Source organism: Oncorhynchus gorbuscha, linkage group LG09 (assembly GCF_021184085.1).
Source record: "Oncorhynchus gorbuscha isolate QuinsamMale2020 ecotype Even-year linkage group LG09, OgorEven_v1.0, whole genome shotgun sequence".
Lineage (NCBI taxonomy): Eukaryota > Metazoa > Chordata > Actinopteri > Salmoniformes > Salmonidae > Oncorhynchus > Oncorhynchus gorbuscha.
Window position 1 is genome coordinate 7,587,477 of NC_060181.1, and position 72,089 is coordinate 7,659,565.

Consider the following 72,089-nt stretch of genomic DNA (forward strand, 5'->3'; position numbering starts at 1 on the left):
CCAGCCTCTGCTGAGGATTTGTTGTCTCCCCATAACGTTACAATGGCCATTCCATCGGTTAGTCCTAGTAGCCTTTCTTTTTGAACAGCAGAAAGAACTGCTTTTGTTACAGCTGGAGCATGATCGTGAGAAGCTAGAGCATGATCGTGAGAAGCTAGAGCATGATCGTGAGAAGCTAGAGCATGATCGTGAGAAGCTAGAGCATGATCGTGAGAAGCTAGAGCATGATCGTGAGAAGCGAGAGCATGATCGTGAGAAGCGAGAGCATGATCGTGAGAAGCGAGAGCATGATCGTGAGAAGCGAGAGCATGATCGTGAGAAGCGAGAGCATGATCGTGAGAAGCGAGAGCATGATCGTGAGAAGCGAGAGCATGATTGTGAGAAGCGAGAGCATATGATTGTGAGAAGCTAGAGCATATGATTGTGAGAAGCTAGAGCATATGATTGTGAGAAGCTAGAGCATATGATTGTGAGAAGCTAGAGCATATGATTGTGAGAAGCTAGAGCATATGATTGTGAGAAGCTAGAGCATATGATTGTGAGAAGCTAGAGCATGAGATTGTGATGATTGTGAGAAGCTAGAGCATGAGATTGATAGAGCATGAGATTGTGAGAAGCTAGAGCATGAGATTGTGAGAAGCTAGAGCATGAGATTGTGAGAAGCTAGAGCATGAGATTGTGAGAAGCTAGAGCATGAGATTGTGAGAAGCTAGAGCATGAGATTGTGAGAAGCTAGAGCATGAGATTGTGAGAAGCTAGAGCATGAGATTGTGAGCTAGAGCATGTGAGAGCATGAGATTGTGAGAAGCTAGAGCATGAGATTGTGAGAAGCTAGAGCATGAGATTGTGAGAAGCTAGAGCATATGATTGTGAGAAGCTAGAGCATGAGTGTGAGAAGCTAGAGCATGAGTGTGAGAAGCTAGAGCATGAGTGTGAGAAGCTAGAGCATGAGTGTGAGAAGCTAGAGCATGAGTGTGAGAAGCTAGAGCATGAGTGTGAGAAGCTAGAGCATATGATTGTGAGAAGCTAGAGCATATGATTGTGAGAAGCTAGAGCATATGATTGTGAGAAGCTAGAGCATGAGTGTGAGAAGCTAGAGCATATGAAAATTGAAAGCTAGAGCATATGATTGTGAAAGCTAGAGCATATGAGTGAGCGAAGCTAAAGCATTAAGTGTAGAAGCAGAGCATATGATTGTGACTAGAGCATATGATTGTGAGAAGCTTGAGTTAGAAGCTAGATGGAAAATATGAAAAGGAATTGGCATTTTAAACAAGATATGGAGCGTGCTAAAATTAAGTTACAACAAGAACGTATAGAGTTGGTTAGGGATGGAAACATCTCAGGGGAGAGTTTGTTTTGGGAAGGTGACCCAGATTTACCTAGGGGTAGTTCCGCTATTGGTTGTGCCCCAGAGACATTTGATATTGTTGGGAACTTACGGTTATTGCCTCGGTTTAATGAAAGGGACCCCCAGACATTCTTTTCGTTGTTTGAGCGGGTTGCTGACGCTAGGATTTGGCCTGATTATGACCGCACTTTAATGTTGCAGTGTGTGCTGACTGGTAAAGCGCAGGAAGCATATTCAGCTCTTAGTGTATATGACAGTGCCAGTTATGATAAACTTAAAACAGCTGTGTTACAGATTTATGAATTGGTCCCTGAGGCTTACCGCCAACAATTTAGAACTTTAAAAAGGGATGATAACCAGACTCATGTTGAGTTTGCGCGACAGTTATCTTTACAGTTTATTAATCGCTGGTGTTCCGCCTCTGCAGTTGTGACTTTCCAAGGGCTGTGTGATCTGATTATGTTAGAGCAATTTAAGGGCACAATTCCTGATCGTATTGCCACGTATATTAACGAACAGAAAGTAAAGAATGTTGCTGAAGCTGCGGTTTTGGCGGACGAGTATGTGTTGACTCACAAAAGTCTTTGCAGAGCCCCGTATTCGGAAAGAGTGGGGGCGTTCGGATAGATTTATGCTTCGCTCACCGAGATACTTTGGTTCTCGGGCAGAGTTCTATTCAACTAGGATTGAGCCTGACTCACATGGTAAAGCTGACTTTGGGCAGGAGTGTCACTACTGTCAAGGTTCAGGTCATTGGAAAAACGAATGTCCACTTCTCAGTTCAAAGGGTGCTTATGCTAAATCTAAGCCTACTGCGTTAGCTGCACCTGTTCCACATCAGTTCATTCATGACTCATTTCCTCAGGCCCAGGAGAATGTGAATGTCCATATAGATACAGACTATTTACCTTTCGTTGCGGAACGGTTTTGTGTCTATGTTAGGAAGTAAAGACCTAGTGCCCGTGAAGATCCTGGGAGACACAGGTGCCTCTGAATCATTTGTGTTGGAGTCTGTGTTACCCTTTTCTGCTGAGACTGATTCGGGGAATAGTGTTCTAATTAGGGGAATAGGTTTGAACACTCTGTCAGTTCCATTGCATAAACTGATGTTGGATTGTGGGCTGGTGAATGGTGAAGTTGTTGTGGGGGTGCGTCCTTCGTTGCCTATTGAGGGTATCGATGTTATCCTTGGAAATAACTTGGCTGGTGAGCGTGTATGGCCTGTCGTGTTTCCATCTCTAGTGGTTTCCACTAAGCAGTCATTTGTTGGGATACCTGATGAGTGTACAGAGTTTCCCAGAGGTTCTCTGCGTGTGCAGTGACACATTCTATGAGCCGTGGCGAACTAGTCACTGCGCCGACTAATGATAATAATAGAAAGTATGTGTTTTCCCTGTTATCCCGTTATCTGTAACCCGCTCAGATCTAATCAATGTGCAACAGGATGACCCCACGTTGGAATAGTTGCGTGATCAAATTGTGCCTATAGAACAGTTGGGAGATGTCGCCCATGGCTATTTTCTCCAAGAGGATGTCCTGATGAGAAAGTGGGTGTCTCATGATAGTTGTTTTCTGGGGGAGGCAATTAGTCAGGTTGTTGTACCAGTTAAGCTTCGTGAGTTGGTGTGGGAAACTTCTCACAGCGATGTTGCTGGACATATGGGGGTGAGGAAAACCTACAATCGCATATTAAGACATTTGTTTTGGCCTAGATTAAAGAGGGATGTTTCTGATTTTATCAAAACTTGTCACACCTGTCAATTAACTGGTAAGTCTAATCAAGCTATTAAACCAGTACCATTGTTTCCTATTCCTGTGATAACCAACAAGATTACTTGTTGGTTATCACTGCATTGTCGGAACTAGAAGAACTAGAAGCACAAGCATTTCGCTACACTCGCATTAACATCTGCTAACCATGTGTATGTGACAAATAAAATTTGATTTGATTTGATTTATCTGATTATTGACTGTGTGGATCCTCTGCCTCGTTCTAAAAAGGGTAGCAGTTACCTGTTGACTGTGATGTGTCAGTCCACTAGGTTTCCTGCTGCCTATCCTCTCCGATCTATCACAACACAATTGGTGTTAAAAGCTTTGACTCAGTTTCTCTCATTGTTTGGAATCCCTAAGGTCATTCAGAGTGATCAATGATCTAATTTTACCACTAATCTGTTTAGTCGGGTTCTTCAACAGCTCCATATTAAACACAATTTGACTAGGGCATATCACGCGCAAAGTCAAGGAGCACTGGAACGTTTCCATCAAACACTTAAGTCTTTGTTGAGAGCTTATTGTACTGAGATGGATAAGGATTGGGAGGGGTTGCCTTGGTTACTGTTAGCCGCTAGGGAAGTTTCACAGGAGAGCACAGGTTTCAGTCCAAATGACCTTGTGTTTGGACATAGGGTGCGTGGACTTTTATCTGTTCTCCAGGATGACTGGAAGTCTCCCGAGCCTCCTCAGTCCCTGTTATCGTATGTGTGTGATTTCCGGCGACGGCTGTATGCCGCTGGTGAAATGGCTAAAGAGAAGTTATCTTCACAGGGGAGGATGAAGGGCATATTTGATCGCCGAACTGAGCCTCGTCACTTTAGTCCAGGTGACCAGGTTCTTGCTCTGCTGCCAATTGTTGGTTCTCCTTTTCAAGCCAAATTTCAAGGTCCATATACAGTGGTGCGCCAGTACACTGAGCAAAATTATCTAGTTGCCACTCCAGAACGGAGGAAAGCACACCAGCTGTGCCACGTAAATCTGTTAAAACCCTATTATGCATGTTCCTCTGAGACTGAACAGTGGGATTCTACAGAGGATGGTAAACCTGTTATTTTGGCTGATACCGTTGTTTCCTTGGGTTCTTGTCGTGCTAGATCTGTGCATGAGGAGGAAGATGTTCCTGGTCCTGACAATTGTATATTGCAGGGTAGATTGAAAAATTCAGAAACACTGGATATTTTAGACAGTATCCTCACTCACCTACCTGTTGATGGGCGGAAAGAGATGGTTGGTCTGATTCAGAGATTTCCAGGTTTGTTTTCTGATACACCTACACGTACAAACTTAATAGAACATGATATTGACATTGGAGGTGCTGACCCCATTCGTCAGCGGTTCTATAGAGTTTCTTCAGAGAAACTACATTGTCTGGATGCTGAGGTCAAGTACATGCTGGAGAGTAAGATAGCAGAGCCTTCTTTCTCCAGTTGGGCTTCTCCCTGTATCTTGGTCAGTAAACCGGATGGAACAAACCGTTTTTGTACGGACTACCGTAAGGTAAACAGTGTCACAAAGCCAGATTCATTTCTTCTTCCTCGGATGGAGGACTGTGTTGATCAAGTCGGTGCAGCTATGTTTGTGAGCAAATTTGACCTGTTAAAAGGCTATTGGCAGGTGCCACTGACGAGTAGGGCACGTGAAATCTCTGCCTTTATTACACCCTTTGGTCTGTACTCGGATTTGGTTATGAGTTTCGGTCTGCGCAATGCACCTGCCACTTTTCAGCGACTTATGAACAGGGTTGTCGCCGGTCTGACCAGGTGCGCTGTTTATTTGGACGATGTAGTGATGTATGCAGATACTTGGGAAGAACATCTGTCCCGTATTCAAGCCTTGTTCGAACGTCTGGCTGCGGGTCGCCTCACAGTAAATCTGTCTAAATGTGAGTTTGCTCAGGCGACCGTTACCTTGGTAAGGTGGTTGGGGAAGTGTCCTGTTCGGGCTAAAGTGGTGGCTATTGATGCTTTTCCAACTACTAAAAAGGAACTGATGCGTTTCTTGGGCATGATTGGTTATTACCGTAGTTTTTGTAATAACTTCTCTACTGTGGTCGCTCCCTTGACAGATATGCTGAAAGCTAAGGCTGTTTACGTCTGGTCTCCTCGTTGTCAACACGCTTTTGAAGATGCAAAGAGGTTGCTTACCTCAACTCCAGTGCTGGCTGCTCCTTGTGCGGATTTGTCATTTACCTTGCAGGTGGATGCTAGTCATGTGGGGGCAGGTGCAGTTTTGCTGCAAGCAGATGCGTCTGGGTTTGAGAGGCCTGTTTCTTTTCCAAAAAGTTTACACAGCAGAAGCAGAAGCTGTGTCAATTTGGAACTTAGAGGCTGGTATTTTGTTCCGGGGTCCTTGTTGGTCCCCGGTTTTATGGGGGGGGGGGGTGTGACGACCCTCCCACTCTGTCTGCCGTATTCTCTCTGTTATTTCCTTATTAGGATGCTGGTGGGCGGAGTTGGGAGGGTCATCAGCTACATGGGAAACACCTGGGCCCGGTGTCTCCCAGGATAAATACACCACTTCCCCATTCATGGAGGAGACTCTCTCCATGCAGACACCTTTATAGAGTTGGTTGTTTTTCTTGGTGGTTTTTGGTTGTTTGCTTTGGAACCTTTCAACACCCTGCATTATCACATTCATGCAAAACACTCACTTACACTACTGACTACTGATTAGACACCATTGTATATTATACTTAGTTACTTATTTAATAAATATATATTTTATTACTCCTCATCTCCACGTTGTCTCCCTTTTTGTTACGGGCTTTGAGCCAGTTCGTGACACCTGCAACTTTGTGGCAAATTTCCTGAAAACTAAATTGTGCCTTAAAATGTTGCTAGAAGTTTGCAAACATTTGCCACTAGTGGTGAATCTGTGGTAAACCTCTGGTAACAATAATATTTATTGCCATCAGTGGGAAACGGTTGAATAAACGTTTTCTGAACACATGAGTTCCAACGCCTGTAACTGTTGATGTCCAATCAAGGGGATTAGAAACATCTGTTGGAAAATGGAAACCAAGCTATCTAGCTAGCTACTGTACCTACCAAAGTTGTCCGGGGATGGTCTAACTTATTCATTAAACTTCCTAATAAACTTGAACATTTTATTAGATAAGTCATGTCAATGTCATGTTTTATGGGCTAAGGTGAAAAACATTTTGAGTGCCACTGATTCATTCTGTCAGCACCACTGATTGGCTATTTTTAACTATCATATTCTTGCACAATTCATGTGATGTGCTAGCTAACTAATGATTTATTTATTTGTAGTGCATACGTTGCCATATTTTAATAACAATCTGCATGTCAATATGCGTGTTAGTTCAGTAGGATGTTTGCTAGCACAACAGTTAAAGTAGCTAGCTAGCAACAATATGTTGATTTAACAAGAGCAAAACTTCACTTTTGCAGATGAATAGTCCCCACAATTTTTTTTTTGCCCTTTCTCTCCCCAATTTCATCACGTGATTTCTGATTTTTTTTCTCTAATTTGTCTTAATATGACAAGGATTGAAAAGGATTTGACTGTAGATTGTCAACGTGATTCATGATGATGACTGCTTGTCTAGCTCGATAGCTTGCTATGAAGTTGACATGATCAGTCCAATCAAAGCTACGTTGGAGATAAACTGAGTTAAACACTTTATCTGTGGCCAATGATCTTGATCCTTCTTGCACGTACACTTCAAATGTAAATATACAGCAGAACCCAAGGGGGCTTGAACTGCCTAGCTCTCCCTGTAGATTCAGCGGTGACTTAGTGTCCCCATGAGTGACAGAACACTGAGCCAATCACGGCGCAACTCGGAGAAGTCATCGCTCTGTGCTTTTGCTGGCTGTCCTCTCCACCACAGAAAGCACGGAGCCAGACCAAAACATTTACATTTTAGAAGCTGCCTTCCTGAAAAGAAAGAGACCATGTTTTTTATGCAGCGTTGTTGGCCTGTTTGGGGTTTAGCATTTTCACGTTTGGATGAAAAGCCCAGAGTAAACTGCCTGCTACTCAGTATTATTAGTAGATTTGGATAGAAAACACACTGAAGTTTCTAAACCTGTTTGAATGGTGTCTGTGAGTATACGTAGCTCAGTTGGTAGAGCATGGCGCTTGTAACGCCAGGGTAGTGGGTTCAATCCCCGGGACCACCCATACGTAGAATGTATGCACACATGACTGTAAGTCGCTTTGGATAAAAGCGTCTGCTAAATGGCATATATTATTATTATATAACAGAACTCATATGGCAGGTGAAAACATGAGACAAATATTGGTCATGTTGCACTTCCCAAGGCTTCCACTAGCTGTCAACAGTCTTTAGAACCTTGTTTGATGCTTCTACTGTAAAGGAAGGGGGAATGAGAGGGGAATGAGTCAGAGGTCTGCATTAATGTGAAAGTTACCTCTCATTCCATTGCTTTTCTACAGACAAAGGAACTATCCGGTTGGAACATTATTGAAGATTTATGATAACATCCTAAAGATTGATTCTATGCTTCGTTTGACATGTTTCTACGAACCGTAATATGACTTTTCGTCTGAACTTTCACCCGCACCTCGTGAGTTAAATTGTGTACTGAACTCTCGAACCAAAAGGAGTTATTTGGACATAAATTATGGACTTTATGGAACAAATCAAACATTTATTGTGGAACTGGGATTTCTGGGAGTACATTCTGATGAAGATCATCAAAGGTAAGTGAATATTTATAATGCTATTTCTGACTTCTGTTGACTCCAACATGGCGGATATCTTTTTGCGTTGTGTTGGTCTCTGAGCGCCATACTCAGATTATTGCATGGTTTGCCTTTTCCGTAAAGTTTTTTTGAAATCTGACACAGAAGTTAAATTAAGGAGAAGTATATCTTTAATTCTGTGAATAACACTTGTATCTTTATTCAATTTTTATTAGTAGTATTTCTGTAAATTTGTGGCTCTGTGCAAATTCATGGGATGTTTAGGAGGCAAAGCCAAATGTAAACAGGTTTTTGAATGTAAATATGAACTTGATCGAACAAAACATACATGTATTGTGTAACATGTTGTCACGGGAGTGCCATCTGATGAAGATCATCAAAGCTTAGTGATTCATTTTATCTCTATTTCTGTTTTTTGTGACTCCTCTCTTTGGATGGAAAATCGCTGTATGCTTTCTGACTCGTTGCTTACCTAACATAATGATATGCTCTGCTTTCACCGAAAAGCTTTTTTTTATGTACAATTGGACACTGGTTGTATTAACAAGGATTATATCTTTTAAAATGGTGTCTAATAATTGTATGTTTGAGAAATTTGAACTATGAGATTTCTGTTGATTGAATTTAGCGCCCTGCAATCTTATTGGCTGTTGGCGAGGGGTTCCTAGACAGGTTAACTCAAGGATTTATTTAGATTGTTTTCTATTCATTCGTGTCATAAACAATATGTTTTTTTTGTCCCAGCTGTTTTGAGCCCCACCTGCCTTGAATGATGTGTTGCCACTGAAGACGTTTGGGAGATAAAGCTGTAAAGTTTAGAGATATAGTCCTGCATCTTTGTTCTGTTTTCATGCGTACTGGCTGTTGCCTGTCCTTTCCCGTCTCCATCTCTGTCAGACAGAACAGCTGTTCCCCTCATCCTGTTCCAGTCATACGGCAAAGCTACCAGCTGCCGACGAGGGTGTGTGTGTCAGGAGGTGTGTGTAAGAGAGAGAGAGTGGGAGTGTGTGGAAGAGAGAGAGAGTGGGAGTGTGTGGAAGAGAGTGTGAGTGTGTTTGTGAGAGAGAGAGAGAAAGAGTGTGTGTGTTTGAGAGAGAGAGAGGCAATCTTTTTCCACAGCAATGTGTGTGTGGTGTGTGTGTGTGTGTGTGTGAGATGATGGTAGTCTACCGGTAAGCCAGCACCTGTCACAAGGGACATCATTAGGCACGTTGCGGCAGAGAGAGATGGAGGGAGAGAGTAGAGGATGACTTTGGGACCCATCATCCTCTCCCTTCTGTCTTGTTCCCGTAATCAGCTCCTACCACACACACACACACACACACACACACACACACACACACACACACACACACACACACACACACACACACACACACACACACACACACACACACACACACACACACACACACACACACACACACACACACACACACACACATTGCTGTGGCAACAGATTGCCTGTCCCCAACCACAAGGCTTTCCCACTCCTCCCTGACTCTTGCCTTTCCTCATCTTCATTAAAGGAGATCCTGCACCCACTGATTTTGGCCTCTTTTATCAGTTTGCTCCAAGAAATGCTGGCGGCCATGACAGAAGCCAAACGTGAGTTGTCTTGAGGGTGTGGTTTGATGTGGGTGTTTCTTGGGTGTGTCCTTGCCACCACCAAGACACACCCCTCTGTCAGAACCTTGTCCACAGCTGTTACCCCTCCACTCAATCACAACACACCCCTGCAGGTTGACTTCAATAACTACAGACAGATGTGTGGTGAGATGGCGGAGGAAGCCTTGAATAGGTCAGTAGCCCACAGATGAATATTAGAAGAATGCAATTGCTGAATTGATATAGATATTTTTTAAACTAAGTGTTTGGATGACTTTCAAATGTAGTAACAGGTCCATGTAAAATAAACAACCTTTTACAGAATACCACAGAAGAAGTGTTCTGGTTATGTAATAATGTGTAAAATAAACAACCCTTTACAGAATACCACAGAAGAAGTGTTCTGGTTATGTAACAATGTGTAAAATAAACAACCTTTTAAATAATACCACAGAAGAAGTGTTCTGGTTATGTAACAATGTGTAAAATAAACAACCCTTTACAGAATACCACAGAAGAAGTGTTCTGGTTATGTAATAATGTGTAAAATAAACAACCTTTTAAATAATACCACAGAAGAAGTGTTCTGGTTATGTAAGAATGTGTACCTTTCATCGATACAGGAAAGGAAAAGGGGGATACCTAGTCAGTTGTTCACCAATGCATTCAACTGAAATGGGTCTTCCGCATTTAATCCAACCTCTCTGATCAGAGAGGCACGGGGGGGTCTGCCTTAATCGACATCCATGTCATCGGTGCCCGGGGAACACTGGGTTAACTGTCTTGTTCAGGGGAACAGTGGGTTAACTGTCTTGTTCAGGCAATTCACAATATAAACTCTGCAAAAATAAATAAACGTCCTCTTACTGTCAACTGTGTTAATTTCCAACAAACTTAACATTCATAAATATTTCTATGAACATAAGATTCAACAACTGAGACATAAACTGAACAAGTTCCACAGACATGTGACTAACAGAAATGAAATCATGTGTCCCTGAACAAAGGGGGGGTCAAAATCAAGAGTAACAGTCAGGATCTGGTGTGGCCACCAGCTGCATTAAGTACTGCAGTGCATCTCCTCATGCACTGCACCAGATTTGTCAGTACTTGCTGTGAGATGTTACCCCACTCTTCCACCAAGGCACCTGCAAGTTCCTAGACATTTCTGGGGGGAATGGGCCTACCCCTCACCCTCCGATCCAACAGGTCCCAGACGTGCTCAATAGGATTGAGATCTGGGCTCTTCATTGGCCATTGCAGAACACACATTCCTGTCTTGTAGGAAATAACGCACAGATCGAGCAGTATGGCTGGTGGCATTGTTGTGCTGGAGGGTAATGTCAGGATGAGCCTGCAGGAAGGGTATCACATGACGGAGGAGGACGTCTTCCCTGTAACGCACAGCGTTGAGATTGCCTGCAATGACAACAAGCTCAGTCCGATGATGCTGTGACACACCGCCCCAGACCATGACAGACCCTCCACCTCCAAATCGATCCAGAGTACAGGCCTCGGTGTAATGCTCATTCCTTCGGTGATAAGCGCGAATCCGACCATCACCCCTGGTGAGACAAAACCATGACTAGTAAGTGAAGGGCACTTTTTTGCCATTCCTGTCTGGTCCAGCGACGGTGGGTTTGTGCCCATAGGCGACATTGTTTCCGCTGATGTCTGGTGAGGACCTGCCTTACAATAGGTCTACAAACCTGCAGTCCAGCCTCTCTCAGCCTATTGCTGTCTGTGAGCGCTGATGGAGGGATTGTGTGTTCCTGGTGTAACTCGGGCAGTTGTTGTTGCCATCCTGTACCTGTCCCGCAGGTGTGATATTCGGATGTACCGATCCTGTGCAGGTGTTGTTACACGTGGTCTGCCACTGCGAGGACGATCAGCTGTCCGTCCTGTCTCCCTGTAACGCTGTGTACTACTCCCTTCACAGAACAGAGAAAACTGGCTCTAACCATTACATTACATTTACATTTAAGTCATTTAGCAGACGCTCTTATCCAGAGCGACTTACAAATTGGTGCATTCACCTTATGACATCCAGTGGGACAGTCACTTAACAATAGTGCATCTAAAACTTAGGGGGGGGGTGGGGTGAGAGGGATTACTTAACCTATCCTAGGTATTCCTTAAAGAGGTGGGGTTTCAGGTGTCTCCGGAAGGTGGTGATTGAATCCGCTGTCCTGGCGTCGTGAGGGAGTTTGTTCCACCATTGGGGGGGCCAGGGCAGCGAACAGTTTTGACTGGGCTGAGCGGGAGCTGTACTTCCTCAGTGGTAGGGAGGCGAGCAGGCCAGAGGTGGATGAACGCAGTGCCCTTGTTTGGGTGTAGGGCCTGATCAGAGCCTGGAGGTACTGAGGTGCCGTTCCCCTCACAGCTCCGTAGGCAAGCACCATGGTCTTGTAGCGGATGCGAGCTTCAACTGGAAGCCAGTGGAGAGAACGGAGGAGCGGGGTGACGTGAGAGAACTTGGGAAGGTTGAACACCAGACGGGCTGCGGCGTTCTGGATGAGTTGAAGGGGTTTAATGGCACAGGCAGGGAGCCCAGCCAACAGCGAGTTGCAGTAATCCAGACGGGAGATGACAAGTGCCTGGATTAGGACCTGCGCCGCTTCCTGTGTGAGGCAGGGTCGTACTCTGCGGATGTTGTAGAGCATGAACCTACAGGAATGGGCCACCGCCTTGATGTTAGTTGAGAACGACAGGGTGGATCACGCCAAGGTTCTTGGCGCTCTGGGAGGAGGACACAATGGAGTTGTCAACCGTGATGGCGAGATCATGGAACGGGCAGTCCTTCCCCGGGAGGAAGAGCAGCTCCGTCTTGCCGAGGTTCAGCTTGAGGTGGTGATCCGTCATCCACACTGATATGTCTGCCAGACATGCAGAGATGCGATTCGCCACCTGGTCATCAGAAGGGGGAAAGGAGAAGATTAATTGTGTGTCGTCTGCATAGCAATGATAAGAGAGACCATGTGAGGTTATGACAGAGCCAAGTGACTTGGTGTATAGTGAGAATAGGAGAGGGCCAAGAACAGAGCCCTGGGGGACACCAGTGGTGAGAGCGCGTGGTGAGGAGACAGATTCTCGCCACGCCACCTGGTAGGAGCGACCTGTCAGGTAGGACGCAATCCAAGCGTGGGCCGCGCCGGAGATGCCCAACTCGGAGAGGGTGGAGAGGAGGATCTGATGGTTCACAGTATCGAAGGCAGCCGATAGATCTAGAAGGATGAGAGCAGAGGAGAGAGAGTTAGCTTTAGCAGTGCGGAGCGCCTCCGTGATACAGAGGAGAGCAGTCTCAGTTGAATGACTAGTCTTGAAACCTGACTGATTTGGATCAAGAAGGTCATTCAGAGAGAGATAGCGGGAGAGCTGGCCAAGGACGGCACGTTCAAGAGTTTTGGAGAGAAAAGAAAGAAGGGATACTGGTCTGTAATTGTTGACATCGGAGGGATCGAGTGTAGGTTTTTTCAGAAGGGGTGCAACTCTCGCTCTCTTGAAGACGGAAGGGACGTAGCCAGCGGTCAGGGATGAGTTGATGAGCGAGGTGAGGTAAGGGAGAAGGTCTCCGGAAATGGTCTGGAGAAGAGAGGAGGGGATAGGGTCAAGCGGGCAGGTTGTTGGGCGGCCGGCCGTCACAAGACGCGAGATTTCATCTGGAGAGAGAGGGGAGAAAGAGGTCAGAGCACAGGGTAGGGCAGTGTGAGCAGAACCAGCGGTGTCGTTTGACTTAGCAAACGAGGATCGGATGTCGTCGACCTTCTTTTCAAAATGGTTGACGAAGTCATCTGCAGAGAGGGAGGAGGGGGGGGGGGGCGGAGGATTCAGGAGGGAGGAGAAGGTGGCAAAGAGCTTCCTAGGGTTAGAGGCAGATGCTTGGAATTTAGCGTGGTAGAAAGTGGCTTTAGCAGCAGAGACAGAGGAGGAAAATGTAGAGAGGAGGGAGTGAAAGGATGCCAGGTCCGCAGGGAGGCGAGTTTTCCTCCATTTCCGCTCGGCTGCCCGGAGCCCTGTTCTGTGAGCTCGCAATGAGTCATCGAGCCACGGAGCGGGAGGGGGGGACCGAGCCGGCCTGGAGGATAGGGGACATAGAGAGTCAAGGGATGCAGAGAGGGAGGAGAGGAGGGTTGAGGAGGCAGAATCAGGAGATAGGTGGGAGAAGGTTTGAGCGGAGGGAAGAGATGATAGGATGGAAGAGGAGAGAGTAGCGGGGGAGAGAGAGCGAAGGTTGGGACGGCGCGATACCATCCGAGTAGGGGCAGTGTGGGAGGTGTTGGATGAGAGCGAGAGGGAAAAGGATACAAGGCAGTGGTCGGAGACTTGGAGGGGAGTTGCAATGAGGTTAGTGGAAGAACAGCATCTAGTAAAGATGAGGTCGAGCGTATTGCCTGCCTTGTGAGTAGGGGGGGAAGGTGAGAGGGTGAGGTCAAAAGAGGAGAGGAGTGGAAAGAAGGAGGCAGAGAGGAAAGAGTCAAAGGTAGACCTGGGGAGGTTAAAGTCGCCCAGAACTGTGAGAGGTGAGCCGTCCTCAGGAAAGGAGCTTATCAAGGCATCAAGCTCATTGATGAACTCTCCGAGGGAACCTGGAGGGCGATAAATGATAAGGATGTTAAGCTTGAAAGGGCTAGTAACTGTGACAGCATGGAATTCAAAGGAGGCGATAGACAGATGGGTAAGGGGAGAAAGAGAGAATGACCACTTGGGAGAGATGAGGATCCCGGTGCCACCACCCCGCTGACCAGACGCTCTCGGGGTGTGCGAGAACACGTGGGCGGACGAAGAGAGAGCAGTAGGAGTAGCAGTGTTGTCTGTGGTGATCCATGTTTCCGTCAGTGCCAAGAAGTCGAGGGACTGGAGGGAGGCATAGGCTGAGATGAACTCTGCCTTGTTGACCGCAGATTGGCAGTTCCAGAGGCTACCGGAGACCTGGAACTCCACGTGGGTCGTGCGCGCTGGGACCACCAGAGTAGGGTGGCCGCGGCCACGCGGTGAGGAGCGTTTGTATGGTCTGTGCAGAGAGGAGAGAACAGGGATAAACAGACACATAGTTGACAGGCTACAGAAGAGGCTACGCTAATGCAAAGGAGATTGGAATGACAAGTGGACTACACGTCTCGAATGTTCAGAAAGTTAAGCTACGTAGCAAGAATCTTATTGACTAAAATGATTAAAATGATACAGTACTGAATAGAAAGAGGAGTGGGAGGCTCCGGTGCACAACTGAGCAAGAGGACAAGTACATTAGAGTGTCTAGTTTGAGAAACAGACGCCTCACAAGGCCTAAACTGGCAGCTTCATTAAATAGTACCTGCAAAACACCAGTCTCAACTTCAACAGTGAAGAGGTGACTCCGGGATGCTTGCCTTCTCCATCTGGCCTGATTGGTTTTATGTGATGTATTATGTACTTAAACTGTATTTAACCAGGCAAGTCAGTTAAGAACACATTCTTATTTACAATGACGGCCTGGGAACAGTGGGTTAACTGCCTTGTTCAGCAAAAGGCAAAAGGTCTCCTGCGGGGACGGGGCCAGGGATAAATTGTATAAAACACTACGATGTAAATATAGGACAAAACACACATCACAGCAAGAGAGACAATACTACATAAAGAGAGACCTAAGACAACAACATAGCAAAGCAGCAACACATGACAACTGTTACTGTAATTTAATTATGCCAATGTGTTTTCATTAATTGAAAACCCTTAATCTATTTTATGAGAATTTGTAAGATTCTTATTTGCATAAAATAGTCATTTCGGTAATAGGTAACAGGGAGCGCGCTGCCACGTTCCCACGAGCAACAGTTTATATACAATAACATGACGTCATTTCATTGCTTAACAGAATCCCCTCCTCTCGACCGGGACAAAGTGAGGTGAAAAGTTCCTTTTAACTTACTAACACACTCCCAGGTAACTTTTGACCACTCAACATTATCGATCACCACTTAGCTGACAGTTCTAATTAACAGAAAGCCTAGGAATGCACTCACTGTCTTATCTTAAAACCCCAGAGCTCAGTTACTGTAGGTTCAACCATATCTGTTTACACAGTCCACTTCTTTCTTCCTAGTTGGAATGGTGTTCATTACTCCTTGTCCGTGTCACACATCCCTTCTTACGACCTCATATTGTTAATCAGATATAATAAAACAGAGTATAAGTTTACTTAGTTACAGTTCCATTTAAAATGATTTGTTCAGTCATTTAATCATAATTTTACTAACACCAACACAGCATGACAACAACATGGTAGCAACACAACATTGTGGCAACACAACATGGTGGCAACACAACATGGTGCGAACATTATTGGGGACAGACAACAGCACAAAGGTCAAGAAGGTAGAGACCAATACATCACACAAAGCAGCCACAACTGTCAGTAGAGTGTCCATGATTGAGTCTTTGAATGAAGTGATTAAGATAAAACTGTCCAGTTTGAGTGTTTGTTGCAGTTCGTTCCAGTCGCTAGCTGCAGCGAACTGAAAAGAGGAACTGAAAAGAGGAGAGGCCCAGGGATGTGTGTGCTTTGGGGACCTTTAACAGAATGTGACTGGCAGAACGGGTGTTCTATGTGGAGGATGAGGGCTGCAGTAGATATCTCAGATAGGGGGGAGTGAGGCCTAACGGGGTGTTTATAAATAAGCATCAAACAGTGGGTCTTGTGACTGGTATGCAGAAATGACCCATTTACAGAGGAGTATAGAGTGCAGTGATGTGTCCTATAAGGAGAAAATGGTGGAAAAAATTGATGGCCGAATGCTAAAGAACATCTAGCTCCTTGAGATGTCGGCAGGTATGATGTCTCCGTAATCTAGGGTAGGATGGTCATCTGAATCAGGGTTAGTTTGGCAGCTGGGGTGAAAGAGGAGAGATTACAGTAGAGCAAACCAAGTCTAGATGTAACTTTAGCCTGCAGCTTTGATTTGTGCTGACAGAAGGACAGTGTACAGTCTAACCACACTCCCAAGTACTCTAAACCCTCAGAGGTAGTAATAACACCAGTGGGAAGAGGGGAATTATTCTTACCGAACCACATTACCTTTGTAATTGGAGGTGTTCAGAACAAGGTTAATCTCTTTGGGATATGTGGGACCCAACAGCCAGTGAAATTGCAGGGCGCCAAATTCAAAACAACAGAAATCCCATAATTAAAATTCCTCAAACATACAAGTACTTTACACCATTTTAACGATTTCAAAAAGGATTTACGACAAAAGCACACCAAACGCTTATGTTGGTTGTGGTAGGGGGATTGTGGAGGCCAGGTCATCTGATGCAGCACTCCATCACTCTCCTTCTTGGTCAGTACCTAGTCACAGTAAAACACAGCCATTTTTCCAGCCAAAGAGAGGAGTCACAAAAAGCAGAAATAGAGATAAAATTAATCACTAACCTTTGATGATCTTCATCAGATGACACTCATAGGACTTAATTTTACACAATACATGTATGTTTTGTTCGATAAAGTTCATATTTATATCCCAAAATCTCACATTGGGGCGTTTCGTTCAGTAGTGTTATGAGTTAGAGAAACTTCTCCTTAATGCAACTGCTGTGTCATATTTACAAAAAGCTCACCATGCAATAATCTGAGTACAGCGCTCAGACAACAAAACAAGCTATACAGATATCCGCCATGTTGTGGAGTCAACAGAAGTCAGAAATAGCATTGTAAATATTCACTTACCTTTGATGATCTTCATCAGATGACACTCATAGGACTTAATTTTACACAATACATGTATGTTTTGTTCGATAAAGTTCATATTTATATCCCAAAATCTCACATTGGGGCGTTTCGTTCAGTAGTGTTATGAGTTAGAGAAACTTCTCCTTAATGCAACCGCTGTGTCATATTTAAAAAAGCTCACCATGCAATAATCTGAGTACAGCGCTCAGACAACAAAACAAGCTATACAGATATCCGCCATGTTGTCGAATCAACAGAAGTCAGAAATAGCATTGTAAATATTCACTTACCTTTGATGATCTTCATCAGAATGCATTCCCAGGAATCCCAGTTCCACAATAAATGTTTAATTTGTTCGATAAAGTCCATCATTTATGTCCAAATAGCTCCTTTTTGTTTACACAATCCAAAGTCATGAGGCGTGGGCAAGTCCAGGCGAAAGTTCAGACGAAAAGTCATATTACAGTTCATAGAAACATGTCAAACGAAGTATAGAATCAATCTTTGGGATGTTTTTATCATGACTCTTCAATAATGTTTCAACCGGAGAATTCCTTTGTCTGTAGAAATGTGATGGAACGCAGGTCGCTCTCACGTGAGCACGGGTGATCAGCTCATGGCACTCTGGCAGAGCCCTGACTCTTTCAGCTCTTATTCCCCCCTCCTTCACAGTAAATCAAATCAAATCAAATGTATTTATATAGCCCTTCTTATATCAGCAGATATCTCAAAGTGCTGTACAGAAACCCAGCCTAAAACCACAAACAACAAGCAACGCAGGTGTAGAAGCACGGTGGCTAGGAAAAACTCCCTAGAAAGGCCAAAACCTAGGAAGAAACCTAGAGAGGAACCAGGTTCTGTGGGTTGGCCAGTCCTCTTCTGGCTGTGCCGGGTGGAGATTATAACAGAACATGGCCAAGATGTTCAAATGTTCATAAATGACCAGCATGGTCAAATAATAATAATCACAGGCAGAACAGTTGAATCTGGAGCAGCAGCACGGCCAGGTGGACTGGGGACAGCAAGGAGTTATCATGTCAGGTAGTCCTGAGGCATGGTCCTAGGGCTCAGGTCCTCCGAGAGAGAGAAAGAAAGAGAGAAAGAGAGAATTATTGAGAGCATACATAAATTCACACAGGACACCGGATAGGACAGGAGAAGTACTCCAGATATAACAAACTGACCCTAGCCCCCCGACACATAAACTACTGCAGCATAAATACTGGAGGCTGAGACAGGAGGGGTCAGGAGACAGTAGAAGCCTCAAACAATGTTCTAAAGACTGTTGACATCTAGTGGAAGCCTTAGGAAGTGCAATATGACCCCATAGACACTGTATATTGGATAGGCAACGACTTGAAAAACTACAAACCTCAGATTTCCCACTTCCTGGTTGGATTTTGTCTCAGGTTTTTGCCAGCCATATGAGTTCTGTTATACTGACAGACATTCAAAAACAGTTATAGACACATCAGAGTGTTTTCTATCAACATATACTAATAATATGCATATATTAGCAACTAGGCCTGAGTAGCAGTTTACTCTGGGCACCTTATTCATCCAAGCTACTCAACACTGCCCCCCATTCCCAAAGAAGTTAAGGGTAGAGAAAGCTTGTTGGACACTAAGAAAGCTTTGTTGTAGAGCTTTTAACACAAAATCCATGGAGGGGCCAGCTGAGTATAAGACTGTATCATCTGCATATAAATTGATGAAAAGAGCTTCCTACTGCCTGAGCTATGTTGTTGATGTACATTGAGAATATGGAGTGCTGCAGATGTGTTTGTCCTTCTGGAAGGTTCTCCCATCGCCACAGAGGAGATGTTCTCCCATCGCCACAGAGGAGATGTTCTCCCATCGCCACAGAGGAGATGTTCTCCCATCGCCACAGAGGAGATGTTCTCCCATCGCCACAGAGGAGATGTTCTCCCATCGCCACAGAGGAGATGTTCTCCCATCGCCACAGAGGAGATGTTCTCCCATCGCCACAGAGGAGATGTTCTCCCATCGCCACAGAGGAGATGTTCTCCCATCGCCACAGAGGACATGTTCTCCCATCGCCACAGAGGAGATGTTCTCCCATCGCCACAGAGGAGATGTTCTCCCATCGCCACAGAGGAGATGCTCTCCCATCTCCCATCCCACTCTGGAGCTCTATCAGAGTGACCTTGAGGTTCTTGGTCACAGCCCTTCTCCCCCTGATTGGTCAGTTCTTGGTCACAGCCCTTCTCCCCCTGATTGGTCAGTTAGGCTGGGCAAATACATTTTCACAGTATAGGCTGTAACGTAACAAAATATGGAGAAAGTGAAAGGGTCTGAAAACTTTGCGAATGCGCTGTAGGACCTTTACTAAATTGGGATAAGGTAGCTAGCGAGCTAGCTTAGCTACACTATCTAAAAAACACTCGCTATCCTGCCTATCTTAATCAAAAGATAGCTACCTACAGTAAATTACATAACCATCAATAATGTAATCTAATGTCATTAGCTAAATTGCACCAGCGAGATTTGATTTGATTTGATTACATTTCAGTATCTCTGGTTGTACTCACCAGCACCGTCCGTTGCACACGGGGGCTAGCGTTACTGTTGCAGACCTGGGGATTGACAAACTCCAAGCATCTATTTCATACTAGGGTTCTTCGACAGGGCAGGCAATCTGTAGTTGAGTGGGGAGGCATAGTCGATTCGTGTAGGGCCCGGGATCCTGTGAAAGCGTTGGGGGCCATGAAACAACAGAGCTCCATTCAATGAAGGGAAGAAAAGTGGGCAAAGGGGCGAATTGCACGTGGAGCATGCCCTACCTTCTCTTACCCTCCTCACCCTCTCCCTTCTCTTCCCCTCCCCCTCTCCATTCTCTTCTCCTCCTCACCCTCTCCCTTCTCTTCCCCTCCTCACCTTCTCCATTCTCTTCCCCTCCTCACCCTCTCCCTTCGCTTCCCCTCCTCACCCTCTCCCTCCTCTTCCCCTCCTCACCCTCTCCCTTCTCTTCCCCTCCTCACCCTCTCCCTTCTCTTCCCCTCCTCACCCTCTCCCTTCGCTTCCCCTCCTCACCCTCTCCCTTCTCTTCCCCTCCCCACCCTCTCCCTTCTCTTCCCCTCCCCTCCCCTCTCCCTTCTCTTCCCCTCCCCTCTCCCTTCTCTTCCCCTCCCCTCTCCCTTCTCTTCCCCTCCCCTCTCCCTTCTCTTCCCCTCCCCTCTCCCTTCTCTTCCCATCCCCATCCCCCTCTCCCTTCTCTTTCCCTCCCCCTCTCCCTTCTCTTTCCCTCCCCCTCTCCCTTCTCTTTCCCTCCCCCTCCCTTCTCTTCCCCTCCTCACCCTCTCCCTTCTCTTCCCCTCCTCACCTTCTCCCTTCTCTTCCCCTCCCCCTCCCTTCTCTTCCCCTCCCCCCTCCCTTCTCTTCCCCTCCTCATCATCTCTCTTCTCTTCCCTTGTTTCTCCAGTTTTCAGTAGCCTCTCACCCTCTCAGCCTTTCAGTAGTCTCCAGTGCTCCCATTCTCTCTTTTCATCCCACTGAAATCCCCAGTTTGAGAACAATGAGGCTTTGCATTACAGGCCACACAGATGAGTATTATTACTAAGCCCACGGACACAGACGAAACAGCCACATAAATAAGTCATTCCTGTCTTGTCTTGCTATGGAGAAGAGCAGAGCAGGGGAGGGAAGGAAGGAGGGAGAGAGAAAGAGAGAGGGATAGGAGGGAGAGAGCGATATATAGAGAGGGGATATGAGGGAGAGAGAGGGATATATAGAGAGGGGATAGGAGGGAGGGAGAGGGATATATAGAGAGGGGATAGGAGGGAGTGAAGAAGAAGTGAGATTGGAACGAGAAAGAGGGATGGGGGAAGGGGAAGGAGTGAGGGAGGGTGGGAGGGGATGGGAGAGGAGAATAAGTGAACGAGAGAGAGGTTTCTTCATCTTCTCTTCTCTCTCTCTCTCTCTCTCTCTCTCTCTCTCTCTCTCTCTCTCTCTCTCTCTCTCTCTCTCTCTCTCTCGCTCCCTCTCTCTCGCTCCCTCTCTCGCTCCCTCTCTCTCTCTCCCTCTCTCTCTCTCCTCTCTCTCTCTCTCTCCCTCTCTCTCTCTCTCTCTCTCTCTCTCTGTCTCTCTCTCTGTCTGTCTCTCTGTCTCTCTGTCTCTCTGTCTCTCTGTCTCTCTGTCTCTCTGTCTGTCTCTCTGTCTCTCTGTCTCTCTGTCTCTCTCTCTCTCGCTCTCTCCTTTCCCTAGTTTTTGTCTTGCCCAAATTAAATGTGAGATAAAACGTGTCTTTGAGCTGGGGGGATGGCAACATACAATTATTTTACCTGTGCTTTACACCAGAATGTCGATACATTCATCAAGATAACACCGGACCGGATCACACCGGATCACCCCGGATCACACCAAATCACACTGATTCCCAGATAAACCATCTTCTCAGTGATTGACTAAATCCCGATCCGTGCGTGTGTGTGTGTGTGTGTGCGTGTGTGTGCGTGTGTGTGTGTTTGCTATCTGGTGTCATGTGTCTACTTTCTGCCTCTTCGTAACTGACAGATACATAGTTAATTTCAAAGGAGTCAACCTCTTCTCTAGTGTCACATCCGTTTACAGAGGATGCACTACTCATTTTAAAGGAGGGATGTTTCAGCCCGCCTCATCTAGGTTACGACCCCACTTTGACCTTTCACTATCACCTTTGACCTTGCGTTTCTTTAGTTTTACGACTTGGTGTTACGACCCCATAAGGGATACTAACGGAGAGTGAAGAAGAAGAAGGATGGTGAAGAAGAATAGTACAGATAATTTCACGGACCAACGAATCAGATCAAAGGATTACAAATATCCAGTCAGTGACGTGTGTTCCATCCTTGTCCTGTCTGTAATTGTCAGTCCCAAGTCATTGTCCTTATCAGGAGTTGACTGTGGGACAGATATATTTATCGTTTGAACCTGGTGCAAAGTTCTTTTGAGTAAGGAAAACCTTTTTTTTAAACTTCTGGAGGAGCTGGCATCCTTTCATTCTCTAAAACTAATCTTCGGGAGGAGCTGGCATCCTTTCATTCTCTAAAACTAATCTTCTGGAGGAGCTGGCATCCTTTCATTCTCTAAAACTAATCTTCTGGGAGGAGCTGGCATCCTTTCATTCTCTAAAACTAATCTTCTGGGAGGAGCTGGCATCCTTTCATTCTCTAAAACTAATCTTCTGGGAGGAGCTGGCATCCTTTCATTCTCTAAAACTAATCTTCGGGAGGAGCTGGCATCCTTTCATTCTCTAAAACTAATCTTCTGGAGGAGCTGGCATCCTTTCATTCTCTAAAACTAATCTTCTGGAGGAGCTGGCATCCTTTCATTCTCTAAAACTAATCTTCTGGAGGAGCTGGCATCCTTTCATTCTCTCCTCACCATCTTCTCTTCTTCTGTATCTGCTGCTAAAGCCACTTTTTCAAGATTCAGCCTCTGAGCTGTTTTCCCACCTTCTTCTCCCTCCTTAATCCTCCATCGCCTCCCCATCCCTCTCTGTGGGTGACGTTGTCAACCACTTTGAAAAGAAGGTTGATGACTTCTGCTACTCATTCACTCAGCCTATTGAGTCCACTGGTCCCACTTACACAGAACTACCCTACGCCTTGACCGCTTTCTCCCTTCTCTCTCCAGATGAAATCCTACAATTAGTGAGGTCCGGCATCCTGCTCCCTTCTCTGGTGACCTTCCTTGAGACCTTCTATGGAGACCTTCCTTGAGACCTTCTCTGGAGACCTTCCTTGAGACCTTCTCTGGAGACCTTCCTTGAGACCTTCTCTGGAGACCTTCTCTGGATACCTTCCTTGAGACCTTCTCTGGAGAGCTTCCTTGAGACCTTCCTTGAGACCTTCCTTGAGACCTTCCTTGAGACCATCCTTGAGACCATCCTTGAGACCTTCCTTGAGACCTTCTCTGGAGACTTTCCTTGAGACCTTCTCTGGAGACATTCCTTGAGACCTTCTCTGGAGACTTTCCTTGAGACCTTCTCTGGAGACATTCCTTGAGACCTTCTCTGGAGACCTTCCTTGAGACCTTCCTTGAGACCTTCTCTGGAGACCCTCTCCCACTGATCCCTTCCCTCATGAACTCAAACACACACACACACACACACACACACACACACACACACACACACACACACACACACACACACACACACACACACACACACACACACACACACACACACACACACACACACTAACATACGCACTATACACACACACATGGATGTAGTACTGTAGATATGTGGTAGTGGTGGAGTAGGGGCCTGAGGGCACACAGTGTGTTGTGAATGTTTTGTAATTTTTTTTAAAAGGTCATGAACTCCTTTAATGTTGCTGGACCCCAGGAAGAGTAGTAATGGGGATCCATATTAAATACAAATACAATTTTTTATTTATTTTTTATTTTGTTTAACCTTTAATCCCTGGCCACTGGCTGCATCACCTCTGATTTAGACATAGACGAGTAGCTCCCATCCTCAAAACAACAACACTCTAATCCTCAGACGTCAAAAGTTACAGACCGGGATCCCTTCTTTTCTTTCCAAAAGTTTTCAGCTGTGACCATTCGGTTCCCGGGTCCTAAACCCCGGCTCCCACCCACCGCTCCCAAATCCCTCTGTGTGTGTGTGTGTGTGTGTGTGTGTGTGTGTGTGTGTGTGTGTGTGTGTGTGTGTGTGTGTGTGTGTGTGTGTGTGTGTGTGTGTGTGTGTGTGTGTGTGTGTGTGTGTGTGTGTGTGTGTGTGTGCGTGTGTTGAGTATTCTGTATGATCTCAGAAGACATTCTGCTCTATAATGAAGTATTGATGCCCTGGTTTTAATGATAGACATGTTTTGATTGATGACTATGGCCCTGTTTCCTCTTCCTGTTTCCTCTTCCTGTCTCTTCCTGTCTAACTGAGAATTAATGACTCAATACCAAATGACACCTTTAATCCCTATGGGCTCTGGTCTAAAGTAGTGGACTATATAGGGAATACGGCTCTGGTCTAAAGTAGTGCATTATATAGGGAATAGGGCTCTGGTCTAAAGTAGTCAATGCCCACTATTGTTTATACAAAGGCCACTGTGGCTTTGTTTTTAGTCGTGATGTCATGGGATTTCGGGTAACTGATATGTCATCCGCGTTGGTAATTTACATAACTGATATGTCATCCGCGTTGGTAATTTACATAACTGATATGTCATCCGCGTTGGTAATTTACATAACTGATATGTCATCCGCGTTGTCGTCATCAATAATGAAACTGTCATTCAGGAACGGCTGTCTGAGTGCTGTCATAATGACATAACCCTTCATATACCTGGTATGTATATGAATCATGCATATGTCCATAAAGATAAGACTGCCAGTAATAATATCCGTCTTTATAAGGACATTTCATCAATATGGCTCCTCCTCCTCCTTCTTCTTCCACTTCCTTCAATGTGACGGCTTCAGTTGTTCACTTTTCATGTAGACTGGTCCTCCTTCACTGGGTGCTAATGAAATACTCCACACTGTGTCTGATGTGGAGATGCCCAGACGGCATCGACAGCCCGTGCTGGCTGAGTAACACACACACACACACACACACACACACACACACACACACACACACACACACACACACACACACACACACACACACACACACACACACACACACACACACACACACACACACACACACACAGACACACACACAGACACACAGACAGACAGACAGACAGACAGACAGACACAGAGACACACATACAAACACCCACACAAACAGACAGACAGACAGACAGACAGACAGACAGACAGACAGACAGACACAAACACCCACACAAACAGACAGACAGACAGACAGACAGACAGACACACACAAACACCCACACAAACAGACAGACAGACAGACAGACAGACAGACACACACAAACACCCACACAAACAGACAGACACACAAACAGACAGACAGACAGACACACACAAACACCCACACAAACAGACAGACACACAAACAGACAGACAGACAGACACACACAAACACCCACACAAACAGACAGACACACAAACAGACAGACAGACAGACACACACAAACACCCACACAAACAGACAGACACACAAACAGACAGACAGACAGACACACACAAACACCCACACAAACAGACAGACACACAAACAGACAGACAGACAGACACACACAAACACCCACACAAACAGACAGACACACAAACAGACAGACAGACAGACACACACAAACACCCACACAAACAGACAGACAGACAGACAGACAGACAGACACACACAAACACCCACACACACACAAACACCCACACAAACACCCACACACAGACAGACAGACAGACAGACAGACAGACAGACAGACAGACAGACAGACAGACAGACAGACAGACAGACAGACAGACAGACAGACAGACAGACAGACAGACAGACAGACAGACAGACAGACAGACAGACAGACAGACAGACAGACAGACAGACAGACAGACAGACAGACAGACAGACAGACAGACAGACAGACAGACAGACAGACAGACAGACAGACAGACAGACAGACAGACAGACAGACAGACAGACAGACAGACAGACAGACACACACACACACACACACACACAAACACCCACACACACACAAACACCCACACAAACACCCAGACAGACAGACAGACAGACAGACAGACAGACAGACAGACAGACAGACAGACAGACAGACAGACAGACAGACAGACAGACAGACAGACAGACAGACAGACAGACAGACAGACAGACAGACACAAACACCCACCCACACACAAACACCCACACACACACAGACACAGACAGACAGACAGAGACACAGACACCCACAGACACCCACAGACACACACACACACAGACACACAGACACACACACATTTCTTTCTTCTTTTTGCTCCAATACTCAGAGACCTCATTCACAGGCAGGTTCAGATGATACAGAGAAAGGAAGCAATGAACCAGGAAAAACACTCTGTCACCCAAGTCCAGTCCCAAAATACACACCCTGGATGCATCTCAAACCCAATTCAACTGCCTATGTTTTGAACTACTTAATAGGACACCATTTTTGGGACATAGTCCCTCATCCATCTCCTGGTGTCTCGGGTCAGAACTACTGCTTGCACTCCTTAGCTTCTTTTCTGGCTGGGTTTCTGTACAGCACTTTGAGATATCAGCTGATGTACGAAGGGCTATATAAATAAAATTTGATTTGATTTGATTTTTCTCTTCTAAATTTTAGTACCCGCAAAACACCAGTGTCAACACCAGCAGTGAAGAGGCGAATCTGGGATTCTGGCCTTCTAGGCAGAGTTCCTCTGTCCAGTGTCTGTGTTCATTTTGCCCATCTTAATCTTTTCTTTTTATTGGCCAGTCTGAGATATGTCTTTTTCTTTGCAACTCTGTCTAGAAGGCCAGCATCCCAGAGTCGCCTCTTCACTGTTGACGTTGAGACTGGTGTTTTGTGGGTACTATTTAATGAAGCTTCCAGTTGAGGACTTGTGAGGCGTCTGTTTAACAAACTAGACACTCTAATGTACTTGTCCTCTTGCTCAGTTGTGCACCGGGTCCTCCCGCTCTTTCTATTCTGGTTAGAGCCAGTTTGTGCTGTTCTGTGAAGGGAGTATTCGTCTATTTCAGCCACACCCGTTGCTGACAGGTGTGTAAAATCGAGCACACAGCCATGCTATCTCAATAGTTAAACATTGGCAGTAGAATGGCCTTACTAAAGAGCTTAGTGACCTTCAATGTGGCACCATCATAGGATGCCAACTATCCAACAAGTCAGTTAGTCAAATCCCTGCCCTGCTGAAGCTTCCCTGGTCAACTGCAAGTCCTGTTATTGTGAAGTGGAAACGTCTAGGAGCAACAACGGCTCAGCCACAAAGTGGTAGGCCACACAAGCTCAGAGAACGGGACAACCGAGTGCTGAAACGCGTAGCGACTAAAAATTATCCGTCCTTGGGTGCACCACTCACTACCGAGTTCCAAACTGCCTCTGGAAGCATAATCAGCACAATAACTGTTTTGTCGGGACCTTCATGAAATGGGTTTTCATGGCCTAGCAGCCTCACACATGGCTGTTACAGCAGCAATGTTCCAACATCTAGTGAAAAGCCTTCCCAGAAGACTGGAGGCTGTTGTAGCAGCAATGTTCCAACATCTAGTGGAAAGCCTTCCCAGAAGACTGGAGGCTATTGTAGCAGCAATGTTCCAACATCTAGTGGAAAGCCTTCCCAGAAGAGTAGAGGCTGTTACAGCAGCAATGTTCCAACATCTAGTGGAAAGCTTTCCCAGAAGAGTGGAGGCTGTTATAGCAGCAATGTTCCAACATCTAGTGGAAAGCCTTCCCAGAAGAGTGGAGGCTGTTATAGCAGCAAATGGGGGGGACCAACTCCATATTAATGCCCATGATTTTGGAATGAGATGTTTCGACGAGCAGGTATCCACATATTTCTGGTCATGTAGTACACCTTGGATGAAAGACATTTTGAAGATGGCATTAGCTCACTGGCAGATTCTGCAGGTAGAGCCTTGGGGTTAGTGACAAAATCTAAATATGAGAGCTCCTTTTGTTCACAATGCCTGGAGAAGAAGAATCATTTTACTTTTTGTGTAGTGGGGCTAGATGGCAGATGGGTATGTAGTGGGGCTAGATGGTAGATGGTAGATGGTTGTGTAGTGGGGCTAGATGGCAGATGGTTGTGTAGTGGGGTTGGATGGTAGATGGTTGTGTAGTGGGGCTAGATGGTATATGGTTGTGTAGTGGGGCTAGATGGTAGATGGTTGTGTAGTGGGGCTAGATGGGAGATGGGTGTGTAGTGGGGCTAGATGGTAGATGGTTGTGTAGTGGGGCTAGATGGTAGATGGTAGAAGGTTGTGTAGTGGGGGTAGATGGTAGAAGGTTGTGTAGTGGGGCTAGATGGTCGATGCTTGTGTAGTGGGGCTAGATGGTAGATGGTTGTGTATTGGGGCTAGATGGTAGATGGTTGTGTAGTGGGGCTAGATGGTAGATGGTAGATGGGTGTGTAGTGGGGCTAGATGGTAGATGGTAGATGGTTGTGTAATGGGGCTAGATGGTAGATGGTAGATGGTTGTGTAGTGGGGCTGGATGGTAGATGGGTGTGTAGTGGGGCTGGATGGTAGATGGTTGTGTAGTGGGGGTAGATGGTAGATGGTTGTGTAGTGGGGCTGGATGGTAGATGGTAGATGGTTGTGTAGTGGGGCTGGATGGTAGATGGTAGATGGTTGTGTAGTGGGGCTGGATGGTAGATGGTAGATGGTTGTGTAGTGGGGCTGGATGGTAGCTGTACTGGTTCTTTACCCGTTCTCTGTTTTCATTCTCATTTTAGCTAAGCCTAACCCTTTCCTAACCTTATCCTAATTCTCATAACCTGCTGCGTAAATTCTCCTAACCTGCTTTAAAAAAGGTCCATTTTGACTGAAGCTGTATCCCTTTTGACAAAACGTCATCCCCTTCACTTCTCTGTCTCACTCTCTGCATCCTTATTTAATTTAGGCCAGGTGGTGAGGAGTGTGAGAGAATGGGCGTGGGTAAAGGGTTGATGTCACCTACATCCGGATTCATTACCATGCGTCTGTCTCTATGCCGACAGGGCCTGGTTGCCACAGGCGATGAGGAAAGGAGTTCATTCATCAGTAAGTCTATCTTTTTTTATTTTATCTCACACTCCCTCCTATCTCTTTTTCCACCTGCTCTCTCCCTCCTCTCTATTCCCCCCTCTCTCTTAATCCACATCTCTTTTTCCACCTGCTCTCTCCCACCTCTCTATTCCCCCCTCTCTCTTAATCCCCATCTCTTTCTCCTCTCTCTCTGAAATAGGAGCTAAATTCCTCGCATCTGTCATCGCCCTCCAGCCTGCTGAAGCAAACAGCCAGAGACAAAGAAAGTCCATTATCACTTCTCTCTCTCTCTCTCTCTCTCTCTCTCTCTCTCTCTCTCTCTCTCTCTCTCTCTCTCTCTCTCTCTCTCTCTCTCTCTCTCTCTCTCTCTCTCTCTCTCTCTCTCTCTCTCTCCCTCCCTCTCTCCCTCTCTCTCTCTCTCTCTCTCTCTCTCTCTCTCTCTCTCTCTCTCTCTCTCTCTCTCTCTCTCTCTCTCTCTCTCTCTCTCTCTCTCTCTCTCTCTCTCTCTCTCTCTCTCTCTCTCTCTCTCTCTCTCTCTCTCTCTCTCTCTCGCTCATACACACACAGCATGTTGAGAAGTCGTCAGCTGTCTCCCTCTGGATTCTGTTGTTTCTTCACCTCCCACTTAAAGAGATGTGTGTGTGGGTGTATGTCCAGTGAAGTGTCTAAGTGCTGTGGTTGACTGGACAGACAGAGGGGTGAGGTTCTTCTCTGCTCAGCCGAAGCAATCAGACACACAGAGACCTTTTTTCCTCTCAAGACATTGTGCTCTGTGGTCTGGAAGCTGATAGCTTTCATGGCCACTTCGAAGGGCTTGTTTTGAGAGTAAGTCGGACACAGACTCGTTACGAAACACACACACACACACGAACGCTCATGCGCACACATACACACACACATCTACACCTACAGATCGCCACTCACAAATACTGTACGGTGCAGAGGAACTTGGTGGAAGGACACACATACCCATCTGTATGCACACACGCTTTCATTTAAAATCACTCCTTTGAGGTGGTTGCTGATAAGCAGCTTACAGGTCTGTTCAGATGAGGGAGGGAAGGAAGGAAGGAAGGAAGGAAGGAGGGAGGGAAGGAAGGAAGGAAAGAAGGAAGGAAGGAAGGAAGGAAGGAAGGAAGGATGGAAGGAAGGAAGGAAGAAGGAAGGAAAGAAGGAGGGAGGGAGGGAGCTAAGGAGGGAGGGAGGGAGGGAGGGAGGGAGGGAGGGAGGGAGGGAGGGAGGGAAGGAGGGCGGGAAGGAAGGAAGGGAGGAAGGGAGGGAGGGAGGGAACAGTCCAGTCTTCTGATTCATAGATGCTGAGAGACACTGGGAACAGTCCAGTCTCTTCTGATTCATAGATGCTGAGAGACACTGGGAACAGTCCAGTCTGTTCTGATTCATAGATGCTGAGAGACACTGGGAACAGTCCAGTCTGTTCTGATACCCTAGATGCAGTTGCACCCCTAAAAACTAAAAACATTTCTCATAAGAAACTAGCTCCCTGGTATACAGAAAATACCCAAGTTCTGAAACAAGCTTCCAGAAAATTGGAACGGAAATGGCGCCACACCAAACTGGGAGTCTTCCGACTAGCTTGAAAGACAGTACCGCGCAGTATCGAAGAGCCCTTACTGCTGCTCGATCATTGTATTTTTCCAACTTAATTGAGGAAAATAAGAACAATCCGAAATTTATGTTTGATACTGTCGCAAAGCTAACTAAAAAGCAGCATTGAGGAAAAGATGACGGACTCCTCTTTAAATCTGCATATTCCTTCAAAGCTCAGTTGTCCTGAGTCTGCACAACTCTGCCAGGACCGAGGATCAAGAGACACTCACGTGTTTTAGTATTATATCTCTTGACCCAATGATGAAAATAATCATGGCCTCTAAACCTTCAAGCTGTATACTGGACCCTATTCCAACTAAACTACTGAAAGAGCTACTTCCTGTGCTTGGCCCTCCTATGTTGAACATAATAAACGTCTCTCTATCCACCGGATGTGTACCAAAATAAAGCCTCTCTTGAAAAAGCCAAACCTTGACCCAGAAAATATAAAAAACTATCGGCCTGTATCGAATCTTCCATTCCTCTCAATTTTTTTAGAAAAGGCTGTTGCGCAGCAACTCACTGCCTTCCTGAAGACAATGTATACGAAATGCATCAGTCTGGTTTTAGACCCCATTATAGTACTGAGACTGCACTTGTGAAGGTGGTAAATGACCTTTTAATGGCATCAGATCGAGGCTCTGCATCTGTCCTCGTGCTCCTAGACCTTAGTGCTGCTTTTGATACCATCGATCACCACATTCTTTTGGAGAGATTGGAAACCCAAATTGGTCTACATGGACAAGTTCTGGCCTGGTTTAGATCTTATCTGTCGGAAAGATATCAGTTTGTCTCTGTGAATGGTTTGTCCTCTGACAAATCAACTGTAAATTTCGGTGTTCCTCAAGGTTCCGTTTTAGGACCACTATTGTTTTCACTATATATTTTACCTCTTGGAGATTTCATTCGAAAACAAAATATTAACTTACACTGCTATGCGGATGACACACAGCTGTACATTTCAATGAAACATGGTGAAACCCCAAAATTGCCCTCCCTGGAAGCCTGTGTTTCAGACATAAGGAAGTGGATGGCTGCAAACTTTCTACTTTTAAACTTGGACAAAACAGAGACGCTTGTTTTAGGTCCCAAGAAACAAAGAGATCTTCTGTTGAACCTGACAATTAATCTTAATGGTTGTACAGTCGTCTCAAATAAAACTGTGAAGGACCTTGGCGCTACTCTGGACCCTGATCTCTCTTTTGACGAACATATCAAGACTGTTTCAAGGACCGCTTTTTTCCGTCTACGTAATATTGCAAAACATCTGAAACTTTCTGTCCAAAAATGATGCAGAAAAATGTATGTTTTTGTTACTTCTAGGTTAGACTACTGCAATGCTCTACTTTCCGGCTACCTGAATAAAACACTAAATAAACCTCAGTTACTGCTAAATACGGCAGCTAGAATCCTGACTAGAACCCAAAAAATGTGATCATATTACTCCAGTGCTAGCCTCCCTACACTGGCTTCCTGTCAAGGCAAGGGCTGATTTCAAGGATTTACTGCTTACCTACAAACATTACATGGGCTTGCTCCTACCTTTCTCTCTGATTTGGTCCTGCCGTACATACCTATACGTACGCTACGGTCACAAGACGCAGGCCTCCTAATTGTGCCTAGAATTTCTAAGCAAACAGCTGGAGGCAGGGCTTTCTCCTATAGAGCTCAATTTTTATGGAATGGTCTGCCTATCCATGTGAGAGACGAAAACTCGGTCTCAACCTTTAAGTCTTTAGTGGGTCATATGATTGACCCATATGTCTGGCCCAGGAGTGTGAAGGTGAACGGAAAGGCTCTGGAGCAATGAACCACACTTGCTGTCTCTGCCTGGCTGGTTCCCATATTTCCACTGGGATTCTCTGCCTCTAACCCTATTACAGGTGCTGAGTCACTGGCTTACTGGTGCTCTTCCATGCCGTCACTTGAGTGGGTTGAGTCACTGATGTGATATTCCTGTCTGGGTTGGCGCCCCCCCTTGGGTTGTGCCGTGGCGGAGATATTTGTGGGCTATACTCGGCCTTGTCTCAGGATGGTAAGTTGGTGGTTGCAGATATCCCTCTAGTGTTATTGGGGCTGTGCTTTGGCAAAGTGGGTGAGGTTATATCCTTCCTGTTTGGCCCTGTCTGGGGGTATCATCGGATGGGGCCACAGTGTTTCCTGGACCCTCCTGTCTCAGCCTCCAGTATTTATGCTGCAGTAGTTTATGTGTCGAGGGGCTAGAGTCAGTTTGTCATATCTGGAGTACTTCTCCTGTCTTATCCGGTGCCCTGTGTGAATTTAAGTATGCTCTCTCTAATTCTCTCTTTCTCTCTTTCTTTCTCTCTCTCTCGGAGGACCTGAGCCCTAGGACCATGCCTCAGGACTACCTGGCATGATGACTCCTTGCTGTCCCCAGTCCACCTGGCTGTGCTGCTGCTCCAGTTTCTACTGTTCTGCCTGAGGCTATGGAATCCTGACCTGTTCACCGGACGTGCTACCTGTCCCAGACCTATTATTTAACCGTGCTGGTCATTTATGAACATTTGAACATCTTGGCCATGTTCTGTTATAATCTCCATCCGGCACAGCCAGAAGAGGACTGGCCACCCCACATAACCTGGTTCCTCTCTAGGTTTCTTCCTAGGTTTTGGCCTTTCTAGGGAGTTTTTCCTAGCCACTGTGCTTCTACATCTGCATTGCTTGCTGTTTGGGGTTTTAGGCTGGGTTTCTGTACAGCACTTTGAGATATCAGCTGATGTACGAAGGGCTATATAAATAAATTTGATTTGAAAGTTGATTTATTCCATGTGTAACTCTGTGTTGTTGTCTGTGTCACACTACTTTGCTTTATCTTGGCCAGGTTGCAGTTCAAGGTGAAATTTAAAATAAAAAAAGAGACAGGGAACAGTCCAATCTTTTCTGATACATAGATACTGTGTATACTGAGTAAGGCTAAGGCACAGGTAAAGTCCCACTCTGTTTTCGTCTTGTGGCCTTTGTTCCATTTAATATTGTGTGGAGTCTGGTTTGACAGATGGAGGCATGTGAGTATTACTGCCTCAAGGTTTTCAATTGGACACAGGTGCTCACGCCAAAGCCACTGAATTTCTCTCCAAATGTTCCCACTTCACTGCTAAATATCCTCGTTTCGGCATCTTCTTTTCATTTGTTTTTCCCATCCACAGCATCCACGGCAGACCCTCAAACTAACATTCATATTCTGCCTCCCTCCAGAGCCGCAGCGGTTGGTTAGTTTGTGTTTGAGTAATGAGTGCCATCGTCAGACTGTAACATTGTTCTTCGTTTGTAGAAAGAGAGTCGGACCGAAATGCAGCGTGGTGGTTACTCATGACTTTAATGAAAAAGCGACACATGAAATAACTAACAAATACAAAACAACAAATGGAACGTGAAACCTATACAGCCTATCTAGTGAAACTACACAGAGACAGGAACAATCACCCACGAAATACAAAGCGAAACCCAGGCTACCTAAATACGGTTCCCAATAAGAGACAACGAGAATCACCTGACTCTGATTGAGAACCGCCTCAGGCAGCCAGGCCCATACAACACCCCTACTCAGCCGTAATCCTTCTGTAGCTCAATTGGCAGAGCATGGCGCTTGTAACGCCAGGGTAGTGGGTTCGATCCCCGGAACCACCCATACGTAGAATGTATGCACACATGACTGTAAGTCGCTTTGGATAAAAGCGTCTGCTAAATGGCATATATATTATATATTATATATATATATATCCCAATAATTACAAAACCCCCAATACGAACCACAACATATAAACCCATGTCACACCCTGGCCTGACCAAACATATAACGAAAACACAAAATACAATGACCAAGGCGTGACACAGACAATACAATTGAATTAAGTGGGAGCGGAGGAGACAAGATGAGACTATAACGTCAGGTAGCCTAGCGGTTAAGAGTGTTGGTTTCAATCCCCTGAATATGTGAAACATTATGTGTCCTTGAGCAAGGCGCAAAAAAAACAAACACATTCAACTACAGGTTTTGCCCTCAGTCAATAATATCAGAGGATGCACTGAAATCTAACAGTACCGCTCCCACAATCTTCTTATTTTCAATTTCTTTCAACCAATCATCAGTCATTTGTGTCAGTTTCAGTACATGTTGAGTGTCCTCTAACATCATGCTGAAAGTCTGTTGTTCATTTGTTTATAGAGTAATAGCGTTGTATTTGGTCAGACACTATTTTTTCCAACAGTTTGCTAAGAGCTGGCAGCAAGCTGATAGGTCTCCTGTCAAAACCAGTAAAGGCCACTTTACCACTCTTGGGTAGCGGAATGACTTTGGCTTCCCTCCAGGCCTGAGGACAAAGACTTTCCTCTAGGCTCAGATTAAACATATGACAGATAGGAGTGACTATAGAGTCAGCTACCATCCTCAGTAGGAGTGACTATAGAGTCAGCTACCATCCTCAGTAGGAGTGACTATAGAGTCCTACATCCTCAGTAGGAGTGACTATAGAGTCAGCTACTAGGAGTGACTATAGAGTCAGCTACCATCCTCAGTAGGAGTGACTATAGAGTCAGCTACCATCCTCAGTAGGAGTGACTATAGAGTCAGCTACCATCCTCAGTAGGAGTGACTATAGTCAGCTACCATCCTCAGTAGGAGTGACTATAGAGTCAGCTACCATCCTCAGTAGGAGTGACTATAGAGTCAGCTACCATCCTCAGTAGGAGTGACTATAGTGACCTCATAGAGTCAGCTACCATCCTCAGTAGGAGTGACTATAGAGTCAGCTACCATCCTCAGTAGGAGTGACTATAGAGTCAGCTACCATCCTCAGTAGGAGTGACTATAGAGTCAGCTACCATCCTCAGTAGGAGTGACTATAGAGTCAGCTACCATCCTCAGTAGGAGTGACTATAGAGTCAGCTACCATCCTCAGTAGGAGTGACTATAGAGTCAGCTACCATCCTCAGTAGGAGTGACTATAGAGTCAGCTACCATCCTCAGTAGTAGTGACTATAGAGTCAGCTACCATCCTCAGTAGGAGTGACTATAGAGTCAGCTACCATCCTCAGTAGGAGTGACTATAGAGTCAGCTACCATCCTCAGTAGGAGTGACTATAGAGTCAGCTACCATCCTCAGTAGGAGTGACTATAGAGTCAGCTACCATCCTCAGTAGGAGTGACTATAGAGTCAGCTACCATCCTCAGTAGGAGTGACTATAGAGTCAGCTACCATCCTCAGTAGGAGTGACTATAGAGTCAGCTACCATCCTCAGTAGGAGTGACTATAGAGTCAGCTACCATCCTCAGTAGGAGTGACTATAGAGTCAGCTACCATCCTCAGTAGGAGTGACTATAGAGTCAGCTACCATCCTCAGTAGATTTCCATCTAAGTTGTCAATGTCAGGAGGTTTGTCATTATAGATCGACAACAATAATTGTTCCACCTCTCCCACACTAACTTTACAAAATTCAAACTTGCAATGCTTTTCTTTCATTCTATGTTTTTTATGTATGAATACTATGGCTCACTGTTCATTGTTGGCATTTCCTGCCTAATTTTGCCCACTTTGCCAAATAAATGATCATTAAAATAATTGGCAACATCAAATGGTTTTGTGATGAATAAGCCATCTGATTAGATGAAATATGGAGTTTAATTTGTTTTTCTGCCCATAATTTAATTTAAAGTACTCAAGTTCTTTTTCACATCATTCTTTATATCATTGATCTTGGCTTCATAATATAGTTTCTTCTTCTTTGTGTTGAGTTTAGTCTCATAGTTTCTCAATGTGCAGTCAGTCAGCCAGTCAGATGTGCAGCCAGACTTATCAGCCACTCCTTTTACCCCGTCTCTTTCAACCAGACATCACCATACATTTAGTCAATTCCTCATCAATCCACGGAGCCTTAACAGTTCTAACAGTCAGTGTCATAAACAGGTGAATGTTTGTTAGTAATTTGAAGAAGCAAATTCATAAATTCATCAAGTGCAGCATCTGGATGCTCCTCATTAATCACATCAGACACAAAAATATTTTTAACTTCATTATCCTTCCTGTTTGGCCCTGTCCGGGGGTGTCCTCGGATGGGGCCACAGTGTCTCCTGACCCCTCCTGTCTCAGCCTCCAGTATTTATGCTGCAGTAGTTTGTGTCGGGGGGCTAGGGTCAGTTTGTTATATCTGGAGTACTTATCCTGTCCTATTCGGTGTCCTGTGTGAATCTAAGTGTGCGTTCTCTAATTCTCTCCTTCTTTCTTTCTCTCTCTCGGAGGACCTGAGACCTAGGACCAGGCCCCAGGACTACCTGGCATGATGGCTCCTTGCTGTCCCCAGTCCACCTGGCCTGCTGCTGCTCCAGTTTCAACTGACCTGAGCCCTAGGACCATGCCCCAGGACGACCTGACATCATGACTCCTTGCTGTCCCCAGTCCACCTGACTGTGCTGCTGCTCCAGTTTCAACTGTTCTGCCTTGTTATTATTTGACCATGCTGGTCATTTATGAACATTTGAACATCTAGGCCATGTTCTGTTATAATCTCCACCCGGCACAGCCAGAAGAGGACTGGCCTCCCCACATAGCCTGGTTCCTCTCTAGGTTTCTTCCTAGGTTTTGGCCTTTCTCGGGAGTTTTTCCTAGCCACCGTGCTTCTACACCTGCATTGCTTGCTGTTTGGGGTTTTAGGCTGGGTTTCTGTACAGCACTTTGAGATATCAGCTGATGTACGAAGGGCTATATAAATACATTTGATTGGATTTGATTTGATATAGGATGGTGTGTATAGACAGTATAGACAGTAGTTATATAGGATAGTGTGTATAGACAGTATAGACAGTAGTTATATAGGAATGGTGTGTATAGACAGTAGTTATATAGGAATGGTGTATATAGACAGTAGTTATATAGGATGGTGTGTATAGACAGTAGTTATATAGGGATGGTGTATATAGACAGTAGTTATATAGAATGGTGTGTATAGACAGTAGTTATATAGGATGGGGTGTATAGACAGTATAGACAGTAGTTATATAGGATAGTGTGTATAGACAGTATAGACAGTAGTTATAACAGGATGGTGTGTATAGACAGTAGTTATATAGGATGGTGTAGCAGCACAGTCAGGTGGACTGGGGACAGCAAGGAGTCATCATGTCAGGTAGTCCTGGGGCTACTACTGTCTATACTGTCTATACACACCATCCTATATAACTACTGTCTATACTGTCTATACACACCATCCTATATAACTACTGTCTATACTGTCTATACACACCATCCCTATATAACTACTGTCTATACATACCATCCTATATAACTACTGTCTATACACACCATCCCTATATAACTACTGTCTATACACACCATCCTATTATAACTACTGTCTATATACACCATCCCTATATAACTACTGTCTATACACACCATCCTATATAACTACTGTCTATACTGTCTATACACACCATCCTATATAACTACTGTCTATACACACCATCCTATATAACTACTGTCTATACTGTCTATACACACCATCCTATATAACTACTGTCTATACACACCCTCCTATTATAACTACTGTCTATACACACCATCCTATATAACTACTGTCTATACACACCATCCTATATAACTACTGTCTATACACACCATCCTATATAACTACTGTCTATACACCCCATCCCATAAATAACTACTGTCTATATACACCATCCTATATAACTACTGTCTATACACCCCATCCTATAAATAACTACTGTCTATACACACCATCCTATATAACTACTGTCTATACACCCCATCCTATAAATAACTACTGTCTATACACACCATCCTATATAACTACTGTCTATACTGTCTATACACACCATCCTATATAACTACTGTCTATCCTGTCTATACACACCATCCTATGATAACTACTGTCTATACACACCATCCTATATAACTACTGTCTATCCTGTCTATACACACCATCATATATAACTACTGTCTATACTGTCTATACACACCATCCTATATAACTCCTATACACACCATCCTATATAACTACTGTCTATACACACCATCCTATATAACTACTGTCTATACTGTCTATACACACCATCCTATTATAACTACTGTCTATACACACCATCCTATTATAACTACTGTCTATACTGTCTATACACACCATCCTATAAATAACTACTGTCTATACTGTCTATACACACCATCATATTATAACTACTGTCTATACACACCATCCTATAAATAACTACTGTCTATACTGTCTATACACACCATCCTATATAACTACTGTCTATACACACCATCCTATATAACTACTGTCTATACACACCATCCTATTATAACTACTGTCTATACACACCATCCTATTATAACTACTGTCTATACACACCATCCTATATAACTACTGTCTATACACACCATCCTGTATAACTACTGTCTATACACACCATCCTATATAACTGCGGCTATACACACCATCCTATATAACTGCTGTCTATTACACACCATCCTATATAACTACTGTCTATTACACACCATCCTATATAACTACTGTCTATACACACCATCCTAAATAACTACTGTCTATACACACCATCCTATAAATAACTACTGTCTATACTGTCTATACACACCATCCTATATAACTACTGTCTATATACACCATCCTATAAATAACTACTGTCTATACACACCATCCTGTATAACTACTGTCTATATACACCATCCTATAAATAACTATGGCTATACACACCATCCTATATAACTACTGTCTATTACACACCATCCTATATAACTACTGTCTATACACACCATCCTGTTATAACTACTGTCTATATACACCATCCTATAAATAACTACTGTCTATACACACCATCCTGTTATAACTACTGTCTATGTACACCATCCTATACAACTGCTGTCTATTACACACCATCCTATATAACTACTGTCTATTACACACCATCCTATATAACTACTGTCTATACACACCATCCTAAATAACTACTGTCTATACACACCATCCTATAAATAACTACTGTCTATACTGTCTATACACACCATCCTATATAACTACTGTCTATATACACCATCCTATAAATAACTACTGTCTATACACACCATCCTGTTATAACTACTGTCTATATACACCATCCTATAAATAACTACTGTCTATATACACCATCCTTTATAACTACTGTCTATACTGTCTATATACACCATCCTAAATAACTACTGTCTATATACACCATCCTGTTATAACTACTGTCTATATACACCATCCTTTATAACTACTGTCTATACTGTCTATATACACCATCCTATATAACTACTATCTATATACACCATCCTATATAACTACTGTCTATACACACCATCCTATATAACTACTCTCTATACACACCATCCTATATAACTACTGTCTATACACACCATCCTATAAATAACTACTGTCTATACACACCATCCTGTTATAACTACTGTCTATATACACCATCGTATAAATAACTACTGTCTATACACACCATCCTGTTATAACTACTGTCTATATACACCATCCTATATAACTACTGTCTATACTGTCTATATACACCATCCTATATAACTACTATCTATATACACCATCCTATATAACTACTGTCTATACACACCATCCTATATAACTACTGTCTATACACACCATCCTATATAACTACTGTCTATACACACCATCCTATAAATAACTACTGTCTATACACACCATCCTGTTATAACTACTGTCTATATACACCATCGTATAAATAACTACTGTCTATACACACCATCCTGTTATAACTACTGTCTATATACACCATCCTATATAACTACTGTCTATAAACACCATCCTATATAACTACTGTCTATACTGTCTATACACACCATCCTATATAACTACTGTCTATATACACCATCCTATATAACTACTGTCTATATACACCATCCTATATAACTACTGTCTATACACACCATCCTATATAACTACTGTCTATACACACCATCCTATATAACTACTGTCTATACACACCTTTTATATTAATATCCATACTCTCTTCATACACCATTATATATATTTATACAGTGGGGCAAAAAAGTATTTAGTCAGCCACCAATTGTGCAAGTTCTCCAACTTAAAAAGATGAGAGAGGCCTGTAATTTTCATCATAGGTACACTTCAACTATGAAAGACAAAAAAAAATCCAGAAAATCACAGTGTAGGATTTTTTAATGAATTTATTTTCAAATTATGGTGGAAAATAAGTATTTGGTCAATAACAAAAGTGTATCTCAATACTTTGTTACATACCCTTTGTTGGCAATGACAGAGGCCAAACATATTGTCACGGTTTTCTAGGTGTGGTGAAGGAGAGTCGGACCAAACTGCAGCGTGTAGATTGCGATCCATGTTTAATGAACAAAAACGTAACACGAATCTAAAACACAAACACTACAAAACAAAGAACGTAACGAAAACCGAAAACAGCCTATACTAGTGAAAACTAACACAGACAGGAACAAGGACACTAAGGACAATCACCCACGACAAACTCAAAGAATATGGCTGCCTAAATATGGTTCCCAATCAGAGACAACGATAAACACCTGCCTCTGATTGAGAACCACTCCAGACAGCCATAGACTTTGCTAGATCACCCCACTAGCTACAATCCCAATACATACACACCAAAACCCCAAGACAAAAACACCACAATACAAAAAGCCCATGCCACACCCTGGCCTGACCCAATACATGAAGATAAACACAAAATACTTCGACCAGGGCGTGACACAAGACTTATATTCCAGTCATTGATATTGCTCATTCAGTCATTTCTTAGTTTCGTGTATATATATATATATATAAATATATATTTTTTTAAGGATTATGTGTCGATTGTTTATTTTTATTTTACTGAACTGTTGGAGCCTAGACAAACATTTAGCTGCCCCTGCCATAACATCTGTACTTGATTTGATATTACGTGTTGTTGATTAAATGTATTCTACTGTAGGGAGAGAGAGAGAAGAAGTCTGTATGTCCTAAATAGCACCCTATTCCCTACTTTTTCAAGGGCCGATAGGACACGGACAAGCTAACAGGAAATCATACAATACAGCAGATATGAGCCGCAGGCAGGGATTTCAGCTAGGTTATCACACACACACACACACACACACACACACACACACACACACACACACACACACACACACACACACACACACACACACACACACACACACACACACACACACACACACACACACACACACACACACACACACACACACCATACATACTCGCAGGTACACACACGTGGACACACACACACACACACACACACACACACTACATTACATCACACTACACATTTACTGCCCCCACCCTCCCTTCCTTGACTCTTTCTGATGTGTAACACCTTGATGTCTCAGTGTGGTTTGGTCACGGTTTCCATGGTAAATCTAGCGTGTTATTTCCCTGCCGCACTTCCCAAATCCTCATCATTCATCCCGATGACTCACGGAACAACACTGCAGCCACAGCACAGTCTAATTCTAGCAGGGAGGAGTTCCCTCGGTGAGGGTGAAGATCTCCTCCACCGCACGAGCCCATGGTGACACAAAACCGAACAGGAAGATCACGTCGGTGACTCAACCCACGCATTCCTCCTAGGGACGGCATGAAAGAGCACCAGTAAGCCAGTGACTCAGACCCCCCGTAATAGGACGAGAGGCAGAGAATCCCAGTGGATAGAGGGGGCCGGCCAGGCAGCGTTCACCGCTCCAGTGCCTTGCTGTTCACCTGCACACCCCTAGGCCAAACTACACCCAATCATAGGATCTACTGAAGAGATGAGTATTCAGTAAAGAGTTGTAGCTCGAGACCGAATCTAAATCTCTCACATGGATAGGCAGACAATTACATTAAAATGGAGGTCTGTAGGAGAAAGCCCTGCCTCAAGCTGTTTGCTTAGAAATTCTAGGGACAATTAGGATGCTTGCGTCTTGTGACCGTAGCGTACGTGTAGGTGTGACCGGCAGGACCAAATGATAGGTAGGAGCAAGCCCATGTAATGCTTTGTAGGTTAGCAGTAAAACCTTGAAATCAGCCCTGGCCTTAACAGAAAGCCAGTGTAGAGAGGCTTAGCACTGGAGTAATATGATAAAAAAATGTGGATCTCGTCAAGATTCTAGCAGCCGTGTTTAGCATTAACTGAAGTTTATTTAGTGCTTTATCCTTGGTAGCTTGAAAGTAGAGCATTGCTGCAGTCTAAAAAGTAACAAAAGCATGATTCATATTTCAGCATCATTTTTTTCTGAGTTTTGCAATGTTACGTAGATGGAAAAAAACTGTCCTTGTAACAGTCTTGATATGTTCGTCAAAAGAGAGATCAGGGTCCAGAGTAACGCCGAGGTCCTTCACAGTTTTATTTGAGACGTCTGTACAACCATCAAGATTAATTGTCAGATTCAACAGAAGATCTCTTTGTTTCTTGAGACCTAGAACAAGCATCTCTGTTTAAAAGTAAAACATTTGCCGCCATCCGCTTCCTTATGTCTGAAACACGGACAACCAGGAAGGACAATTTTGGAGCTTCACCGTGTTTCATCGAAATGTACAGCTGTGTATCGTCTGCTAAGCATTGAAACATCAACAAGAGCTAAAATAAATAGTAAAAACTCTAGTGGTCCTAAAATGTAACATTGAAGAACACAGAAATATCCAGTTGATTTGTCAGAAGACAAACCATCCACAGAGACAAACTGATATCGTTCCGACCGATAAGATCTAAACCAGGACAGAACTTGTCCGTGTAGACCAATTTGGGTTTCCAATCTCTCCAAAACAATGTGGTGATCGATGGTATCAAAAGCAGCACTAAGGTCTAGGAGCGCGAGGACAGATGCAGAGCCTCGATCTGATGCCATTAAAAGGTCATTTACCATCTTCACGAGTGCAGTCTCAGTGCTATAATGGGGTCTAAAACCAGACTGATGCATTTCGTATACATTGTCTTCAGGAAGGCAGTGAGTTGCTGCGCAACAGCCTTTTCTAAAAACAATTGAGAGGAATGGAAGATTCGATACAGGCCGATAGTTTTTTATACTGAAGCGCGTCATATACATTTTTGTCTTCAAGAGTGCGTTGCTACGCAACAGCTTTTTATGATATTTTTTGAGAGGAGATACGATATAGACCAATAGTTTAAAAAATAATCATTCTGGTTCAAGGTTTGGCTTTTTCAAGAGATTCTTTATTATTGTCACTTTAAGTGAGTTTGGTACACATCTGGTGGATAGAGAGCCGTTTATTATGTTCAACATAGGAGAGCCAAGGACAGGAAGCAGCTCTTTCAGTAGTTTAGTTGTTAAAGGGTCCACTATGCAGCTTGAAGGTTTAGAGGCCATGATTATTTTCATCAATGTGTCAAGAGATATAATATTTAAAAAATACTCGAGTGTCTCCCTTGATCCTAGGTCCTGGCAGTGTTGTGTAGATTCAGGACAACTGAGCTTTGGAGAAATATGAAGATTTAAAAAGGAGTCCGTAATTTGCTTTCAAATGATCATGATATTTTCCTCAAAGAAGTTCATCAATGTATTACTGCTGAAGTGAAAGCCATCCTCTCTTGGGTAATGCTGCTTTTTAGTTAGTTTGTGACACAAAAATACCTTTTGGATTGTTCTTATTCTCCTCAATTAAGATAGACTCAGTGAGAAACGCTGTATACGGCCCAGGAGGCCTGTAAACAGTAGCTATAGGAAGGAGGCCCAGGAGGCCTGTAAACAGTAGCTATAGGAAGGAGGCCCAGGAGGCCTGTAAACAGTAGCTATAGGAAGGAGGCCCAGGAGGCCTGTAAACAGTAGCTATAGGAAGGAGGCCCAGGAGGCCTGTAAACAGTAGCTATAGGAAGGAGGCCCAGGAGGCCTGTAAACAGTAGCTATAGGAAGGAGGCCCAGGAGGCCTGTAAACAGTAGCTATAGGAAGTGATTGAGTAGGCTGCATAGATTTCATAACTAGAAGCTCAAAAGACAAAAACAGAAACACTTTTTTTTTGTAAATTAAAATGTAGTATTGTAAATTTCAGCTTCACCTTCACCATTGCAGGATGCTCTGGGAATGTGGATATGGTCACTGGTGTAACCAGGGGGAGAGTTCGCATTTAACATAGTAAATTCATCTGACTTAAGCCATGTTTCAGTCAGGCCAATCACATCAAGATCATGATCAGTGAATAGATCATTGACTGTAACTGCCTTGGAAGTGAGGGATCTAACATTAAGTTGCCCTATTTTGAGAGGTGAGAGCACAAATAATTCCGGGTTGGAGCGAGCGGTCGCATCCGCATTTCGCTCCACAGGTAGTATAACTTTTTCATTACATTTCATTATAGTACAACGGTTTGATTTGTCTAATCTTAGCAATTTCTTCTTAGCTAGCTACATAGCCATCTTTGTATCAAAGATAATTGCGTAATTATCGTATTTCGTCGTCCTAACGTAGTCTTCACTGCTCTGCCCAGCAGCTAGCCAGCTAGCAAACGTCCACCGATTAGCAGCACTGTAGAAACTATTACACTCAACTGAACGACTTGATTAGTGTAGTGTTAGCTAGCTACATAGCTGTCTTTGCTGTCTTCGTATCCAAGATAATTGTGTAGTTTAGAGTGTGTAGTCTTAGAGTGATTATCTTAATTTACCGAGGTTAGCTAGCCAGCTATTTGTCATCCTTAACGTAGGAGACACTGCTAGCTAGCCAACAGCTAGCCAACGTCTTCCGAATAGAACTCAACAACCCCGGTCGCATTCCGCTTCGCTCCACAGGTAGTATCACATTTTCATTTCATTTCATTACAGTACAACGGTTTGATTTGTTTGATCGTAGCTAGCTACATAGCTAGCTACATAGCCGTTTGTATCAAAGATAATTGTGTAGTCTAGAGTGATTTTCTAGGTTAGCTAGCCAGCTATTGTCGTTCTTTTAACGCAACGTAACGTAATCAACACTGCTAGCTAGCCAGCTAGCCCCCGAATAGCAGCACTGTAGAAACTATTACACTCAAAGGAACGACTTGATTAGTGTAGTGTCAACAACGCAGCCACTGCCAGCTAGCCTACAAAGTCAACAACGCAGCCACTGCCAGCTAGCCTACTTCAGCAGGACTGTATCATTTTAATCATTTTAGTCAATAAGATTCTTGCTATGTAAGCTTAACTTTCTGAACATTCGAGACGTGTAGTCCACTTGTCATTCCAATCTCCTTTGCATTAGTGTAGCCTCTTCTGTAACCCCACCTCTTTAAGGAATACCTAGGATAGGATAAGTATTCCCTCTCACCCCCCCCCCCCTTTAAGATTTAGATGCACTATTGTAAAGTGACTGTTCCACTGGATGTCATAAGGTGAATGCACCAATTTGTAAGTCGCTCTGGATAAGAGCGTCTGCTAAATGACTTAAATGTAAATGTAGCCTGTCAACTATGTGTCTGTCTATCCCTGTTCTCTCCTCTCTGCACAGACCATACAAACGCTCCACACCGCGTGGCCGCGGCCACCCTAATCTGGTGGTCCCAGCGCGCACGACCCACGTGGAGTTCCAGGTCTCCGGTAGCCTCTGGAACTGCCGATCTGCGGCCAACAAGGCAGAGTTCATCTCAGCCTATGCCTCCCTCCAGTCCCTCGACTTCTTGGCACTGACGGAAACATGGATCACCACAGATAACACTGCCACTCCTACTGCTCTCTCTTCGTCCGCCCACGTGTTCTCGCACACCCCGAGAGCTTCTGGTCAGCGGGGTGGTGGCACCGGGATCCTCATCTCTCCCAAGTGGTCATTCTCTCTTTCTCCCCTTACCCATCTGTCTATCGCCTCCTTTGAATTTCATGCTGTCACAGTTACCAGCCCTTTCAAGCTTAACATCCTCATCATTTATCGCCCTCCAGGTTCCCTCGGAGAGTTCATCAATGAGCTTGATGCCTTGATAAGCTCCTTTCCTGAGGACGGCTCACCTCTCACAGTTCTGGGCGACTTTAACCTCCCCACGTCTACCTTTGACTCATTCCTCTCTGCCTCCTTCTTTCCACTCCTCTCCTCTTTTGACCTCACCCTCTCACCTTCCCCCCCTACTCACAAGGCAGGCAATACGCTCGACCTCATCTTTACTAGATGCTGTTCTTCCACTAACCTCATGGCAACTCCCCTCCAAGTCTCTGACCACTACCTTGTATCCTTTTCCCTCTCGCTCTCATCCAACACTTCCCACACTGCCCCTACTCGGATGGTATCGCGCCGTCCCAACCGTCGCTCTCTCTCCCCCGCTACTCTCTCCTCTTCCATCCTATCATCTCTTCCCTCTGCTCAAACCTTCTCCAACCTATCTCCTGATTCTGCCTCCTCAACCCTCCTCTCCTCCCTTTCTGCATCCTTTGACTCTCTATGCCCCCTATCCTCCAGGCCGGCTCGGTCCTCCCCTCCCGCTCCGTGGCTCGACGACTCATTGCGAGCTCACAGAACAGGGCTCCGGGCAGCCGAGCGGAAATGGAGGAAAACTCGCCTCCCTGCGGACCTGGCATCCTTTCGCTCCCTCCTCTCTACATTTTCCTCTTCTGTCTCTGCTGCTAAAGCCACTTTCTACCACTCTAAATTCCAAGCTTCTGCCTCTAACCCTAGGAAGCTCTTTGCCACCTTCTCCTCCCTCTGAATCCTCCTCCCCCCCCTCCTCCCTCTCTGCAGATGACTTCGTCAACCATTTTGAAAAGGAGGTCGACGACATCCGATCCTCGTTTGCTAAGTCAAACGACACCGCTGGTTCTGCTCACACTGCCCTACCCTGTGCTCTGACCTCTTTCTCCCTCTCTCTCCAGATGAAATCTCGCGTCTTGTGACGGCCGGCCGCCCAACAACCTGCCCGCTTGACCCTATCCCCTCCTCTCTTCTCCAGACCATTTCCGGAGACCTTCTCCCTTACCTCACCTCGCTCATCAACTCATCCCTGACCGCTGGCTACGTCCCTTCCGTCTTCAAGAGAGCGAGAGTTGCACCCCTTCTGAAAAAACCTACACTCGATCCCTCCGATGTCAACAACTACAGACCAGTATCCCTTCTTTCTTTTCTCTCCAAAACTCTTGAACGTGCCGTCCTTGGCCAGCTCTCCCGCTATCTCTCTCAGAATGACCTTCTTGATCCAAATCAGTCAGGTTTCAAGACTAGTCATTCAACTGAGACTGCTCTTCTCTGTATCACGGAGGCGCTCCGCACCGCTAAAGCTAACTCTCTCTCCTAAAGCTAACTCTCAGGTCCTAATCCAGGCACTTGTCATCTCCCGTCTGGATTACTGCAACTCGCTGTTGGCTGGGCTCCCTGCCTGTGCCATTAAACCCCTACAACTCATCCAGAACGCCGCAGCCCGTCTGGTGTTCAACCTTCCCAAGTTCTCTCACGTCACCCCGCTCCTCCGCTCTCTCCACTGGCTTTCAGTTGAAGCTCGCATCCGCTACAAGACCATGGTGCTTGCCTACGGAGCTGTGAGGGGAACGGCACCTCAGTACCTCCAGGCTCTGATCAGGCCCTACACCCAAACAAGGGCACTGCGTTCATCCACCTCTGGCCTGCTCGCCTCCCTACCACTGAGGAAGTACAGTTCCCGCTCAGCCCAGTCAAAACTGTTCGCTGCTCTGGCCCCCCAATGGTGGAACAAACTCCCTCACGACGCCAGGACAGCGGAGACAATCACCACCTTCCGGAGACACCTGAAACCCCACCTCTTTAAGGAATACCTAGGATAGGATAAGTAATCCTTCTCACCCCCCCCCTTCAAGATTTAGATGCACTATTGTAAAGTGACTGTTCCACTGGATGTCATAAGGTGAATGCACCAATTTGTAAGTCGCTCTGGATAAGAGCGTCTGCTAAATGACTTAAATGTAAATGTAAATGTAATCTCTTTCAATAACGACAGGAATGGAGGAGGTCTTTATTGCAGTGAGATTGCTAAACCAAACACCACCGTGTTTAGTTTTGCCCAACCTAGATCGAGGGACAGACACAGTCTCAATGGGGAGAGCTGAGCTGACTTGCACTGCCTGTGCTAGTGGCAGACTCCACTAAGCTGGCAGGCTGTGTTCAAAGCCTGCTGTCTGGCCTGCACCCTATCTCATTGAGGAGCTAGAGGAGTTAGAGCCCTGTCTATGTTCATAGATAAGATAAGAGCACCCCTCCAGCTAGGATGGAGTCCGTCACTCCTCAGCAGGCCAAGCTTGGTCCTGTTTGAGTCCCAGAAAGAGGGCCAATTATCTATCTTTTGGGAGGGTCAGAAAAAAGTTTTCATCCAGCAATTGAGTTGTGAGACTCTGCTGTAGAGCTCATCATTCCCCCTAACATAAGATGGTGCCGGAGAAAATGGCAGATGTTTTACGTGCCCCCAACCGATTGTGTTTTTTTTGTCTGTTTATTTGAGTTGTTTGTAACTTATTTTTTAAACTTATTTTGTACATAACGTTGCCACTACCGTCTCTCATTACCGGAAAATAACTTCTGGATAACTGTGATTAATCACCACTGACTGGCAGAATCCTTTTTATCCTTTAAAGAATCTTACAAGGCCAACGTGAACATATGATATACTGCTTTCTCGGGAACAGGCCCAGATCCCTGTGATTTGCGTGAAGAGGAGGCAGAGAAAATGGGGCCGGATGGCGGGCAACCTTCTGAGAATTCGTAGGCGAAAGAATAAATCCCCCACTTCCTTCCATTCTGCTAGCAAACGTGGAATCTTTGGACAATAAAATAGGTGACTTACACAGAATATTAAATGACCAACGGAGACGTGGCTGAATGACTTCATGAGTCCTGGCTGAATGACTTCACGAGTCCTGGCTGAATGACTTCACGAGTCCTGGCTGAATGACTTCACGAGTCCTGGCTGAATGACTTCACGAGTCCTGGCTGAATGACTACACGAGTCCTGGCTGAATGACTACATGAGTCCTGGCTGAATGACTTCACGAGTCCTGGCTGAATGACTTCACGAGTCCTGGCTGAATGACTACATGAGTCCTGGCTGAATGACTACATGAGACCTGGCTGAATGACTTCACGAGTCCTGGCTGAATGACTACACCATCAACATACAGCTGGCTGGTTTTTTGCTGCACCGGCAGGATAGAACAGTGGCGTCTGTTAAGACAAGGGGCGGACTATGTATTTTTGTAAATAACAGCTGGTGCAGAATATCTAAGGAAGTATCGAGCTATTACTCGCCTGAGGTAGAGTTTCTCATGAAAAACTGTAGACCACACTACCTACCTAGAAAGTTTTCAGCTGTATTTTCCATAGCTGTTTATATATACCACCACAGTCAGAGGCTGACACTAAGACTGAATGAATGAGCTGTATTACGCCATAAGCAAAGAAGAAAACGCTCATCCAGAGCTGGCACACCTAGTAGCCGGGGACTTTAATGCAGGGAACTTCTTCAGGCCAGGGTCTATTTTTCTCCACTTCCTGTCTGACTGACATTCCCGAAGTAAACTGCCTGTTATTCAGGCCCAGAAGCCAGGATGTGCATATAATTGGTACCATTGGATAGAAAACACTTCAAAGTTTGTAGAAATAAAAAATTATGTATGAGATTATAACAAAAATGTATTTTATAGGAGAAAATCCAGATAAAAAACAACCTGAAAATATATTATTTTGAGAGCCCATACTCTTCCAATGGAACGTATAGGGTCATATCCAAATCCAGCTCCCAGGTTGCAATTCCTATGGTTTACCACTAGGTGTCAACAGTCTTTGTTCAAGGTTTCAGGGCTTGTTTCTTCCCAAACGAGGAAGAATTTTAGTCGTTTTTGGGAGTCGGAGTTGGAAATCAGTCTGCATACGCGCTGAAGAGGATACACACCTGCTTATTTTGCTTTTCTATTGAACATACTTTCCGTATAAAATATTATAGTTTAATAACATTTTACGGTACCTGAGGATTAAATAGAAATATATCTTGACTTGTGTTAACAATGTTTAACTGTAGCTTTTTGGATTCCTTTCTCTGTATGTTGAACGAGTGGATGGCTCAAATCGATGTCGCCAACTGAACAGACTTTTTGGGATTTAAAGAAGGATTTTATCTAACAAAACGACCATTAATGTTGTAGCTGGGACCCTTTGGATTGGAAATCAGAGGAAGATTTTCAAAAAGTAAGTGAATATTTAATCTCTATTTGTGAATTTATGACCTGTGCTGGTTGAATTTTTTGTTAATGTGGGGCGCTGTCCTCAAAAAATCGCATGGCTTTTCCTGTAAAGCCCATTGTAAATCGGACAATGCAGTTAGATGAACAAGACTTTAAGCTTTTAACCGATATAAGACACTTGTATGTAGCTAAATGTTTAATATCCATCATTATTTGAATTGCACATCCTCCAATTTCACCGGAAGGTGTCAACAGGTGTCCTGTTGGCATGATGCCAAGCCCATATATTATTTTAAATCTGTTTCACCAAATATCTATCAGCATGTTAAAAGTGCAACCAGAGGGGTGAAAAACACTCTGGACCACCTTTATTCTACAGACAGAGACGCATACAAAACCCTCCCTTCGCCCTTCATTTGGCAAATCTGACCATAATTCTATCCCCCTGATACCTGCTTACAAGCAAAAATTAAAGCAGGAAGCACCAGTGACTAGATCAATAAAACAGCCTTAATGTCGGTAGCCCTGCCCCCTGGTAAACAGTGTATGATCGCTGGATGATTCTTTTTAAGTCTAATACTGTGAGTTAATGGAGTTGCCAATGACTAGGGGTTTCAATTTGTCAGAGCTAATGGTGGGAGGCTTCGGTGTCTCAGACCCCATAACAGGTGGAGGTGAAACCAGAGAAGGCTCGGCCTCTGACTCTGACTCGTTGCTTAATGGGGAGAACCTGTTGAAAGTTTCTGTCGTCTGAATGAGCGACACCAGTTGAGCATTCCGACAGCATTTCCTTCCAGAAGCCATGAAAAAGTTGTCCGGCTGCGGGGACCGTGCGAGGGGATTTATACTCAAATCTGTACTTACTGGTGGCACAGACCCTTTTTCATCCTTTCTAACACTTTAAATTGCCAAACGATTGCAGCTGAAGTTGGGCTTGCGACACGGCTATCCTCACCATAAGGCGATAGTCCTCCTGTATATTATGAGTACAGCGAATACAATTAGAAGGCATAGTGTTAATGTTACTACTTAGCATGTTCATCTGGTGGAGGTCCTGGAGAACCATGGCCAGATAAAGCGTCCCAGGGGGAAGTTGATAGGAAAGTACCGTTAGTAAAGAAACGCACAGCAGCAGGTAAACAGGTCCACAAGTTGTGACAATAAATTATATGAGACCAGGGCACAAATAATAATATAATAATCAATAACTTTGCTATTTATTTAACCATCTTACATATAAAATCGTATTTGTTCATCCACACTTGTGAATAAATCACCACAGGGTAATGAGAAGGGTGTGCTTGAAAAGATGCACAACTTCAATGTTGGGTTGTGTTGGAGAGAGTCTCAGTCTTAAACAATTTTCCACACACAGTCTGTGCCTGTATTTCGTTTTCATGCTTGTGAGGGCAGAGAATCCACTCTCACATAGGTACGTGGTTGCAAAGGGCATCAGTCTCTTAACAGCGCGATTTGCCAAGGCAGGATACTCTGAGCGCAGCCCTATCCAGGAATCTGTCTAACTGTCTAATGAATCCACTGTCTAACTGTCTAATGAACCCACTGTCTAATGAATCCACTGTGTAACTGTCTAATGAATCCACTGTCTAACTGTCTCATGTATCCACTGTCTAATAAATCCACTGTCTAATGAATCCACTGTCTAATGCATCAACTGTCTAATGAATTCACTGTCTAATGAATCCACTGTCTAATGAATCCACTGTCTAAATGTCTAATGCATCCACTGTCTAACTGTCTAATGCATCCACTGTCTAACTGTCTAATGAACCCACTGCCTAATGAATCCACTGTCTAATGTATCCACTGTCTAACTGTCTAATGAATCCACTGTCTAATGAATCCACTGTCTAACTGTCTCATGAATCCCCTGTCTAATAAATCCACTGTCTAATGAATCCACTGTCTAATGCATCAACTGTCTAATGAATTCACTGTCTAATGAATCCACTGTCTAATGAATCCACTGTATAAATGTCTAATGCATCCACTGTCTAACTGTCTCATGTATCCACTGTCTAATGTATCCACTGTCTAACTGTCTCATGTATCCACTGTCTAATGTATCCACTGTCTAATGTATCCACTGTCTAATGTGTCCACTGTCTAACTGTCTAATGAATCCACTGTCTAATGAATCCACTGTCTAATGAATCCACTGTCTAACTGTCTAATGAATCCACTGTCTAATGAATCCACTGTGTAACTGTCTAATGTATCCACTGTCTAATGAATCCACTGTCTAACTGTCTAATGTGTCCACTGTCTAATGAATCCACTGTCTAACTGTCTCATGTATCCACTGTCTAATGAATCCACTGTCTAATGAATCCACTGTCTAATGTATCCTCTGTCTAACTGGCTTATGAATCCACTGTCTAATGAATCCACTGTCTAATGTATCCTCTGTCTAACTGGCTTATGAATCCACTGTCTAATGTATCCACTGTCTAATGAATCCACTGTCTAATGAATCCACTGTCTAACTGTCTCATGTATCCACTGTCTAATGCATCCACTGTCTAACTGTCTAATGAATCCACTGTTTAACTGTCTAATGAATCCACTGTGTAACTGTCTAATGTATCCACTGTCTAATGAATCCACTGTGTAACTGTCTAATGTATCCACTGTCTAATGAATCCACTGTCTAATGTATCCACTGTCTAATGTATCCACTGTCTAACTGTCTAATTAATCCACTGTCTCATGTATCTACTGTCTAATGTATCCACTGTCTAATGTATCCACTGTCTAATGTGTCCACTGTCTAACTGTCTAATGAATCCACTGTCTAATGAATCCACTGTCTAATGAATCCACTGTCTAACTGTCTAATGAATCCACTGTCTAATGAATCCACTGTGTAACTGTCTAATGTATCCACTGTCTAATGAATCCACTGTCTAACTGTCTAATGTGTCCACTGTCTAATGAATCCACTGTCTAACTGTCTCATGTATCCACTGTCTAATGAATCCACTGTCTAATGAATCCACTGTCTAATGTATCCTCTGTCTAACTGGCTTATGAATCCACTGTCTAATGAATCCACTGTCTAATGTATCCTCTGTCTAACTGGCTTATGAATCCACTGTCTAATGTATCCACTGTCTAATGAATCCACTGTCTAATGAATCCACTGTCTAACTGTCTCATGTATCCACTGTCTAATGCATCCACTGTCTAACTGTCTAATGCATCCACTGTCTAACTGTCTAATGAATCCACTGTTTAACTGTCTAATGAATCCACTGTGTAACTGTCTAATGTATCCACTGTCTAATGAATCCACTGTGTAACTGTCTAATGTATCCACTGTCTAATGAATCCACTGTCTAATGTATCCACTGTCTAATGTATCCACTGTCTAACTGTCTAATTAATCCACTGTCTAATGAATCCACTGTCTAATGAATCCACTGTCTAATGAATCCACTGTCTAATGAATCCACTGTGTAACTGTCTAATGTATCCACTGTCTAATGAATCCACTGTCTAATGTATCCACTGTCTAATGTATCCACTGTCTAACTGTCTAATTAATCCACTGTCTAATGAATCCACTGTCTAATGAATCCACTGTCTAATGTATCCACTGTCTAATGAATCCACTGTCTAATGTATCCACTGTCTAATGTATCCACTGTCTAACTGTCTAATTAATCCACTGTCTAATGAATCCACTGTCTAATGTATCCACTGTCTAATGAATCCACTGTCTAACTGTCTAATGAATCCACTGTCTAATGAATCCACTGTCTAATGAATCCACTGTCTAACTGTCTAATGAATCCACTGTCTAATGAATCCACTGTGTAACTGTCTAATGTATCCACTGTCTAATGAATCCACTGTCTAACTGTCTAATGTATCCACTGTCTAATGAATCCACTGTGTAACTGTCTAATGTATCCACTGTCTAATGTATCCACTGTCTAACTGTCTAATAAATCCACTGTCTAATGAATCCACTGTCTAATCCATCCACTGTCTAATGAATTCACTGTCTAATGAATCCACTGTCTTATGCATCCACTGTCTAATGACTCCACTGTCTAATGCATCCACTGTCTAATGAATTCACTGTCTAATGAATCTACTGTCTAACTGTCTCATGTATCCACTGTCTAATGTATCCACTGTCTAACTGTCTAATGTATCCACTGTCTAACTGTCTAATGCATCCACTGTCACTGTCTAATGTATCCACTGTCTAACTGTCTAATGAATAGGTCCACAGACGATGCAATCTCAACCACACTGCACACTGCCCTAACCCACCTGGACAAGAGGAATACCTATGTGAGAATGCTGTTCATCGATGACAGCTCGGCATTCAACACCATAGTACCCTCCAAGCTCGTCATCAAGCTCGAGACCCTGGGTCTCGACCCCCGCCCTGTGCAACTGGGTACTGTACTTCCTGACGGGCCGCCCCCAGGTGGTGAGGGTAGGCAACAACATCTCCTCCCCGCTGATCCTCAACACGGGGGCCCCACAAGGGTGCGTTCTAAGCCCTCTCCTGTACTCCCTGTTCACCCACGACTGCGTGGCCACGCACGCCTCCAACTCAATCATCAAGTTTGCGGACGACACAACAGTGGTAGGCTTGATTACCAACAACGACGAGACATCCTACAGGGAGGAGGTGAGGGCCCTCGGAGTGTGGTGTCAGGAAAATAACCTCACACTCAACGTCAACAAAACTAAGGAGATGATTGTGGACTTCAGGAAACAGCAGAGGGAACACCCCCCTATCCACATCGATGGAACAGTAGTGGAGAGGGTAGCCTGTTTTAAGTTCCTCGGCATACACATCACAGACAAACTGAATTGGTCCACTCACACTGACAGCGTCGTGAAGAAGGCGCAGCAGCGCCTATTCAACCTCAGGAGGCTGAAGAAATTCGGCTTGTCACCAAAAGCACTCACAACCTTCTACAGATGCACAATCGAGAGCATCCTGGCGGGCTGTATCACCACCTGGTACGGCAACTGCTCCGCCCTCAACCGTAAGGCTCTCCAGAGGGTAGTGAGGACAAACTACCTGCCCTCCAGGACACCTACACCACCCGTTGTTACAGGAAGGCCATAAAGATCATCAAGGACATCAACCACCCGAACCACTGCCTGTTCACCCCGCTATCATCCAGAAGGCGAGGTCAGTACAGGTGCATCAAAACTGGGACCGAGAGACTGAAAAACAGCTTCTATCTCAAGGCCATCAGACTGTTAAACAGCCACCACTAACATTGAGTGGCTGCTGCCAACACACTGTCATTGACACTGACCCAACTCCAGCCATTTTAATAATGGGAATTGATGGGAAATGATTTAAATATATCACTAGCCACTTTAAACAATGCTACCTTATATAATGTTACTTACCCTACATTATTCATCTCATATGCATATGTATATACTGTACTCTACATCATCGACTGCATCCTTATGTAACACATGTATCACTAGCCACTTTAACTATGCCACTTTGTTTACTTTGTCTACACACTCATCTCATATGTATATACTGTACTCGATACCATCTACTGTATGCTGCTCTGTACCATCACTCATTCATATATCCTTATGTACATGTTCCTTATCCCCTTACACTGTGTATAAGACAGTAGTTTTGGAATTGTTAGTTAGATTACTTGTTGGTTATCACTGCATTGTCGGAACTAGAAGCACAAGCATTTCGTTACACTCGCATTTAACATCTGCTAACCATGTGTATGTGACAAATAAAATTTGATTTGATTTGATTTGAATCCACTGTGTAACTGTCTAATGTATCCACTGTGTAATGTACCCACTGTCTAATGCATCCACTGTCTAACTGTCTAATGAATCCACTGTGTAACTGTCTAATGTATCCACTGTCTAACTGTCTAATGAATCCACTGTCTAACTGTCTAATGTATCCACTGTCTAATGAATCCACTATCTAATGTATCCACTGTCTAATGTATCCACTGTCTAATGTATCCACTGTCTAATGAATCCACTGTCTAATGTACCCACTGTCTAATGAATCCACTGTCTAACTATCTAATGAATCCACTGTCTAACTGTCTCATGTATCCACTGTCTAATGCATCCACTGTCTAACTGTCTAATGAATCCACTGTCTAATGCATCCACTGTCTAACTGTCTAATGCATCCACTGTCTAACTGTCTCATGTATCCACTGTCTAATGTATCCACTCTCTAACAGTCTAATGTATCCACTCTCTAACAGTCTAATGTATCCACTGTCTAATGTATCCACTGTCACTGTCTAATGTATCCACTCTCTAACAGTCTAATGTATCCACTGTCTAATGTGTCCACTGTCTAATGTGTCCACTGTCTAATGTGTCCACTCTCTAACAGTCTAATGTATCCACTCTCTAACAGTCTAATGAATCCACTCTCTAACAGTCTAATGTATCCACTCTCTAACAGTCTAATGTATCCACTCTCTAACAGTCTAATGTATCCACTCTCTAACAGTCTAATGTATCCACTCTCTAACAGTCTAATGTATCCACTCTCTAACAGTCTAATGTATCCACTCTCTAACAGTCTAATGTGTCCACTGTCTAATGTGTCCACTGTCTAATGTGTCCACTCTCTAACAGTCTAATGTATCCACTCTCTAACAGTCTAATGTATCCACTCTCTAACAGTCTAATGTATCCACTCTCTAACAGTCTAATGTATCCACTCTCTAACAGTCTAATGTATCCACTCTCTAACAGTCTAATGTATCCACTGTCTAATGTATCCACTCTCTAACAGTCTAATGTATCCACTCTCTAACAGTCTAATGTATCCACTGTCTAATGTATCCACTGTCACTGTCTAATGTATCCACTGTCACTGTCTAATGTATCCACTCTCTAACAGTCTAATGTATCCACTCTCTAACAGTCTAATGTGTCCACTGTCTAATGTGTCCACTGTCTAATGTGTCCACTCTCTAACAGTCTAATGTATCCACTCTCTAACAGTCTAATGTATCCACTCTCTAACAGTCTAATGTATCCACTCTCTAACAGTCTAATGTATCCACTCTCTAACAGTCTAATGTATCCACTCTCTAACAGTCTAATGTATCCACTCTCTAACAGTCTAATGTATCCACTCTCTAACAGTCTAATGTATCCACTCTCTAACAGTCTAATGTATCCACTGACTAATGTATCCACTGTCACTGTCTAATGTATCCACTGTCACTGTCTAATGTATCCACTCTCTAACAGTCTAATGTATCCACTGTCTAATGTGTCCACTGTCTAATGTGTCCACTGTCTAATGTGTCCACTGTCTAATGTGTCCACTGTGGCATTGTCTAATGTGTCACTAAATACTGTGTGTGTGTGTCTTTTTGTAATGACTGTGTGTGTGTGTGTGTGTGTGTTTGTGTGTGTGTGTGTGTGTGTTTTTCTGCATGTCTGTGTCTATGTGTGGTGTGTGCCTGAGCCAGCTGTCAGGTTTGGGGACAGCCTGGGGGTTCACAGTGTATCAACGAGGGCCTTGCCTGTCTGCCTGATGAAAACCCTCTCCTCCTACGAGGCAGTCGCCTGCCCACACAGCGGAAACACAGCAGACAATGGAAACGCTTTATACATTGTTCATCATAATAACCCTTTGGTCCACTGCTCTGCTGTGAAAAGAGACTGGAGAAGAGAGGAAAACATTCGAAACTCGGCTGAAAGTTCAACAGACGTGTGAGAGTGCTAGATAACTTTCATTTTGAACGAGAACGAGTGAGACTGGGAAAGGGGTCCAATTTAATCTGGATTGTGAGAGAGGTGATTGATTTCACGGTGACTTTGATGTCACTACTAGCGACTGATATGGGATCCATGCATTTTCATGGTTCTGGCTGGTTGTCACGGTGCTGACGGACAGCTGCTGGGGATGATGGGTGAATGGAGAATCCGAGGAGCCCGAATAGTGGATAATTGACAGGTGAAACAGGTGTGTCGTCATAGCAGAAGAGATGTGTTTCTGGAAGACAAGTTTTAAAATCTTCTCAAATACTGAAGTAAAAATATATATTATTTAAATATTACAGGTTTGAAAACAAATCATGTTTTTAGTCATGTTTTAGCCTTTATGTAGCAACTAAAAGTTTAATACAACATGGCACAGGTGTAAAGCTGTTGTTTAGTACTATGATCACAGGTGTATAGCTGTTGTTTAGTACTATGATCACAGGTGTATAGCTGTTGTTTAGTACTATGATCACAGGTGTATAGCTGTTGTTTAGTACTATGATCACAGGTGTAAAGCTGTTGTTTAGTACTATGATCACAGGTGTATAGCTGTTGTTTAGTACTATGATCACAGGTGTATAGCTGTTGTTTAGTACTATGATCACAGGTGTAAAGCTGTTGTTTAGTACTATGATCACAGGTGTAAAGCTGTTGTTTAGTACTATGATCACAGGTGTATAGCTGTTGTTTAGTACTATGATCACAGGTGTATAGCTGTTGTTTTGTTTAGTACTATGATCACAGGTGTATAGCTGTTGTTTAGTACTATGATCACAGGTGTATAGCTGTTGTTTAGTACTATGATCACAGGTGTATAGCTGTTGTTTAGTACTATGATCACAGGTGTATAGCTGTTGTTTAGTACTATGATCACAGGTGTATAGCTGTTGTTTAGTACTATGATCACAGGTGTACTATGATCACAGGTGTATAGTTGTTTAGTACTATGATCACAGGTGTAAAGCTGTTGTTTAGTACTGTGATCACAGGTGTATAGCTGTTGTTTAGTACTATGATCACAGGTGTATAGCTGTTGTTTAGTACTATGATCACAGGTGTATAGCTGTTGTTTAGTACTATGATCACAGGTGTATAGCTGTTGTTTAGTACTATGATCACAGGTGTATAGCTGTTGTTTAGTACTATGATCACAGGTGTAAAGCTGTTGTTTAGTACTATGATCACAGGTGTATAGCTGTTGTTTAGTACTGTGATCACACGGGGATGTAACGGCCTTCTTCGTTTGTAGAAAGAGAGTCAGACCGAAATGCAGCGTGGTGGTTACTCATGACTTTAATGAAAAAGTGACACATGAAATAACTAACAAATACAAAACAACAAACGGAACGTGAAACCTAATTACAGCCTATCTGGTGAAACTACACAGAGACAGGAACAATCACCCACGAAATACAAAGCGAAAGCCAGGCTACCTAAATACGGTTCCCAATCAGAGACAACGAGAATCACCTGACTCTGATTGAGAACCGCCTCAGGCAGCCAAGCCTATACAACACCCCTACTCATCCGCAATCCCAAATACTACAAACTCCAATACGAAAATACAATATATAAACCCATGTCACACCCTGGCCTGACCAAAATATAACGAAAACACAAAATACAATGACCAAGGCGTGACAGGGGAGAAGCAATTCCTTGGAAATGTGAACAATGAAGGAACAAGTCATTTCTTGGAAACCTTTCAGATAGGACAACCATGACCCTAACTTCAATACTAGCCTTTTTGTATTTTACAACCTATTTGAGGTCAGAGGGCATGGGACGCATTCAGACTATATTTACGGAGGATGAACACAGTCTCTGTTTGCTGAGATTGCCTAGACAAAATATATGTTCTGTGTTAATCATATTCTTCTTTATAATATATTAATTATGCAAACAAAACTACTAAAGACAGAACCATGTCTGTTTGTGTTAAAGTTGTTTAAATGCAAATAAACTAAACAAAGAAACGCTGAGTTGATAACACAGAACCTGTTATGAGTTGATAACACAGAACCTGTTATGAGTTGGTAACACAGAACCAGTTATGAGTTGATAACACAGAACCTGGTATGAGTTGGTAACACAGAACCAGTTATGAGTTGATAACACAGAACCTGGTATGAGTTGATAACACACAGAACCTGTTATGAGTTGATAACACACAGAACCTGTTATGAGTTGGTAACACAGAACCTGTTATGAGTTGATTACACACAGAACCTGTTATGAGTTGATAACACACAGAACCTGTTATGAGTTGATTACACACAGAACCTGTTATGAGTTGATTACACACAGAACCTGTTATGAGTTGATAACACACAGAACCTGTTATGAGTTGATTACACACAGAACCTGTTATGAGTTGATTACACACAGAACCTGTTATGAGTTGATAACACACAGAACCTGTTATGAGTTGATTACACACAGAACCTGTTATGAGTTGATAACACACAGAACCTGTTAGAGTTGATAACACAGAACCTGTTATGAGTTGATTACACACAGAACCTGTTATGAGTTGATAACACACAGAACCTGTTATGAGTTGATTACACACAGAACCTGTTATGAGTTGATAACACACAGAACCTGTTATGAGTTGATTACACACAGAACCTGTTATGAGTTGATTACACACAGAACCTGTTATGAGTTGATTACACACAGAACCTGTTATGAGTTGATTACACACAGAACCTGTTATGAGTTGATAACACACAGAACCAGTTATGAGTTGATAACACACAGAACCTGTTATGAGTTGGTAACACAGAACCTGGTTGAGTTGATAACACAGAACCAGTTATGAATTGATAACACACAGAACCTGGTATGAGTTGATAACACAGAACCAGTTATGAATTGGTCAAATATAAGTCACCCTTTAGGATCAGATCCCTATAGGAACAGGGGGCCATTAGATCAGATCCCTATAGGAACAGGGGGCCTTTAGATCAGATCCCTATAGGAACAGGGGGCCTTTAGGATCAGATCCCTATAGGAACAGGGGGCCTTTAGGATCAGATCCCTATAGGAACAGGGGCCTTTAGGATCAGATCCCTATAGGAACAGGGGGCCTTTAGGATCAGATCCCTATAGGAACAGGGGGCCTTTAGTATCAGATCCCTATAGGAACAGGGGGCCATTAGATCAGATCCCTATAGGAACAGGGGGCCATTAGATCAGATCCCTATAGGAACAGGGGGCCAATAGGATCAGATCCCTATAGGAACAGGGGGCCTTTAGATCAGATCCCTATAGGAACAGGGGGCCATTAGATCAGATCCCTATAGGAACAGGGAGCCTTTAGATCAGATCCCTATAGGAACAGGGGGCCATTAGATCAGATCCCTATAGGAACAGGGGGCCATTAGATCAGATCCCTATAGGAACAGGGGGCCTTTAGGATCAGATCCCTATAGGAACAGGGGGCCATTAGATCAGATCCCTATAGGAACAGGGAGCCTTTAGATCAGATCCCTATAGGAACAGGGGGCCATTAGGATCAGATCCCTATAGGAACAGGGGGCCATTAGATCAGATCCCTATAGGAACAGGGGCCTTTAGATCAGATCCCTATAGGAACAGGGAGCCATTAGATCAGATCCCTATAGGAACAGGGGCCATTAGGATCAGATCCCTATAGGAACAGGGGGCCTTTAGGATCAGATCCCTATAGGAACAGGGGGCCTTTAGGATCAGATCCCTATAGGAACAGGGGGCCATTAGATCAGATCCCTATAGGAACAGGGGGCCATTAGTGAGGCATCAGATCCCTATAGGAACAGGGGCCATTAGATCAGATCCCTATAGGAACAGGGGGCCTTTAGATCAGATCCCTATAGGAACAGGGGCCATTAGATCAGATCCCTATAGGAACAGGGAGCCAAAGATCAGATCCCTATGGAACAGGGGCCTTTAGGATCCACAAACTCTTTTCAGATCCTATAGGAACAGGGAGCCTTTAGATCAGGGGAACAGGGGGCCATTAGATCAGATCCCTATTGGAACAGGGAGCCATTAGATCAGATCCCTATGGAACAGGGGAACAGATGGCTTTAGATCAGATCCCTTAGGAACAGGGAGCCTTTAGATCAGATCCCTATTGGAACAGGGGCTGTATGTCTTTGGACTGTAACAGATCCCTATAGGAACAGGGGGCCTTTAGGATCAGATCCCTATAGGAACAGGGGGCCTTTAGGATCAGATCCCTATAGGAACAGGGGGCCATTAGATCAGATCCCTATAGGAACAGGGGGCCATTAGTGAGGCATCCTATATCTTAGTTTCTCTCTGACAGGTGTGCTGTGTCAGACACTATAGAGAGAGAAACAGAATGGCGGGTAGAAGGTGGTTGCCACAGAAACCAGCAGTGTGTTGTCAATCAAGTTCTCAACCAATGCTTCAACGGAGTCCAAACTGTTTCTGTCTTACTGATGTGTGATGTGGCTTTTTCTTTTTTTATCCACAAACTCTTTTTCCTGTTATGGGATGAGACCGGATCACTTGACTTGACTTGGAACTTGTATATATTCCTGACTGTAACAGACTATTGGAACAGATGGCTGTATGTCTTCCTGACTGTAACAGACTATTGGAACAGAGATGGCTGTATGTCTTCCTGACTGTAACAGACTATTGGAACAGAGATGGCTGTATGTCTTCCTGACTGTAACAGACTATTGGAACAGAGATGGCTGTATGTCTTCCTGACTGTAACAGACTATTGTCGCTAATCGCTGGATCTACAGCTCAACGAACAAGCGCGCAGGTGAAGCTGCAAAATGAAAAGGTATTGTACTCTTCCCCTGCAATTCTCTGAATAAAAATCTCAATTTCAAGGTGACGCAACGCCTGGTTATACTGCGTTTCTGTCTAAATGTATAGTGTCTAGAGCCATGGCATCATACTGATGGTAATAAGTGGATTAATTCGGGTGGGACTGTGTAGGACTTCACTGAAGGCCCAGGCCCCAGAACCACAGCACGCTAATGGATGTATCATATCCTACTGTTTACTACCCTAGAAAGCTAACCATGGGGGTAAAATTGTGATGGTTTTGTTAATTCAACACATACTGTAGTTGGGGTAAAGGGGACATACAGAGATCCAACCAATTACACATTTGAAATGGAGGGGGAGCGATTGGCTGTGATTACCTGTGATTAACTGTGATTGGCTACACGGGTGTTTTGAGATGCATCACACTGTGAAAGGACCACATGCTCTGGACTCTGTTTCTATCTCTGACCTGCATGAGACCACACGCACGCGGACACGCACACGCACACGCACGCACGCACGCACGCACACACACGCACGCACGCACGCACACATACATATACACAGTATTTCCATGATACCCCATGTGGAACCAGAGAGAAAATACCTCAAACACATTCAGGTCTCATTCTCTACCTTTCCCTCTGTTCCCTCCCTCTGTTAATAATGTCTCTCTTCTCTCTATATCTCTACCTGCTACCTCAAACTATTCTCTTTCTGTCTCGTTCTTTTAACAGATGTCCTGAATCCATATTACCCCAATTTTTCCCCAGATTCTATTTGTTGTTTTGTAGTTTTGCCAACTCTAGCTGTGCAGAACTTTGGACTGATCACCATACCACCCAATAAAAACAAGTGGCCTTAAATACTACCTTAAATACTACCTTAAATACTACCTTAAATACTACCTGAACTCATATATTTATCAAACACTGCATTGAAGTTGCATGCACCTCTCAAGACAACATGTTTTGTGTGATTAGAAGATGCACTTTCACTTCTCTACATGTAAACTTGGTGAACATTTTGACTCAATTCTTAAGGTTGTCTACTCCTTTATTAATTGTAATGTCGTTGTATCAAATATTAGCCGCTGGCTTCATGTATTGCTCACTGTCTGCGTGGAAAATCTGTAGCGTTTTGTTCGTGAGGGACATGCACAAAGTAAAAAAAAAATCCTATTCGTTTTAAAGTATAAACTTGGCCTTGACTGATGTTCCACAGAATTGGTATTCTAAACACCTGATACACTCATCCAGTCCAGAAGAACCAAATGTTGTCGGAGTATTTTACTGGAACACAAGGTCTGTAACTCAGAACTGTTTGAAGTGTACAGAGTCCTGAGATGCTTTTCTAAACAGTCATATCTGCCTCTCATGAGTGGGAGAATAATCCTGGTACTGACTGAGGAGTTCATTCTGTTTTCTCCTGTAATGACAGGGCACTGGGAAAGACATAGATGGACTCTACCCAATAATACTGTGGAGAGACAGCTCTGTGACTACAGCCCCATGAAGGGCCCTTATTTCAGCACCATGGACAGCCCTTATTTCAGCACCATGGACAGCTCTGTGACTACAGCCCCACGAAGGGCCCTTATTTCAGCACCATGGACAGCTCTGTGACTACAGCCCCACGAAGGGCCCTTATTTCAGCACCATGGACAGCTCTGTGACTACAGCCCGATGAAGGGCCCTTATTTCAGCACCATGGACAGCTCTGTGACTACAGCCCCATGAAGGGCCCTTATTTCAGCACCATGGACAGCCCTGTGACTACAGCCCCATGAAGGGCCCTTATTTCAGCACCATAGACAGCTCTGTGACTACAGCCCCATGAAGGGCCCTTATTTCAGCACCATGGACAGCCATTATTTCAGCACCATGGACAGCTCTGTGACTACAGCCCCACGAAGGGCCCTTATTTCAGCACCATGGACAGCCCTGTGACAACAGCCCCATGAAGGGCCCTTATTTCAGCACCATGGACAGCCCTGTGACTACAGCCCCATGAAGGGCCCTTATTTCAGCACCATGGACAGCTCTGTGACTACAGCCCCACGAAGGGTCCTTATTTTAGCACCATGGACAGCCCTTATTTCAGCACCATGGACAGCTCTGTGACTACAGCCCCATGAAGGGCCCTTATTTCAGCACCATGGACAGCTCTGTGACTACAGCCTACACTCGATGTCTTCTCAGATCCCGAAATGTAGATCCGAACCAAATTGGATCCATGAAATTCCCATCCGACATGGGTGAATTTAAAACAAACCAATACCCAGTCCAATTCAGATCCAAGGTCGACCGAATCCGACACAAAATATGTCCGAGATGAGGGACTATCGGATCCAAATTGGGTCGTGTTCGTTTCCAACCCAAATGGATCCGAAATATTTTTAAAATGCAGCTTTACAGCTGCGCACGTTGGCAGAAATACTTTATTTGTCTGGCAGGCAGTGAATGTCACAAAGCACGTTCTGTTACAGGCCCATCTAAAATAATGAACTTGTGGTCTACACTACAGTTTAGTACTTTCATATATGACACATTCCAAATGTAAAAATGTCGACACAAAATGGAGGGGAAGGGATGTGTGGTGAAGATGCACTACAGGCGCGTCTCTCTCCAGAATGCCCTTTGCCAAAGGTAGCCTGGTGGTTAAGAGCATTGGCCCGGTAACGGAAAGGTCGCTGGTTTGAATCCCGAGCAGGCAAGGTGGAAAAATCTACACATCTGCAGTTAACCCTCACAATAACTCCTCCCCTGGTGTAGTTGTTGATTAAGACACTCTCCTTCTAGTAACCATAGAGACTAGGTGTGAAGTAGAAAAACGCATTTCACTACACTCGCATTAACATCTGATAACCATGTGTATGTGACAAATAGAATTTGAATTGATTTGATCCCATACATCCCGTGGAAACATTATATATAAAAAAGGGCTGAAACACTGACCAAGTACAACAGTCTGTTTCTGGCTCATTGCGGGAAACAATGAGCTCTAGTCGAACCAGTTCAGTAAGTTCTCTAAAGAGCTCCAGCCAGACATAGAGAGAGCCAGACAGGCGGAGGAGAGAGATTCATGATTTTGACTGAACCAACTGCCATGTTTCCCCCACTCCCTCCCTCTGTAGTGGGGCGTTTCTCCCCCCCCTCCCTCTCTGTAGTGGGGTGTTTCCCTCCCTCTCTGTAGTGGGGCGTTTCCCCCCTCCCTCTGTAGTGGGGTGTTTCCCCCCTCCCTCTCTGTAGTGGGGTGTTTCCCTCCCTCTCTGTAGTGGGGTGTTCCCCCCCTCCCTCTCTGTAGTGGGGCGTTTCCCCCCTCCCTCTCTGTAGTGGGGCGTTTCCCCCTCCCTCTCTGTAGTGGGGCTTTTCCCCCTCCCTCTCTGTAGTGGAGTGTTTCCCCCTCCCTCTCTGTAGTGGGGTGTTTCCCCCTTCTCTCTCTGTAGTGGGGCGTTTCCTCCCTCCCTCTCTGTAGTGGGGTGTTCCCCCCCTCCCTCTCTGTAGTGGGGTGTTCCCCCCTCCCTCTCTGTAGTGGGGCGTTTCCCCCTCCCTCTCTGTAGTGGGGTGTTTCCCCCTCCCTCTCTGTAGTGGGGCTTTTCCCCCTCCCTCTCTGTAGTGGGGCGTTTCCCCCTCCCTCTCTGTAGTGGGGCTTTTCCCCCTCCCTCTGTAGTGGGGTGTTTCCCCCTCTCTCTGTAGTGGGGCTCTCTGTAGTGGGGTGTTTCCCCCTCCCTCTGTATCCCCCCTCCTCTCTGTAGTGGGGTGTTCCCCCCTCCCTCTCTGTAGTGGGGTGTTCCCCCCCTCCCTCTCTGTAGTGGGGTGTTCCCCCCCCTCCCTCTCTGTAGTGGGGTGTTCCCCCCCCTCCCTCTCTGTCTGTAGTCTATGATAGCCCCCCCCTCCCTGGGGGGCTTTTCCCCCTCCCTCTGTGTAGTGGGGTGTTTCCCCCTTATCTCTCTGTAGTGGGGCGTTTCCCCCTCCCTCTCTGTAGTGGGGTGTTTCCCCCTCCCTCTGTAGTGGGGTGTTCCCCCCCTCCCTCTCTGTAGTGGGGTGTTCCCCCCTCCCTCTCTGTAGTGGGGTGTTCCCCCCCCCTCTCTGTAGTGGGGTGTCCCCCCCTCCCTCTCTGTAGTGGGGTGTTCCCCCCTCCCTCTCTGTAGTGGGGTGTTTCCCCCCCTCTCCCCCTCTGTAGTGGGGCCTTTCCCCCTCCCTCTCTGTAGTCTATGTGTTCCCCCCTCCCCTCTCTGTAGTGGGGTGTTCCCCTCCCTCTCTGTAGTGGGGCGTTTCCCCCTCCCTCCCTCTGTAGTGGGGTGTTTCCCCCTCCCTCTCTGTAGTGGGGTGTCCCCCCCTCCTCCTCTGTAGTGGGGTGTTCCCCCTTCCCCCCTTCCCTCTCTGCTCCAGTTTCAACTGTTCTGCCTTACTATTATTCAACCATGCTGGTCATTTATGAACATTTGAACATCTTGGCCACGTTCTGTTATAATCTCCACCCGGCACAGCCAGAAGAGGACTGGCCACCCCACATATGCTCTCTCTAATTCTCTCTTTCTTTCTCTCTCTGGAGGACCTGAGCCCTAGGACCGTGCCCCAGGACTACCTGACATGATGGCTCCTTGCTGTCCCCAGTCCACCTGACTGTGCTGCTGCTCCAGTTTCAACTGTTCTGCCTTATTATTATTTGACCATGCTGGTCATTTATGAACATTTGAACATCTTGGTCATTTTCTGTTATAATCTCTACCCGGCACAGCCAGAAGAGGACTGGCCACCCCACATAGCCCGGTTCCTCTCTAGGTTTCTTCCTAGGTTTTGGCCTTTCTAGGGAGTTTTTCCTAGCCACCGTGCTTTTACACCTGCATTGTTTGCTGTTTGGGGTTTTAGGCTGGGTTTCTGTACAGCACTTTGAGATATCAGCTGATGTACGAAGGGCTATATAAATAAATTTGATTTGATTTGATTTGATTTGTAGTGGGGTGTTTCCCCCCCCTCTCTGTAGTGGGGCGTTTCTCCCCCTCCTCCCATCTGTAGTCTATGATAGTCCCCCTCTCCCCTCTGTAGTCTATGATAGCCCCCCTCTCCCCTCTGTAGTCTATGATAGCCCCCTCCTCCCCTCTGTAGTCTATGATAGCCTCCTCCTCCCTTCTGTAGTCTATGATAGCCCCCCTCTCCCCTCTGTAGTCTATGATAGCCCCCTCCTCCCCTCTGTAGTCAATGATAGCCCCCCCTCTCCCCTCTGTAGTCTATGATAGCCTCCCTCCTCCCCTCTGTAGTCTATGATAGCCTCCCTCCTCCCCTCTGTAGTCTATGATAGCCTCCCTCCTCCCCTCTGTAGTCTATGATAGCCTCCCCTCCTCCCCTTTTGTCTTTCATGTCTGAGAGATGAGTTGATATGCTGACTTAAGGATGTGTATTCTGCATCCCTCTAGACCTCTACCTTGAGTCAGCAGACTAGCATATGGACTCTATCATTTCACTCTGGGACGTCTGGTTGGACTGCTCTAACCAAACATTGTAGCTCTGGTGCTGGTGCTCAGTGTTGTGAGATGTTGACATTCTCCCTGTGATGATCGGCGTTGTATATTTTGTGTGTGTGCGTCTGCTTCCGTCTGTGTTGATGTTTCAGTGTGTCAGGTGTTGGATGTTCTCTCTCCCCTTCAGAGTCGGCAGCCTCTCTGTTGGGTGGGAGTGAAGTGTTGATTTGGCGTTGGGCCGTTAGATAGCAGAGGAGAGAGAGAGACTGCTGGTGTGTGTCAGCGCTCAGCCTCTCTCCTCCCCAGCAAGAAAAAAGAAAGAAAATAGTGAAAGTGAGTTGAGAGATAGATAGAGAGATGCTCGCTCTCTCTCTCTCTCTCTCTCTCTCTCTCTCTTTGCTGGTTAGGAGAAAGGGCACAGAGGCCTCACTACAGCAGACCAACTCAACCACGGGATTGGACTGGCTTCTCTTCAAATGTAAGGATTATCATAGAAGCATAAAGCTGAACAGTAACATTTTCCTTTTTATGAATGCCAAATTTTGAATTAGAGGAAGGATGTGATTGCTCATTCTTTTCCTTGGCCTGGCGTGTCGCCCAGATGTCACCCTATTAGTCATTGTGCATTACTGTTACACAGCCTACTGTCTCTAGTTGGTACAGCATTGAAACTTATGCCTTGTTAGCTGTTATGAAAATGTGTGTGGTAGTCTGTTGTCGTACACAATAGAGCCAGTGTGTCTGTGTGCGGATGACTCAACACTCAACATATCAGCAATTACAGCAGCTGAAATGACTGCCACACTTAACAAAGACTTGCAGTTAGTTTCAGAATGGGTGGCAAGGAACAAGTTAGTCCTAAATATTTCTAAAAACCTAAAAGCATTGTATTTGGGACAAATCATTCACTAAAAATGAGAGAGAGTTGTTTTTCTATGTCAAATCAAATCAAATCAAATTGTATTTGTCACATACACATGGTTAGCAGATGTTAATGCGAGTGTAGCGAAATGCTTGTGCTTCTAGTTCCGACAATGCAGTAATAACCAACAAGTGATCTAACTAACAATTCCAAAACTACTGTCTTATACACAGTGTAAGGGGATAAATAATATGTACATAAGGATATATGAATGAGTGATGGTACAGAGCAGCATAGGCAAGATACAGTAGATGGTATCGAGTACAGTATATACATATGAGATGAGTATGTAAACAAAGTGGCATAGTTAGTGGCTAGTGATACATGTATTACATAAGGATGCAGTCGATGATATAGAGTACAGTATATACGTATGCATATGAGATGAATAATGTAGGGTAAGTAACATTATATAAGGTAGCATTGTTTAAAGTGGCTAGTGATATATTTACATAATTTCCCATCAATTCCCATTATTAAAGTGGCTGGAGTTGAGTCAGTGTCAATGACAGTGTGTTGGCAGCAGCCACTCAATGTTAGTGGTGGCTGTTTAACAGTCTGATGGCCTTGAGATAGAAGCTGTTTTTCAGTCTCTCGGTCCCAGCTTTGATGCACCTGTACTGACCTCGCCTTCTGGATGATAACGGGGTGAACAGGCAGTGGTTCGGGTGGTTGATGTCCTTGATGATCTTTATGGCCTTCCTGTAACATCGGTTGGTGTAGGTGTCCTGGAGGGCAGGTAGTTTGCCCCCGGTGATGCGTTGTGCAGACCTCACTACCCTCTGGAGAGCCTTACGGTTGAGGGCGGAGCAGTTGCCGTACCAGGCGGTGATACAGCCCGCCAGGATGCTCTCTATTGTGCATCTGTAGAAGTTCGTGAGTGCTTTTGGTGACAAGCCAAATTTCTTCAGCCTCCTGAGGTTGAAGAGGCGCTGCTGCGCCTTCTTCACGATGCTGTCTGTGTGAGTGGACCAATTCAGTTTGTCTGTGATGTGTATGCCGAGGAACTTAAAACTTGCTACCCTCTCCACTACTGTTCCATCGATGTGGATAGGGGGGTGTTCCCTCTGCTGTTTCCTGAAGTCCACAATCATCTCCTTAGTTTTGTTGACGTTGAGTGTGAGGGTATTTTCCTGACACCACACTCCGAGGGCCCTCACCTCCTCCCTGTAGGCCGTCTCGTCATTGTTGGTAATCAAGCCTACCACTGTTGTGTCATCCGCAAACTTGATGATTGAGTTGGAGGCGTGCGTGGCCACGCAGTCGTGGGTGAACAGGGAGTACAGGAGAGGGCTCAGAACGCACCCTTGTGGGGCCCCAGTGTTGAGGATCAGCGGGGAGTAGATGTTGTTGCCTACCCTCACCACCTGGGGGCGGCCCGTCAGGAAGTCCAGTACCCAGTTGCACAGGGCGGGGTCGAGACCCAGGGTCTCGAGCTGGATGACGAGCTTGGAGGGTACTATGGTGTTGAATGCCGAGCTGTCGTCGATGAACAGCATTCTCACATAGGTATTCCTCTTGTCCAGATGGGTTAGGGCAGTGTGCAGTGTGGTTGAGATTGCATCGTCTGTGGACCTATTTGGGCGGAAAGCAAATTGGAGTGGGTCTAGGGTGTCAGGTAGGGTGGAGGTGATATGGTCCTTGACTAGTCTCTCAAAGCACTTTATGATGACGGAAGTGAGTGCCTCGGGGCGGTAGTCGTTTAGCTCAGTTTCCTTAGCTTTCTTGGGAACAGGAACAATGGTGGCCCTCTTGAAGCATTTGGGAACAGCAGACTGGTATAGGGATTGATTGAATATGTCCGTAAACACACCGGCCAGCTGGTCTGCGCATGCTCTGAGGGCGCTGCTGGGGATGCCGTCTGGGCCTGCAGCCTTGCGAGAACCAGAGGAAGCAGTGGGCCGGTGTGTGAATCTGAATTAAACCCTTGAACTGGACCCATTCCTTCCTCTGGTTCTGAACAGACACCCTGTGGTGGTTACTATCGGCCCATACTGTTTTAGTTTACATTGACAGTTGAACTAAGCTCATGATGCATTTCTAAGTTCTATTCTTCAAGAACCATATCGGTATATATCATTCAATTAGAAATCCCGAAATGAACGTAGCAGCTACTGATTGCCCCTATAAGTCTATCAAAAGTGTGCGTACTTGGACTTGGACTGTAGCCTACAAAAAACTATTTCTGCTCTTCACCTCGATCCATCAAACACATTTTGTGTGTCATCATAGTGGTCTCTGACATCATAATGGTCTCTGACATCATAATGGTTTCTGACATCATAATGGTTTCTGTCATCATAGGGGTCTCTGACATCATAATGGTTTCTGTCATCATAGTGGTCTCTGACATCATAATGGTCTCTGACATCATAATGGTCTCTGACATCATAATGGTCTCTCACATCATAATGGTTTCTGACATCATAATGGTTTCTGTCATCATAGCGTTCTCTGATTGGTGGTCATCATTTGATGTGTCATCATAGTGGTCTCTGACTTGTGGTCATCATTTGT